General features: G+C 44.6%; 2 protein-coding genes across 2 annotated transcripts; one reads left to right on the top strand and one right to left on the bottom strand.

Annotated features, from left to right (window-relative positions):
- Positions 1-36,632: 36,632 nt before the first annotated feature.
- LOC141041306 (F-box/LRR-repeat protein At4g14103-like) lies at positions 36,633-38,108 on the bottom strand. Its single transcript, XM_073507445.1, has one exon. The coding sequence runs from the start codon at positions 38,106-38,108 to the stop codon at positions 36,633-36,635; it is 1,476 nt and encodes a 491-aa protein (XP_073363546.1).
- A 203-nt stretch (positions 38,109-38,311) lies between these two features.
- Positions 38,312-39,001, top strand: LOC109750698 (putative F-box/FBD/LRR-repeat protein At5g22670). The gene has a single exon (XM_020309651.1). The coding sequence runs from the start codon at positions 38,312-38,314 to the stop codon at positions 38,999-39,001; it is 690 nt and encodes a 229-aa protein (XP_020165240.1).
- Positions 39,002-72,089: the final 33,088 nt, after the last annotated feature.

Raw genomic sequence — 72,089 nt, 5'->3', positions numbered from 1 at the left:
GCGATGTCTGCATGACATTGTATTGCCACGCAAAACTCTCCTCTCTTTTTCTCTACATGTTCAGCATGACTGTGTACAATATCTGACATGCATACGAAAAAAATATGGTGAGATTATGTAAGGAGAGCATGCAGAAATTTAGAGTGATGGTAACAACCAGTGGATGGATCCAAAAATAATGATAGCAGGCTGATGATTGCTTTAATTTAATAAAAAGACAGATGATGATTGCTTTACTATTTGTTTCCCACCCAAGATGAACAACATAGGCATACCCTAGGTGAACCAGATATTAGACAGAGATACTATTCATTGCTTCCTTGATATGTGCCCCACAACTAATTTAGAACTCAAGTTTGAACATTAATTTGGACCTGACTTGGAGTCCAAGAGGCGAACAGGACGATAAAGTAGCAGGTAATTTTAAGCAATGCATAACATAACCAGAAACAAAAGAGTGCGACCTCTCTTGTGGACCCGTGTACTCCTCAGGCTCATCTGCTGAGTCGATGATGGTGATGTCGTTGCGGTGGGTGCCAGCAGCAGGGAAGGAGATCTGAGGCGGCAAAAGACGGTCAGGAGTCATGATGTCTGGTTTGGTGGATGTTTCTGTCAATGGAGCAGCTCAGTTGAGGTGGACGACGTCACGGCAGGAGCAGGACAAACCACACAAAGTTCCCTTCGACACCTACCTGTAACTGAAGTAATTCTGTAAGGGTTCATTTGGCTTGCATGATTCTAAAAATGCAGGGATAGGAAAAACACCGGAATAGGATAGGAATGCACATGGTAAACAGAGCATTTGTAAACACAGGATTTCTGTCAACTTGAGGGCCTCTTTGATTCGTAGGATTTCCAAAAGCGGGAATAGGAAAAACATGGGATTAGAGTGGAATGTCGTCTTGAATCCTACAGGATTGTACGAGTGTTTGATTGTGCATAGAAAACACGTAGGATTCTTTCAAAGAGGTTTGAGTGGATGGAAAGTTTCCTATGAAATCTAGTGCAAATGAATCCTATGGAAAAATTCCTATGGTTTACAATACTACGAATCAAACAACCAAGATAGGAAAAATTCCTAAGGATTAGAATCCTCCAAAATTCCTTTGTGAATCCTTTGAATCAAAGAAGCCCCGAGTGTTTGGTTTACAGGAATTGGAAGAGCAGATGAATGCAAAGAAACATGGCCAAAATAAAGTGAAACCATATGAAAGCGTGTACAGTTAGAATGTTATTCTGCCAATAATGCACTTGGTCTTGTTTTTATGCATAGGATTTTGAAAAGTAGGTCCAGGTGGATGTTTTGCTTCATTCCTTTCAACAAAATGCATGAATAATTGAATAGTAGAGTGCCATTGGAAAATTCCCTATTGCTATGTTTTTCCGTTGAACCAAAATAGCCCTAATGGATCGACATGAATGTATAGTAATAAGTGATGCAACAAGTGTACAACCTCTTTGAAGTAGCCGTGTCGACCTCAGCATTATTGGGTTGGTCGCTGAAGCAGTTGAGGCAGAGGTGGCTGTCGGAGGTGTGGAGGAAGATATGAGGAATCTGTAGACGGCGTCTAGGGCACTGCTCTGTTGTGATGGATCGTTCTGTCGTTGGAGCAGCCCCAGTGAGCCGTAAGACGTCAAGGGTAAAGCAACACAAGACAGGTGAAAGGATCTAGATGACGAGAGGGGGGGTGAATAGGCATTTTAAAACTGTTACGGATTTGGCTTTATCCTAATGCGGAATTAAACTAAACGGATACCTTTCAAGCACAAATCCTAAATATGCTAGGCTCAACTAAGTGCACCAACAACCTATGCTAAACAAGATAGGCACTTAAGGAAACTAGCAAGCACAAACTATATCACAAGATATGGAAATGTAGGAACAACTAAGCAATTCAACTAGCACAAGATATATCAATATGAGCAAGTATGAATTGCGGTAAGTAAAGGGTGTGGGTAAGAGATAACCACAAGTGAGTCGGAGACGCGGATTTATCCCGAAGTTCACACTCGTGAGAGTGCTAATCTCTGTTAGAGCGGTGCCGAAGCCAAAGCTTCGGGGCGTCACCAAGTGACTCACCGTATTCTCCTTTTCGATTCACCCCCAACGGATGAGCCTCGATTCACTCGGGGTTGGTCTTGAAGGCGACCACCACACCTTTACAAACTTCTCCTGAGCACACCACAAACAAGGAAGCTTCCGAAGGAACTTGACCACCTAGGCCACTTCAACACCCTTCCCCGGAGCACACCACAAGAGGAAGCTTCCGGGGGAACCTTGGCCACATAGGCCTCTTTCACAATCTTCTCAATGTATCACCAAACCGTCTAGGAGGCGGAGGCCTCCAAGAGTAATAAACTCACGGGCTCACACTCGAACAAATCGATGCAGGGAGCTCAAACCAATGCAACAAATGCAATGCAAGGTCAAGCAACAAATGCTCAACTCACTCTCTCAATCTCATAAGATGCACTCTTGAAAGTAGGAGATTGAAGAGAGGGGATGCTTTGGATATGATCAACAAATGGCTCACTAATCCATCCACAAATCCCCCTTCACATAGAGGGGAGATAGGGGTTTGGGAGAGGTGGAGAGAGGCTCAAAATGGTGTTTAGAATGTGTGTGAACCAACCCCCAACCGGTGGGAGGAAAGGGCCCTTAAATAGCGAAACTCCGAAACTAGCCGTTGGGGCTCCAACGGGCATTTCCTGGGCACCCCGTGCGCACGGGGGTTGAGACCCCGTGTGCACGGTACGAGCCCGTGTGCACGGAGTACCCAGAATTCTGGACACCCAGTGCGCACGGGGGTCAAAGACCCCGTGCACACGGGGTCCCCAGGACAGCCAGCAACAGCCCACTAAAACATCGATAACTTGGGCATACGGACTCCGAATTCGATGATCTTGGGCTCGTTTTGAAGCTATGGAAAAGCCCAAGGTCCTCACATAGAGAACCACCCAATATAAACAAGAAAGAATGATGCAAGTAATGCAAAGGTTTGAGCTCTCTACATGCGACATGATCAAGCTACTTGCCCGAGAGTCCCTCTTGATAGTACGGCTATCAAACCTATAATCCGGTCTCCCACCAAGCACTATGAGACCGGCAAAACTAGGAAAACCTAGCTAAGGTATACCTTTTCCTTGCACATTCAACTTGAGCTTGATGATGACTTTAATGCTTGCCTCAAGTTGGAATCCCTTTCTTGTCCATGACCACTTGGTGAAGATACTCGAATTGCTTCCTCATGATGCAATGAGGGAAGCCTTATCTCAAGCCCATCTTCACATGCACATTATCATGATGTGGACCGCAAGCTTCAAAGCATATAACCTCCGGCTTCTCATCTTGCACCTGGACTCCCCGAACTCGATGACCATCACCACTTGATGTCATCTCATCTTGCACTTGGACTCCTCGAATCCGATGACCATCACCACTTGATGTCATCCACACATAGGCTACACGAGATCTTTCCTTTTGATGCAAGCCTATGAGAAACACCTAACCCACATAGACATAACAAACATATAGCATGGGTCAGGTAACAAAGCACAATTCACAATTACTTACCATACCACTAGATCACTTGATCTCACGTGGTACATTGTTTGAGCTTTGTGAGTTGACCACTTAGATATACTCTTCGAGCTTCATCTTGGTCAACCAACATCTTTACTTCAAGCTCCATCTTGGTTTCTTGAAAGCCACAATGAACTCTTCATTTCACTTCATTGCTTCAAGACAATATCACCAAAGACTCTTTCATGACCATATCAAGTTCCACTATGAACATCATCTTGGTCACCACTTGCCCTTCTAAAAACTCCATCCCAAACTCTTGAGAGGCATAATGAATTCGTCACTCTAGTTGCTTGCTTCAAGACTTGATCAACATGATCTTGTCTTGAGAGGCATAATCAATTCTTCACTCTAGTTGCTTGCTTCAAGGCTTGATCAACCGAAACCCAACACATGAGCTCACCATGATCTTGTCTTGAAACCATAACTCGAATTCTTCTCTTTGATTATTCTTTCAAGCCTTGATCCTCATAAGACCAACTTGAAACCTCGCTGGATATGGAATCTCAAGAGCCAACACCTAGGCCCCGTGAGCACGGGGTATCCAGAGAGTTGACACTCGACCCCGTGCGCACGGTATAAGCCCGTGTGCATGGGGTATCCAGAGAGGGATACCATGAGGACTTCTTCGGATGCTTTGATGGCAATCTTCACATAACAACCCAAAGAACTTCAAGCATCACTATGGAACATATCTTCATATAAGATCCAATGCACTTGATGCTCCATAGGAATTGTCATTTAATACCAAAGCTTAGAGCAAATAGAACTTCATCTATATGGACTTCATCCTTGATTCCATCCAATATCCTTGAGGCATTATCTTCATATATATGGACTTCATCCTTGATTCCATCCAATATCCTTGAGGCACCATCTATGGACAAAACCTTCAAATATATCTCACTGAAAACATTAGTCCATAGAGTTTGTCATTCAATTACCAAAACCACACTTAGGGGCTACATGCCCTTTCAATCTCCCCCATTTTGGTAATTGATGACAATCTCAACAAGAGGGTTTATATAATGAATTTAAAACAAGTATGCAATCTATCCGAGAATAAATTGAATACTTGAGGTGGTTTTGATAGCCTCAAATATCACAAAGATAGTTGATGTTATCAAAACCGGTTGTACTAGCATCGAAATACTACACAAGAATTTGATGCTAGTAGAACCACACTATATAGAGCAAACTCCCCCACAATATATGCATGTAAGAACTTGGTGGAGTTTCCTCTATATACACATCCATGCAACAACCACAACAAATGTAGATATGCATGAACCAACCTACTTCACCTAAACCCTCTAAACTTCTCCCCCATTGGCAACAAGTGCCAAAATGGAGAAAAAATCTAGAAGACCAATATATTATGGGTTCCTCCTTTCTCATATTGTGAGTGGAATCAAATGCACATATCCAGTTACGAACAAATGAAGAAATTCACACTATATTGAGGATCCATAAAATGCACCAAAAAGATATTATGATATGAGCATAGGAGTGTTCTAAAGAACATAGAGAAGCTCCCCATGATTTGTGCATTATTTAGTTTTGTACTTGGATACAACGTGCACAAAATAGGATCATCACTTCACTAAGCAAGGGTCCAAAATATATCCAACAACTCATGAGTGCAATGATATATGCAATACATACAAGCACTCACTACTCAACCTCTTAACGGATCCACCAAAGAATAAAAAGAGACAATTCCAAGGACCGGCAAGGAAACGAAAGGATACCAAAGAGGGATATGCACTTTCTCATGTGTATAAGTTTCTTACGTGGCCAATAATCATCAAGATGAGCATCCACAAAGAAACTTGCACACACAAAAAGATACAAAAGATAAGAACATGATATCCAAGAATGAATCCATTATTTATACAAACTTGATCTTAGCGTAGGGCTTTGTCACATGGCACATGGCACAAGGCACATGGCGCAAACTGATCTCATTTGCATAAAAATGAATTACTAAGCATGAGAGCAAATACCACAACCAAAAAGATTGTTTCTTGCAATTTTATCAATATTGCACATAAGAGCACTTTGAGGAATTGGTATGCAATAAATTGCTTAATTGGCATATTTGGGATAAGTGAACCATGAGCATGGTTTTATAGATCCCCATGATATGCTTCTTGTCAAAAGTCTCATAGATGCAATAAGGAGGTTTAAGCTGTTGCAAGAAACACAAACTCAACAAGTACTAAACATGCCATGATGCAACATACACAATGTTGACTCTAATTTAAACAAACGCATGAAGTAAGTACTTGTTACCGAGAGAACATTGGTTCAAGGGGCCCTTGTTCTAGCCCATGAACATTGAGGGACTTGATCTTGTTCTTGGATAGGTAAATGATCTCCCATAGCATCTTGCTCTTGTGTTGGGGGTGATGACTTCCCTTGTGGTGGATCCACAAGAGGGGCTCTTACTCCTTCTTCTTCTACATGGACAAGGGGTGTTTCTTGTGGAAGAATATGACCAATCCCCATTGTACTTGTAGCTTGGGAAGGAGCCTCATCACCTACAACACTTGAAACAAATTGCTCCGCATGGAAGCTGTTATTCTCATCACACTCCACATTCACCATTTCCTCAATACATCCCGTGGATTTATTGAGAATACAGTAAGTGTGGGAGTTTGATGCATATCCAACAAAAAGACCCAAATTATGTTAACCGGGTTGAATTGATGAGAATGAAACACTTACAACCGAATCGGGTTTTCATTTATCTTCTCCCTCTAATCAAAGAATCAACCAAGCTTGGCTCTAATAATTTTCCATGGTGTCTCCACCTTCCTTGTGAATAAGCCAAGCATCCAATGCTTCTCCACAGTACCTAAAACACATTAAGGTACAATTTGGTCCCCAAACATATTGGGTCCGAAGTAGTTAGGACAACCACAATATATAGGGCAAACTCCACATTTAAATATGTGCAAAAGGATATGAACTTGAAGTTCATGCACACTTTTAACCATTAATGATTTTATGGAGTTTACCCTACATAGAGGATCAAGTAGCAAACAAGGCATGAAGAAGAATATAAATAAATATGCATGCTCATGCCTACCAAGATCCAGAGAGATACAATTTGGACAAAAGAACACTTAACCGAAGAATACTCCGATAATATCACAAAGTATTCAAGTTGTCCAAATTATATCAAAGTGACGAATCCACACAGGACCGCACACAAAGTACAACATATGAACTAAGCAAAAACCAAAGAGCATATAGGATATACAATACACACATGCTCAAAGGATTATCTTACTCAAGTAGATAATAGATAGCACAAGAAGTGAGATAAGGCAAGTTGAAGCACAAGCCGAGAAGAAGATGATCATAAGGTTCTACCACATGAGGGAATACCAATTGTAAGAGAATACAAATGGTATTTGGAATTAACACTCGGGGGTAGATTACGAAGATGCACAGGATCATCAACAACTCCAAAGCAAAGAAAGATAAATAAAGCGTACTTGGCCGGGTGGACATTTCTGCCCATAGGACCCCGTGCGCACGGGCTAGGTCAGCCCCGTGCGCACGGTGTGTCCAGAGAAAAAACACCACCCCGTGCGCACGGGGGTCTAGGACCCCGTGTCCACGGGGTGTCCAGTGATTTTCACCCACCCCCTGCGCACGGGGTGTCCAGTAAGTTTCGTGGTACCCCATGCGCACGGGGGTCAGAGACCCCGTGCACACGGGGTGTCCAGAAACTTACTGAAGAACCTCACAGGACACCGCGACGAAGCACGCAACAAAGGTAAATAACAACCAACAAGAGATAATTAGTGGATACTCTGAGAATTTGAATTTCAAATGAGCTTGACATACCACATAGTGACTAGATAAGATTGAATATCAATACTATGTGGCATTTCTCATATTCACATTTTGGGTTTGTGATGTGCACACAACAAAACACTCCCCCATAATGTGATGATCCACTAATATCTTGCAAGAGTCAATCATGATACAATACAGGCTCAAAACAGCAAACACCACTATATAATGTGCAATGCAACCTACACATGCTAGATAACACAAATCAAGCATACTAAGAAACACAACATATAGATGCACATGCTAGATACAAAACCTAAGCATGCAAGGGGCGAGCAACTTTCAGTGTAAGCAATATAAATACAAGTTACCGCAAAGAGGAACATTGGATAGATAATATGAATATAATCCACATGACTTGGCTCGAACAAATAAATGGTGGATATCCTTTTCTTTATGAACTAGCTAAATCTCCAATGTCCTCCACACACCTATTGATCAAGTTTGAGCTTGATGGTACCCAACCAAGTTGGGTCCTAAGAAGTTAGCCACAATAGGCTTGGCAACCCAAATGGCCTTTTCCATTTCCAAGCCACTTTGGGCGCCAACAAACTTGGCAAACAAATTGCCAACAACATCCTTCCTAAGCGAATAATGATCATTGACTAGAGGAGGCTTAGGGATGTTACCGTTGGGACAAGATGAGGATATGTGTCCCTTCTCACGACAATTATAGCAACATGTGCTCCCCCTTCTCTTCTTTATTTTCTCAACTTGGGGAGCATTATCTTGGTTCATCATTGGTAGTGGCCTTTCTTCAAGTTGAGGTTGACCTTGAGATTGAACTTGAGGCCGCTTCCCTTGTTGCTTCACATTTGAAGCCTTCTTCTTCAATGGACAATATCTCACATGGTGTCCAACATTCTTGCACTTGAAGCATGTAATGTTGGCATCATTCTTGACTTGGTCTTGTCCCTTCTTCTTTTTCTTGGACTTCTTATTGTTGGAGATGAAACCAAGTCCACCCTTGTCATGAGGGGATTTTTTAACACTCGAGATAGTGTTGAGAGTGGAATTTCCTTCATGACACATTTCCAAGTCTTTCTTCAAATTAGTGACTTGGGCCTTAAGCTCTTTGTTTTCCTCTACAAGGTTAGTATCAACAAAAGTACTAGAGGAAGTAGAAACTCCATTGTTAGAGCAACAAGGCAAGGAGATCAATTCATCACAATAATTGGGAATAATATGTCTAGATGAATCACTAGGACTAGCACATGTCAATAAAGCATTTTGAGTAGAAATAGTGCTAATGTCCACATGAGGCTCACAAGATGTTACCTTAGTCACAATAGCCTCATGAGCTAACTTTAGCCTTTCATGGGAGATTAGAAGGTCATCATGAGAGCCCGAGAGCTTTTCATGACTTTCTTCTAATTTCCCATAATTGCTAGTTAGCAAAACAAGTTGAGCCCGTAGCTCAACATTCTCCTTCAAGATAGATGCTTCACAAGAAGTAGAGTTAGTAGCACAAGCATCATTGACAATATGAGAGGAGCTAGAAGAAACTAGAGACTTCACATGAGTAGCTTGAAGTTCCTCATAAGACTTAGAGAGTTTGGCGAACTCTCCTTTGACATTCTTGTAGCCAAGGTCAAGGTGCTCAAAATCCTCTTTAAGTTTATCATGAGAAACTTCAATCTCTTCTTTGGAAGATTCTAAGTCTCTAAGAGTTTCTAGAGCATCAAGAAGGTTACAATCAAGTTTATCATTTTGTTCTTGCTCTTCGTGAAGTAAATCATTACACTTTCCAAAATGAGTAATAAGATCTTTAAATATCTCATAAGTGTTCTTATTTACTCCACGAAGAGAATTACCAATTTCATATATTTCTTGACTCATATCCCTATCACATTCATCATCACTCTCATCATTATCATTACTAAGAGTAGATGATACCTCGGTAGTACCTCTTGCCATGAGGCACATGTGAACATCGGAGGTTGATGATGATTCTTTTGGAGAGGGAGATTCTTCATCATCAAGAGTAGGATATCCATGTCCATCCTCTTGACACTCATAGAATTTCCTCTCCAACATAGTGATTTCCTTCTTTTCTCTTCTAGCAAATTCTCCATTAGTGATGTGTGCACCATTTTCTCTTATTTCCTCTACATGGTTAGTCAAACAACAACTAGAGGAAATAGAAGCATAGATATCATGGCAACAAGGAGAATCAAGCATATCATCACAACAAGTATTCAAGGAATCTCTATATGATATGTAAGGACTATCAACACAAGAATGTATGTCATTTTTGCTAGATGTGTTCAAGTCCAAAGAAGCTACAAAATTAGCATTTATGCATGAAAGATCATCAATGTTGAGCACAACATCATCATCACAAATTATATTTCCACTCACCATGTCATTACCTTGGGACATGTCATATGATGGTGAGGTGGAAGAAGTTGAAATGTCCAAGCACACGGAGGAAGAAGCAATATGGAGTTCTTCATGATATGAAGATGTGGAGAACTCCTCAAGAGACACCTCCGAAATATGATTGACCTCATCAAGATTGGACCCACCATATATTTCTTCAAGTTTTGTCCACATCTCATGAGCCGGCGCACACGCCATAATTGACTCAAACACTTCGAGGGATATAGACCGGATTAAGGCATTCTTTGCACCATACCCACAAAGCATATCATCATTTTCCTTAATAGATGGAAAAAGTTCATCCTTCCATGGAGAAGCCCCTACAAGAACAATTCGCACAAAATTTGGACCCATGGCCCAGAAATGACAAAGCATGCGAATTTTCCACAAGTGATAGTTTGTGCCACTAAAACAGAAAGTGTCATCGTGCACTATACCACTAGTCGACATCTTTACTCTCTAGGCGGTGAAGCCTAGCAAGGAGAGACCAAAGCTCTGATACCAATTGAAAGGATCTAGATGACGACTAGAGGGGGGGGGGTGAATAGGCGTTTTAAAACTGTTACGGATTTGGCTTTATCCTAATGCGGAATTAAACTAAACGGATACCTTTCAAGCACAAATCCTAAATATGCTAGGCTCAACTAAGTGCACCAACAACCTATGCTAAACAAGATAGGCACTTAAGGAAACTAGCAAGCACAAACTATATCACAAGATATGGAAATGTAGGAACAACTAAGCAATTCAACTAGCACAAGATATATCAATATGAGCAAGTATGAATTGCGGTAAGTAAAGGGTGTGGGTAAGAGAGAACCACAAGTGAGTCGGAGACGCGGATTTATCCCAAAGTTCACACTCGTGAGAGTGCTAATCTCCGTTAGAGCGGTGCCGAAGCCAAAGCTTCGGGGCGTCACCAAGTGACTCACCGTATTCTCCTTTTCGAGTCACCCCCAGCGGATGAGCCTCGGTTCACTCGGGGTTGGTCTTGAAGGCGACCACCACACCTTTACAAACTTCTCCTGAGCACACCACAAACAAGGAAGCTTCCGGAGGAACTTGACCACCTAGGCCACTTCAACACCCTTCCCCGGAGCACGCCATAAGAGGAAGCTTCCGGGGGAACCTTGGCCACATAGGCCTCTTTCACAATCTTCTCAATGTATCACCAAACCGTCTAGGAGGCGGAGGCCTCCAAGAGTAATAAACTCACGGGCTCACACTCGAACAAATCGATGCAGGGAGCTCAAACCAATGCAACAAATGCAATGCAAGGTCAAGCAACAAATGCTCAACTCACTCTCTCAATCTCATAAGATGCACTCTTGAAAGTAGGAGATTGAAGAGAGGGGATGCTTTGGATATGATCAACAAATGGCTCACTAATCCATCCACAAATCCCCCTTCACATAGAGGGGAGATAGGGGTTTGGGAGAGGTGGAGAGAGGCTCAAAATGGTGTTTAGAATGTGTGTGAACCAACCCCCAACCGGTGGGAGGAAAGGGCCCTTAAATAGCGAAACTCCGAAACTAGCCGTTGGGGCTCCAACGGGCATTTCCCGGGCACCCCGTGCGCACGGGGGTTGAGACCCCGTGTGCACGGGGTCCCGTGTGCACGGAGTACCCAGAATTCTGGACACCCCGTGCGCACGGGGGTCAAAGACCCCGTGCACACAGGGTCCCCAGGACAGCCAGCAACAGCCCACTAAAACATCGATAACTTGGGCATACGGACTCCGAATTCGATGATCTTGGGCTCATTTTGAAGCTATGGAAAAGCCCAAGGTCCTCACATAGAGAACCACCCAAGATAAACAAGAAAGAATGATGCAAGTAATGCAAAGGTTTGAGCTCTCTACATGCGACGTGATCAAGCTACTTGCCCGAGAGTCCCTCTTGATAGTACGGCTATCAAACCTATAATCCGGTCTCCCACCAAGCACTATGAGACCGGCAAAACTAGGAAAACCTAGCTAAGGTATACCTTTGCCTTGCACATTCAACTTGAGCTTGATGATGACTTTAATGCTTGCCTCAAGTTGGAATCCCTTTCTTGTCCATGACCACTTGGTGAAGATACTCGAATTGCTTCCTCATGATGCAATGAGGGAAGCCTTATCTCAAGCCCATCTTCACATGCACATTATCATGATGTGGACCACAAGCTTCAAAGCATATAACCTCCGGCTTCTCATCTTGCACCTGGACTCCCCGAACTCGATGACCATCACCACTTGATGTCATCTCATCTTGCACTTGGACTCCTCGAATCCGATGACCATCACCACTTGATGTCATCCACACATAGGCTACACGAGATCTTTCCTTTTGATGCAAGCCTATGAGAAACACCTAACCCACATAGACATAACAAACATATAGCATGGGTGAGGTAACAAAGCACAATTCACAATTACTTACTATACCACTAGATCACTTGATCTCACGTGGTACATTGTTTGAGCTTTGTGAGTTGACCACTTAGATATACTCTTCGAGCTTCATCTTGGTCAACCAACATCTTTACTTCAAGCTCCATCTTGGTTTCTTGAAAGCCACAATGAACTCTTCATTTCACTTCATTGCTTCAAGACAATATCACCAAAGACTCTTTCATGACCATATCAAGTTCCACTATGAATATCATCTTGGTCACCACTTGCCCTTCTAAAAACTCCATCCCAAACTCTTGAGAGGCATAATGAATTCGTCACTCTAGTTGCTTGCTTCAAGACTTGATCAACATGATCTTGTCTTGAGAGGCATAATGAATTATTCACTCTAGTTGCTTGCTTCAAGGCTTGATCAACCGAAACCCAACACATGAGCTCACCATGATCTTGTCTTGAAACCATAACTCAAATTCTTCTCTTTGATTATCCTCTCAAGCCTTGATCCTCAGAAGACCAACTTGAAACCTCGCTGGATATGGAATCTCGAGAGCCAACACCTCTGCCCCATGAGCACGGGGTATCCAGAGAGTTGACACTCGACCCCGTGCGCACGGTATAAGCCCGTGTGCATGGGGTATCCAGAGAGGGATACCATGAGGACTTCTTCGGATGCTTTGATGGCAATCTTCACATAACAACCCAAAGAACTTCAAGCATCACTATGGAACATATCTTCATATAAGATCCAATGCACTTGATGCTCCATAGGAATTGTCATTTAATACCAAAGCTTAGAGCAAATAGAACTTCATCTATATGGACTTCATCCTTGATTCCATCCAATATCCTTGAGGCATTATCTTCATATATATGGACTTCATCCTTGATTCCATCCAATATCCTTGAGGCACCATCTATGGACAAAACCTTCAAATATATCTCACTGAAAACATTAGTCCATAGAGATTGTCATTCAATTACCAAAACCACACTTAGGGGCTACATGCCCTTTCAACAGGCATCGTCAATCTCAAGTGGGTTTCTAATAGCATCTCCAATAGATGATGTAAAATAGATGTAAAATTTACATCACCAAAAACCATCTGACTACAACAAATGAGGTAAAAACTATTGACTCTGAACTTAACTGTCGAAACTGAAATTTACTGTGGAATCTGAATGTTACTGTCGAAACTGAACGCAATGGTAGCAGAGAGGCACTTGACATGTAGTTTAGGGAGGGCCTGCAGTTCATCTTCAACCTGCACCCCCCTGAGCCGCCAGCCACCACCGGCCGAACCGCCGGCCCCAGCGTCGCCTCGCCGCCCCGAAACAACTCCCCACCGCCGGTCCGCCGCCAGCCCGGCCAGCCCTATAGGCCCCCCGCCCCCACCCTGAACCCTAAGATAGATAGTGGGGTACCTCTCCGGCGAGCCCCCGTCCCCGCTGCGGGTGGTTCTTCCTTAACTCCGGCGAGCCCCCCCCCCCCGAAAATCGACTGACCCAAAAGTCGATTCAGTCGACTGAAGTATAGCTAAATCGGAGCAGGGCGGCAGCACGAGCGAGGGGGAGAGCAGCAGCAGCAGCGCGAGCGAGCGAGCGAGAGCCGGAGCAGCAGCAACTGGGCGAGCGAGCGATCGAGCGAGAGCCGGAGCAGCAGCAGCAGCGCGAGCGAGCGAGAGCCGGAGCAGCAACAGCAGATCCGGCTGGTATGGACGCCGCCGCCGAAGGGGCCTCGCACTGGGGGAGAGCCGCCGTGGAGATGTCACCCACGGTGCCGGCTTCAAGGTAGCCGCTCCATGGGGGTGCGGGATGGAGCACCGTTGGCGCTGGGAGGTCGAGCTAAGGAAGAAGGTGCGATGCGATGAGTGTACAACCTCTTTGGTGGCGCCGAGTAGGCCTCGGCTTCGTCCGAGGAGTCGGTGAGGATGCTGCGGTTCCGGTGGAGCAGGTTAAGGCGGTGCTGTGGGGATGGAGCAACCGCGATAGACGTGGTGATCGTCGGAGCAGCTCCTTGGAGGTGGAGGACGGGGCGGCTGAACTGGCGGGACGACGAGATGGGCGACGGATCCTCATCCGGGGAGGTGGACGAGGGATGTCGAGCTGTTGTGATGGACGACGTCGTCGGGGAAGAGGCTCCGGCTGGGCAGCGGTGAGGTGGCGGACGGAGGAGGGTGGGGTTTCGCGGCTGGAGCGAAGAGGTTATGGCGGCCTGGGATTTCGAATGGCAAAAAGGAGGCGATGGGAGGGGGTGAACCATGACTTAGGGATGCGCTTGTCCAAAATGTAGGGTGTGTTACAAAAGTACCCCCCCCACCGATTTGAACTAGCGGCCCTTTCGATTCAGGGTTAGAAGGGGGATTTCGCGTGTCGGGATTTGGCAGCTGGAGGGAGTTTTTGCGCGCGTTGTAATTTCGGGATAGCAAGGCGCGGGTTGTGAAGGCGCCAGTTTTGAGAGCACGATATCTGAATTTTCGGGATATAACAAGGCGCGGGTTGAATTTTAGGGACAAGCCTAACGTGTAATATTGTACTTGTTCATACCAAATCAATTCGCACTTCCCTCAACCAAAAACAAAACGAAAAAAATAAACTATTCACACCACACAAAGAGAGAGTCTTGCCCTGTTTTACTATAAAAATGCTATTCAAAGCTACTTCCTCCTTCCATCTATATAGGGCCTAATGCGTTTTTCGATGCTAACTTTGACCAAACATTAGAGCAATAATATATGACATGCAACTTACACAAAGCACACCGTTAAATTCGTCTGTGAAAGGTTCTTTCAATGATATAATTTTCACATTGTGCATGTCATGTACTATTAATCTTGTCAATAGTCAAAGGCGGTCTTAAAAAAACGCATTACGCCCTATATAGATAGAAGGAGGGAGTATGAATCGATGTTATGTTCAATTAAATTTTTTCGCTTGCTGTATAATGCATGTAACCTACTCATACCAACATTTTAGTGCATTCCAAATGTCTATACTACCGCTACAATTCGAACTGAATTTGAATTCGTTTCTCTATTTCAATAAGAATCTGCAATCATGATTGTTGCCAACTTCAATCATCATTCGTGTATTACCTTAATAACACACCACATGATTACTATAGACATAGATATGAACTATGTGTACTACATGAACTCGAATTCTATTTTTTGAATACACTTGATGTTGATTCCAAATAATAGTACATTTGATGTACTAACTATATATTCATAATCTAAACCATGTTCCATACGTGTACACTGTGTTTATTACACATAGTATAGTGCCCCACCCCCTACATTATGACAAGTATTTAGACCTGAGCTGCAAAAGCCACACATTAGCCCAAATTATGATCAATGTTCTATATATTATACGTAGTACTAGCAAGATGCCCATGCGTTCCACAGAACATCAACATGATCAAGGGGAGGCCTAATTTGCAAATATGGAGAGGGGTGTGGGTATATTTTTTCAAAATTGCAATAGTTTCCTTCCTATCCATCAGATATAAATCAGACGGCCTATATTGCAGGATGGCAGACACACCATCATCAACAACTCTGTTTTTTATAAGAGTAGAGATAAAATATATTATATGTAGTATAACATGTTCATAACCACACCATGTGTATCACCGTTATATATATTCACACATGCGTTGGTTTAAAACACTATGATAAATTCTTCAAATATCCGAATTCGCTTTTTATAATGAAGTATGATCTATATTCGTCTTTTATACCCACACAATCCTCTTATCTTTGTAGCTAGCTAGCGCTAATTAACTTTCTCTCGTGCATGCACACGCCCACATCCCTCTCACCCTCCCTCAGCATTCTCTAGCTCCATCGCGCAAATTCGTCTTTTCACTTTAGGTCGTTCACGCACGGTGTGTGTAGGCCCCCCAGCTCCTTCTTTACAGCACACATCGATCGATATGCCTCTCTAGCTAGGTGTGCCTAGCACAAAACACAAGCTTCCCCTCTTCTCTTATCACCGTCCATGCCTCCCTCCCACCACTCTTTTCATCGATCTCGTACTCGCACACTCCCCCCCTCTCGATATAGTATGACTCTGGCACCACCTCCTAGATGCATCCCTCTCTCTCTCCATCCTTCTACCCGTGCCTCATTTGCTTCGAACAGACACATGCATGTATACCGATCGATCTCCCAACATATACCTAGGTCGACTTTAACTATCCCCCCCCCATCGATCGAAGTACCTCACAAGTTATGTCTCTCCTTTCTCTGACAAAGGACGATTGATCTTCCTACGTAGTTATGTCTGCTTACCACAACCATATCACCACCCTCATCATTCGTGCATGCCTCCTGACCCGTCTCTCACACGCACGTGCACAGACAGGCAGTCATCCCCTCTCTTATTGATATTGCAGGCGTGCCCTCCGGTTGTCTAGCAAGCCTATCCCACCATTTGTTAGAAGCAACTCCACTACCACCCCCTCCAACACTCTAGCTCTGTCTCTCTCCCAACCTTATTCCTCTCCTACACATATGCATGGATGCCGATCGATCTCCGTTAATACATGAGGTAGATCGATCTCCCTTAATACATGAGGTAGGCCTCTCTCCTCCTCCACACATACACCAGCCATTGTACCTCTATAGTTAATTAGGCCTCCCCCCACCACACACCGATAGTCGAGCGCTGTAGGTAGGTATCCATGCTACAGAGACAAACTGCACCTGTCCCCTCTCATGTTCCAGTAGGCCAGCCACTCTATATCTTTGACGTGGGCACACACAAATTCGATGGCACTCTTTATCGATCGCGCGTGCACACACACACATCATCCCTCTCTTCGATTCTATGGACACCTCAAGCCGATGATACCTCCACTCTCTTCTCATGGATTGCCCCCTCTATATATATGATATATCCAGGACTCTATTTCACACACATTGCATATGTTACATTTTTTGATTGACCCCACCCCCCCAAAAAAACTCTCACGAACCCACACACTATATCTCTCTACGTTTGTATCTCTCTCACACAACCCCACGTAGGTGGTGTACGTATACAAGAAGAGAATAGGTGCACCGTGCACGTACTCACGCTTCGTGCCCAGCCACACCCACGCGGGTACACGGTGGAGCTCATTTCTGTACGAAATGGCAGCCCATGTGCTAATTTGAACGCGTGTAGCGGTTGTTTACCTACGGAGGTCGTGTACCACGCGTGCACGAAACAAAGTTCGACTTGATGCGTTGGCGCATTATTTTTAAATAAAGTTATATCGCTCAATGGCACGTACACAGAAAATAAAACGATTTTTATGGAGAAAAAGGCAGTCCGCTCCACTATATACAATGGAGCCTGCCTGCCTGGTTTGTCTCTCTTCAGAGTATCTCACACAAGGTTGCGGTGGCCTCTCTCTCTCACCGTTGGCCACTGATCCGGCCACATCCAGTCCGCCAGCGGAAAGGGAGGACGTGCATCATTTCTCCGTTCGACGGCGCCGAGGCAGCACGCCCCGATCTGCGGTACACGCCGTTCTCTCTGACCAAGCTCCGGCGTGGTAGGGCCTACGCCACCTGCTCGCTGCCGCAGTATGGGCAGATTCCGCCTGCCGCCGCTCACCTAGTTACATCCCGATGACCTCCAGGTATCCCCTCCGGCCTTGCTCCACTGCCCGTCTTCCCACGTCCCTGCATGTGGATCTTCCATAGTTCTTTGCCCAAAACGTAGCTCGTCCGGCGTACTTTCCATATTGCAATCTCGTCCTCACACCGTTTTAGACAAACACAACCGTGTTGTTATCTTCCCTTAGGACAAGGAATATGCTTCTTTTTTGTCGTCGCATGTGTCATCAATTGTTATTAGCCAGTAATTGTTTCCTTTCTACCTCTTTTTTGCAAACAGGGCTATCCATTTCACCTCGTTGCTATTGCGGCCTTTTGGTGAATTGCACAAATCACTTTTTTCTTAAGAGTGTTTTGTGCAGTTCTACCAAAATGTCACATGGGCAACGTCTCTACATTTCAGTGCGACTGCACAAAGGGAGATTGGTTTTGCTCTATCCTCCTCATCCAACTCCGAGCCTAATCTTCTCCAACTAGTTAGCCTTAAGAGAGACTGCAAAGGTGACCGGCTTCTATTTGTGTGTTTATTGTTTCATCAGCAGTCCTCTATTATCGTAATCACACTTAATATCTTTGGAACAGGGACGCTCAGCTCTATTTTAGTGGAACTGCACAAAATGATCGGAATGTTGCATGCTCCAGACAGCTACTTTTTTCCCAACATGCCTTGTTGATTTAGACAGAGCTGGGGGGACGTTACTGCCAATGAAAGCATGGATCAATTTTAATTTAACACCTTCTCACTACTTTGTCTTCAGTTTTGATGTAAATATTAGCTCTGATTAGCAAGGAAGTTAGTTTTTTATTGTTTCTGAAAGAGCATCGATGGCAAGACACACGAAACAAAAGCTGAAAGCTCACACCATTGTACAATTTCATGTCACTGGAAAATTATTTGTATAGTACGTCAATTATGTAAGCAAATGTTGGAAGCTTGATAGCATTGCCAGAAACCTCTTCGGCATCCGGGTCCATGTGCCATGCACAAAGTTATACTCCTTCGTTCCTAAATATTTGTCTTTTTACAAATTTCAAATGGGCATATTTTAGAGTGTAGATTCACTCATTTTGCTTCGTATGTGTACTCCCTCCGTTCCTAAATATTTGTCTTTCTAGAGATTTCAACAAGTGACCACATACGGAGCAAAATGAGTGAATCTACACTCTAAAATATGTCTATATACATCATATGTAGTAGTCCATTTGAATCTCTAAAAAGACAAATATTTGAGTAGTCACTCGTTTAAATCTCTAGAAAGACAAATACTCCGGAGTATATTTAAGAACCAAGGGGGTAGTGCACAGCCGCATGGGAGACCCAGACCGGTCGTTGCGCCGCATTAATAGTGAGTAATGAGCAGTCAAATCATAAGCCCCACCTTTCACACTGTAAGTTGCTCGGAAGAAGGAACCATCAATACGCTCTTCTTTAAATCCGCTCATACTACTCCATCCGTCACTGTTTATAGAGCGCGCTTCAAAAAAAGAGAAAATCTCTGGGACCAAGGCGACTAGCGATCGGCCTGAAAAATAGCATTGGTAGTTATAGCACGGCGTCTATTACTACTAGAGGAAATAATGCGTACACACATGCATGCAGTGCTTCCACCCCGGGTACACACATGCATGCACTTACTCCACTCCGTAGTACTACATCGAGAGAAAATTGCGGTTACCACGCCCTAATTAATTGAGCATTAAACCAAATGCGTCTAAAGTCTCTCTAGTGGTGGAAATGCATTGAGAGAAATGCATCATAATGAAGTGCGCCCTGTAAACTGTGACGGAGGGAGGAGTAGTATGAAGGTGCAAAACCAAGTACGCGTATGGCCAGTCGGTCAACGCACCTCCTCTTGGCATATCACTGACATGTGGGACTGGAGTGTGAGCAAACCGATCTCAATTGACGGTAAAATGGCCAACTCGCCGTTCCTTGAGAGAGACGAGGAGCGAGAAGACACACACGGGCTCGCACGGAGGCCAAGATATATTCGAGCATGGTTGATCGATATCATCATTACATGTTGGGCTGCCGTTTTCCGCCCTTCTCTGGAATAAATGTGTACTTTATCAGAGATTAAAAAAAATAAGAGTACAGAGGCTCCACCATGCGGTTCTAGTAGTAGTACTACTCGTACTACTAAACCTTGCGCTTGGCTCTTCGCCTCTTCGTGAAGTCGAACAATGTTGGTACTCCGCATGTTCTGTACTACAGTGTATGCCTCTGGCAATCTGACACCGAATGAACTGATGCATGTCCACCGCCTGGTCGAGGGTACGTTGCATTAGTCAAAAGGCATAAGCGAGCTTCACCTTGTCCTGCAAGCTTCTCCTCGTTCTGCGAGTTGACGGGACACACCAACAAGTAGTGCTAGTCCATACTCCCTCCTTTCCGGTTAATATGGCTTAATCTTTTTTGCGGGTAAATGAGAGAGCTTTATTCATATATAAGCATTCTTAGGACGATCAGCCAAGACACTGGTCAGTAGGAAGCGAGGTACCCCGCAAAAAAAGAAGTAGGAAGCGAGGTGTTTCATCAAGGCAGCTCTCGGCCACATTCAAAGTGCAGCAAGCACGGTTCGCACAAAGATGCGCCGCAAGGTTTGCTGACCTGTTTACATGCTGAATAACAAAAAAAGAGGAAATATTACCGAGCGCACCTATTTGTAACAGGATATGAGCCAGAATTAAGCGAGAATTGTGGTGAGTGTTCCATGCAATCAACTTCCATTATCACATGCGAGAACCCTCGAAGAGAACCAAATGTGTTGAAGATTGCTTTATCACATTTTAAAAATATAATAAGAGTGCAGACGCTCCTCCATCCGGTTTCTAGTACTAGTATAGTACATACCTCTATAGACTATAGTAGTAGTACTAGTACTAGTAAACTTTGCGCTTGGCTGTTCGCCTCTTCGGGAAGTGCAACAATAATAGTACTAGTATAGTGTATGCTTCTGGCAATCTGACACCGAATTAACTGTTGCACGTCCACCGCCTGAGCGAAGGAGAGCTTGCATTAGTCAAAAGTTTCTCCTTGTCCTGCGAGCCACCGCGCGCAAGCTTCTCCCGTCCTGCAAGCTTCTCCTTGTTCGGCAAGTTGACGGGACACAACAAAGTAATGCTAGTCCATACTGCCTCCTCACCGGTTAATATGGCTTAATTTCAAACGAGATAAATACACTGTCTGTCACTGTATATTTGTAAAAATATGGTCAGTGGACTTAATAATACGCTCATTGCGCTCAATATATACATTTTTCGGTGTTTATACGGTCACTAGGTCACCCTGGCTGAGTATGTGTGTGCATGCACGTGTAGGTTGAGCACTTGAGCGTGACCGTGTGTGTTCCATCGTGTGCTCGGACATGCATGCATTAGGGCGTCGCGCGCGTTTTTGTGTCCATGTGTACGTGTGACTGTTGCATACACGTAGGGGGAGTACGTGTAGGGGCCACTAAAGGAGCAGTCAAATCACACAGTAAGTTAGTCGGAAGAAGCAACCATCATTTCACTCTTCAATGACACGTACGCAATATAAAATGGTTGATATGGAGAGAAAAAGAAAACCACTATATATACACTAGCAGGAGCCTAAGCTACAAGCCTGCTTGCTTGGGTTGCTCTCTTCACAAGCATAGAACGACGGTGGCCACACCGCTGGTCACATATCCGGCCTGATCCCGCAGCTGGGGAAAGGGAACAATGTTCTGCGTAGACGCGGTCGACATCGGCGAGGGAGAAAATCCACAGTCGGTGCGTCCCAATCGGCGGTCACCGTGGTATGGGCCGATGCCGCGTCCCAACCGCCCTTCTAGCTACAGCCCGACGTCCCAGGTAGTCCATCTTCCTTTTGGAGCCGGCTTGCTCCACTGCCGCAGCTCCCCACGTAGCTCCATCTCCATGTCGATCTTTCTCTACTTCTACCGGCTTCTACTTGTGATGAGTTTATGTCTCATGAACTAGTGCCAGTACTATTATTTTAATCACACTTCTTCAATATCTTTGCCATCAGGGATGCTCAGCTCGATTTTAATGGAACTGCATAAAAGCATCGTATGATCCGAGGGTGCCAGCTGTCTTTCCTTCGACAGGTTCTACCTGGCCAGGAAATTAAATCATGTTTAGGGTTTAGGGTTTAAGTCGTAGTGACCCCAGCAGTAGTTTTCTTTCGTACACGCTCTCACAACTTTTGTCTTTAGTTGTGAAGTAAATATTGGCTATGATCTGTGAATCATTGAGATGCATCAGCATGCGTGTTAGTTTTCCTTTGTATTTGATGGAATGTTGTAACGGGGCAACCTTGGAGTAGGAATGAAAATGGAGTGGAAATTTTCCGTTTTTCCGGAGAAAAATGGAAACGGAGAGAAACCAACGTTTCGTTTCGTTGGATCGCGCCATCGAGCAAAACCAATGTTTAAATCACGTCTGCCGCGTTCGTGTCTCACCCTCCTCCACGGCTCGACCCCACACGGTCGCCCGGCATGCCACTCACCACAAACCGAGTATAGGATAACTTTCCCGCCTGCTTGTCGATGGATCGCGCCATGGAGTACTAGTACTACTGGAAGAGATTGACGAGTTGGGGGAGGACAGCTAGCTGTGGCACGGACTCCCAAGAACTTTTTACATGCATGTTGTGGCCGGCTATTGTGACCTTTGAACGCGGAGCAGTCGCGTGCACCAGGAAGCGGCGCGGGCGACGCTCTCTCGACCGGCGCGCCGCTTCAATGCCGGCGCCAGTGAGAGGTCGCGTCCGCTCTGGCCGGGCATGAATGCGGCACTGACCATTTCAGGCGGGAAGCACGCGCGGGTGATGAAGAGGGTTCGGGTTGGTCAGGAGCGGCCGTGGCAGCGGTCCGGACGCCCGCAAATAAGAGATGATGTACGTTAATATTGCCGCGTATATAATTAACAACGTAAATAATGTGCCAGTTGGAAAAATATGATTGGAGATGGAGATGGAAATGGAATTTTACGTAAACACGGATATGCATGTCTATGTCTATGTGTGTGTGCGCGACGACTCTCGCGACCTGGAAGCGGGGGCGTGTTTTTGATCGAGTTTTCTTTCTTGGTACGTTAAAAAATTGTCTGCCAGTTTCCGTTTCTTTTTTCCGGGAAGGCGTGTATTCTATTTAAAACCACTGCTATGGAGAGATAGTTTTACTCCATTATAGCCTCTTGTTTGATAGAGTTTCTCGCGTCTCGCTCTCTCACCCCCTCCATATCAAACAAGATGACAGTGTCCACACTATCTCTCTCCTCACCGGTGGTCACAGATCCGGCCGAATCCCGTCCGCTGCGGGAGGTGAGGAGGTGCAGCGTTGACGTTGTCGCCGTCGGCGATGGAGGAAGCCGATACGCACCGTCCTCTCGGAGCCGGCGCTGGCGCGGACGAAGGTCCTCCGCGCCCTTGTTCGCTGCCGTCGTGTGGGCAGATCCCGCCTGCCCGCCTAAGCGACATCTCGCCCACCTGAGGTATAACTTCTTGTACTGGTCCAGCTCCCCAGGTCGCTGCATGCGGGTTTTCTTCTATGCGACTACTCCCCAGCTCCCCATGTATAGTAGCTAGGGTTCGTCGGCTGGTCCAATATCACCTACTATTATAGAGGAAATGCCACTCGAAAAGTTGTCCTGATTTATGCCTCGGTGGAGGTATACATTTTGTTTCGAGAAAAAGTACATGGTGGTTGTGCGGTCATTGTCCATATGCTCCTATTGCTGCTGCTAATCTAATACTATCACTGGTTAAATGAAGAAATGCTTTTTTTCTCGGGTATCCTGGTTTAGTTCCCATAAAGATAATCATGATGCTTCTGTTTGTTGGTGTACTTTTCATAATTCTTATTGGCAATTGAGATGTCGTTGTTAATCTTGTAAAACAAAGTAACAACACTATATCCCTTTTTTATATTTTTGGAAACAGCGATGCGTATCTCCATACCCGGGCATGTCTTCCTCAATTTTAGTGGAACTGCACAAAATTGGATGGCCATTGTTGTTCCGCCTCACTGTCCTCTGCCACGTGGTTCTTTCTTCCTCGAGCTTGACTACTGAGAAGAAACAGACCACAACGAGGATTTGTCGAACTTCATAGGTGCCTCACCCAAACTTGATGCCAAATGGATGATGCATCACCATGATGACCTATCGATGCTCATGGTTGCGTTGGCTGATGAAGCTGATCGTTTTTCAATGAAAAACAAGTTGTCTTCCATCAGTGCTCTTTGCTTGTTACCCACAAAGATGATATCCTTCGTCAGTTCACCTTGGTTGCGTTGGAGACGCAGTCGTCTTTCATGCTGGTGCAATTTTATCACACAATTGGCTATGAACCAAATGTTTCCTCGAAGAAGGATCGATGGTACTAAGAGCATAAGTTTTGTATTGATTTCTAAGCCTTCTCACAACTTTGTCTCCAGCTCCCCTGTAATTTTATTTGTCCAGCTATTAACTTTGATTAAAAAATGGTGTGGACTAAAAACCCGGATGGACGTAGTAGACCTCCATTTTTATTTACTCCGCATATTAGATTTGACTGAAGTCAAACTTTGTAAAGTTTGACAAAGTTTAGGCCGAACACAACAAACCATAATTATTAGAGAGGGCAAACTGTAGATACTCTCAAACATTTCCGATAATTAAAATTAAATTTTTTTATTTGTACACACTCTCACACGTTTCCGATAATTTGGCGCATGTGTGGTTGTTCACTTAAGGGAGGGTAGTGTACCGCACGTGAAGGACAGGAAGTGCGACCAGGACGCGTGGATCGTTAGTTCATCGGAAGTACTCCCTCCGTTCCCAAATATTTGTCTTTCAAGTGGTTTGCAATGGACTACCACATACGGATGTATATATACATTTTTTACAGTGTAGATTCACTCATTTTGCTCCGTATGTAGTCATTTGTTGAAATCTCTAGAAAGACAAATATTTAGGAACAGAGGGAGTAGTAGTTTTCTTCACTGGTATGTTAAATAAAGAGTTTCGTTTTGTACTTACACAATTTAAAACGATTGTTATGGAGAGAATAAGAAAACCACTCCACTATATATTAGTCGTATACACGAGTACTATATGGACGCAGCTTCATTGACTTTAGTGCACCTGCCTTTGGGTTTATGACAGGTGGGCCCAAAATGTGGCTGGCCCACCTGTCATACAGCCAAAAGCAGGTGCAGTTAAGGCACCGGAGCTCAGTCCGTACTACAGTATATATATAAGCTGGAGCCTCAGCGCTTGTTCGCTAGGGTTTGCACTCTCCACACCCTCGCTACACTACATATATATATACACGCTGGAGGCTCAGCGTTCCTTTGCTAGGGTTTGCTATATTCACTGTCTCTCACCCTCTTCACCAGATCTAAACAAGACTGCGTTGTGGCCTCTGTCTCTCTCACCCCCTCACAGCTGGCGAAGGAGGCGTCCGGATCCCGTCGCACTGGGAAGGGGAGGAGGTGCAGCGTTCACTCTATCGCCTTCGGCGAGGGAGGCAATCCACTGCCGGCTGCGCTTTTCTCTTTCACCCAGCGCCTGTGCGGGAGGGCCACCGACCCCTTCTTCCTCGCTGCCGTACATAGTGTGGGCAGATCCGACCTCCCGCCGCACGCCTTGCCACATCCCGATGACCCTAAGGTATAAGTTTCTTTGAAACCGTCATTGGTCTAGCTGCATGCCAATCTTTTTCGATTCTGTAGTCGAATCTAGGTCTTGGTTCAAAGAGGAAAGAAGGGTGCGGTGGGGTGGAGCATGAATCTAGGACGTGGTTCAATGAGGAAAGGAGGGAGGGAAAGTAGTATAGACTAGCCATCCAGCCGCTTTGTTGGTCGAAAAGGGAAAGATGGGGTAACACAGTACACACATATGTAAGGAACCAAACTCTTTTTTGAAAAGGGAAAGAAACTGGGGGGTCGGGTAGTTTGTGCAGGACTAGATTTGCTGCCCTCACATCGAAAAAAGTTTCAAAGAGAACAAATATGGGACCAACACAGATATGCTGCTTGGCTACATACTCTGCATCACCCATTTATACGTGTGGACGCACATGGTGCTGGCATGTCCCATGTCCCATCCACATGATCGTGCAGTGTGTTTTGAGATGTTGTGCTACTTGTATTGGTACTGTTTTAAATAAATGTTGAATTGAAGCTGTTGTATTTTAAGCAATGCCACTCTCAGAATTAACTACTGAACTATTTTAAGAGAATTTCTCTGTTAATATGAATCAATGCAACCGTTTTAGAAATGCTACTGTCCTATACTTTGTTTTCCATCAAGATAAGGTAGATGCTTCTTTTTGTGGACGCATGTTTCATCCTCCTTTATTGGCAGTAATTGTTTCCTTTTTTGCCTCTGTTAAATCAGGGATATCTATTCAACTTGTTGCTATAGCAAACTTAAATGTCACACCGGCGACTTTACTTGATTTCAGAGTAACTGCACAAAACGAGATTGGATTTCCTATTCGTGTTGGCAGATTCGTACGTGATCTTGTGTGCGTCATGATAGGTTGGTACTTGCCTTCATCCACATGATCGTGCAGTGTGTTTTGAGATGTTGTGCTACTTGTATTGATACCGTTTTAAATAAATGCTGAATTGAAGCTATTGTATTGCTGTCTTTTCCCATTAAGTAGTGAACAAAAATGGGACCAACCCAGACATTATGCTTGTTGCTTTGTTACAACAAACTCTGCATCACCCCCTTTATAAGTAGACGGAAGCACATGTTGTTGTTGCGCCCACTCTCCCCTGGAACTGTTTATGCTTTTTGTTAATCTAATGCCGCTGGTAAAATTAAGCAATGTCACTCTCAGAATTAACTACTGAATCTTATTTCAAAACTGCAACACTTGTTAGGGATTGGCGGGATTACCATTTTTGTGGCCGCATGTTTCATCCTCCTTTATTGGCCAGTAATTGATTCCTTTTTTGCCTATGTTAAAACAGGGATAACTATTCAACTTGTTGCTATTGCGACATTTTTCTTCGCTTAATTTTGGTGGAACTGCACAAAATGAGACCGGATTTCCATATATGTGTTGAGATCTCTCTCAGGTCTTCCTCACGAGTTGTTTCAAATCTTGGTCTTGAAAGGTCAGTACCGACTTTCCTCAGAATTAACTACTGAATCTTAGTTCAAAACTGCAACACTTGTTAGGGATCGGCGGGAGTACCATTTCTGTTAGGGATCGGCCGGAGTACATGTTTAAGAAATGTATTGTTCAGATAATGTCTCTGTTATTATATATCAGTTACAGTGTTTTACAAATGGTACTATCCTGCTTTGTAGTTCTTTCTACATGTTTAACCAAGGTATTGTTAAGATAATGCCTCTGTTAAAATGAATCAGTCACATTGTTTTAGGAATGATACTTTTCTGCTTTGTCGTTCTTTATACATGTTGAAACAAGGCATTGCTAAGATAATGTCTCAGTTAATATGAATGAATCACACTAATTTAGAATTGCTACTCTCCTGCTTTGTTTCCCATTAAGATAAGGTAGATCAGTAGATGTTTTTCTTCTGGGAGTACAAGTCATCAACCGTTATTTCTCAGTAATTGTTTCCCTTATATCTTTTGTTGCTTACAGGGATATCAAAATTAAAGCTCGGTTTTATTCCGACTTTGATTTTAGTTTAACTGCACAAAAGGAGCCAATGTGTCTAAGGCAAACTGCTGCATTAGTGGGTCCAGTTGGTCTTACCACTTTGCAGAAAGAAGCAGTCACTGTTTGCGCTACATTACACAAGGAATGATCGAGAAGCTTTATAGAGTATTAGTAGACGCTGGTGACATGACTAGTCTGCAGAGAGCATAGGAAACTCTACAACACGTGGAGTGCACTCGGCAAAAAGTGCCCAAACAAGTACAGGAAGCCAGGACAGGACTCCAAATCTGTCAATGTCATTCTAAGCAATAATGATGGAGCATCTGGGTATGGTAATCTGTTTACCGTACTTTCAGTTTGTTAATCCACCGATTGGTGGGTTGACACTGGGGCCAATATTCATGTGTGTGCTGCTGTGTCTTTGTTTTCTTGCAGCATATAAATACGATATCCACAGGGATGCTCAGCTTGATTTTAGTGGAACTGCACAAAATGTCCAGATGGTTTGTGTCCTCCATAATACTTCATCATGCACAATACATCGAATGGTTCTCTAATCATTCGTCGTCACCTTGAGCCACCGGACTATATGTTTGAATGGTGCTGCCAGCGTCGGCCATTAAGAAGGGTAAGAGGAAAGACAAAAAGAGAGATGGCTGCTTTACTTGTGGTTCGGAGGAACACTGGGCAAACAAGTGCCCAAGCAAGTACCAAGAAGCCAGGACAGGACTCCAAGTCTGTCAATGTCACTCTAAGCAACAATGATGGGGCATCTGGGTATGGTAATCTGTTTACCGTACTTTCAGTTTGTTAGTCCACCGATTGGTGGGTTGACACTGGGGCCAATATTCATGTGTGTGCTGATGTGTCTTTGTTTTCTGGCAGCATATAAATACAAAATCCACAGGGATGCTCAGCTTGATTTTAGTGGAACTACACAAAATATTCAGATGGTTCGTGTCCTCCATAATACTTCACATCATGCACAATACATCGAATGGTTCTCTAATCATTCGTCGTTACCTTGAGCCACCGGACTATCAGATGACAAACCCTGCCCGTTCCACAATCATAGGCATTACATATTTTGAATGGGAAAAGCTTGTCAAAGTTGACATTAGTTTAATATATTAGAATTGGAAAACCTTGCCAATTTTTGCTCATTGATGTTAGCCAGAAGACATGCATTTGATATTTTTGAGTGGGATGCCCTTTGCTGTGAGCAACGTCGATCGTTTTTTCCTATTCCTGTCTTCAGTTCAAAAGTAAATATTTACCCTGCTGAGATGCATAGTCACATGAATGTTGACTTATGTAAGATATTTTAAGAGTTTGTTCTGAATATTGTCTATGTAATGCCAGGCCTTGTGTTTGATTGCAAAGTTGAGCTTGGAATGTTGTGGCATGCGGCATCACGAGCTGTTCACCGTGCCTCCTGAGAATAATGCTTCGTATTGTTTTGCATGTCGATCTAATGCCAGTGATTTGCTTGTTAGGAAGATCATCCTCTTCTGTTGTTTCCGTGCTTAAGAAGTTCATCATCTTATGTTTCATTCATAGCCTATACGACAAGTCGGGTAGGTTAGACGTGAAACCATATGATCTTCCGACCAACTCATCATCTTAGGCCGTGATTGGATCGTCGTTTTCCAACCAAAACCGCTTGTAAAACTGACGCTTGTAAATAAAAGCAGATGGTCTATGGGCGAAGCGCCTGGTTGGTCGATTTCGACTAGTAAAATATACACCAGTCTCTCAAATTACACGCGTAACCCGCCGGTTTTACTTACAGACCTCGGGCCCTCGGTTTCATTATGCCTGTATTTTACGCGTTGTTTTCGATGACGAGTAAATTACACTTGTATCTTAATACAGGTGTGAAATAAACCAGAGCTCCCAAGCGCGGCCTTACCGTTTCATGCCGTCTCAGTCTCTCGAAGGTGCTCATAGGTGTCCGATGATCCTGGCTTCCTGAATGAGCAGCGGGCGTTGTATCAGACCATCCGTAGGGCCCGCGAGGCCCTCTCCGTCGTCCTTCGAGTTGTTGCGCTCGCCGTGGCGCCGAGCATTGTTAACATGGTCAATGAACATGAGGATTCAGGAGATGACTTTATTTTGACTGGATGACAGTAGGGACCCACTAGGGCCATAGCCGTACATACGCAAGTGCCTCCTTATTATGTACAACTATATTTTTTTTGCTTCCTCCTGGTTTCCTGACACCACAGTCCCACACCATTGCCAACCTATGTAGTCAATATAAACGAGAGAATTGCACAAGGTGCGGCTGACAGCTGGGACCAAGCAGCTCAAGCAGTATTTGTGTTTTTGAGGCGTGAGCACTGCAGAGTTTTTCTTGGCGATGTTTTCGTTGTTGTTCAGAGGAGAGCAGGGTATTAACTGGGCGGGCTGTGGCTCGTCTAGCCCAGGACAGATATCCAGCCCAGATATTAATTTTTTTCAAGATGAAAATGGCTAGCCCAGCTATACGTTTTTTTGAGGAATACCCAGGCAAGGTCAACTTGTTATTCTCCGCCCCGCTGGGCTGCAAATCTTTCCCAGGAGAGATGCATTAGGCTTAACAGGAAAATGGGCTTTAAAAAATAATAAATGGGATGTAATTATAAAAACTGGGCAGTAACTATAAAAAAATGCACCAAACACGAAATTAGTTTATAAAATATTATTTATGGATTTTGAAAATCTTAATTTTTAATTGTTGCGCGTGCAATGTTTCGTTAGATCTTTATGTAATACAGATTTATATTTAATCTGACTAGAAATTTCGGGATAAAAATATTTCGGAACCCATCAAAATGTGGGAAATTTTATTGAATTCTGTCTTGAACGGTTGGTTAAAATTATTAATCGTTGTCCTAGCTAGAAAATGGGTTCTACTTTTAACAAACTATAAATGGGCTGTAATAAATTCCATTAGAATTCAAAAATGGGCTGTACATTCTTACAAATCACAAATGGGCTATAAGTTCTCTGCCACACACTTATGGGCCTACTAAGTTGACGCGTCCCTTAAAAAAAGAAGTTGACGCGTATGCAAGGCTTTGTTAACTTATTATAGTCAAAACACGGTTCTAGCAGCAGTGGCCGTTGGATGTCCATCCAACGGATGCCGTGCTTCTTCTTCAATCTCGGATATTCTAACTTCACCCGCCCAAAAAATGATTCCTCCCCCTGACATCTGGGGCGCACCGTTTCAGAAGCTGACCTGTGGGCCTACTAAGTTGACGCGTACCAAGGGCTTTGTCAACTTAGTCAATATGAACGATTCTAGCTGCAGTGACTGTACGATGTCCATCCAACGGCCGTAGTGGTTCTTCAACCTCTGGTCTTCTTGCTCCAGACGCCCAAAGCAGCGTTGGTTGTGCCGCCTGCTCCTGCCTCCCGTGGCCGGTTGTGCTGCCGCGGAGGCCTCACCGCCCCTACTACTCCCACCGCTGGCCAGGCCATCCCTCCACTCACCCACCCCCTGTTATTCTGCAGCGACGGCAGCCTCACACCGCAGCCGAACCAGTGAACCCTCGTACTCCTCTCCGCGCGGGCTTCCACTGCCGCGTCTTCCCCGGCTCCACGCCATCCTCTTCCTAGGCCTCGCCGCTTGCCGTCGTCCACCGCCCTGGTGCTCTTGGCGCGGCGTGGTCAACATGGTCAAGGAACGACTTCCATCGGAAGAGTACTGTACGTGGAGAGGCTGACAGCTGAGTCCACGGCAGCGGCAAGAAAGTGCCTCCTTATTACGCGGAAAATAATTAGTCCTCCACCTGACAGCAGGGACCCACCGGACGGGCCACCGTATTTGGCGAAAAAACGTTTCCCCCCTGACTGCTGGGACCCACCGGATGGGCCACCGTATTTCGTGAAAAAAATGTTCCCCCCGCTGTCTGCTCGGACCCACCGGAAGTGCCTTCTTATTACGCAAAAAAATGAATACTCCACCTGCTAGTTGGGACCCACCTTGGTGGGAGGCTGACTTGTGGGCCTACTAAGTTGACGGGGACGGAGTGCTTTGTCAACTTAGTCAATATGAACGATTCTAGCTCCAGTGACCGTACGATGTCCATCCAACAGCCGTAGTGCTTCTTCAACCTTTGGTCTTCTTGTTCCAGCCGCCCAAAGCAGCGCCGGTCGTGCCGCATGCTCCTGCCTCCCGTGGCCGGCTGTGCTGCCGCGGAGGCCTCACCGCCCCCTACTATTCCCACCGCTGGCCAGGCCCTGCGGCTACGGCAGCCTCACACCGCAGCCGAACCAGTGAACCCTCGTACTCCTCTCCACGCGGGCTTCCACTGCCGCGTCTTCCCCGGCTCCACGTCGTCCCCTTCCTAGGCCTCGCCGTCGTCCACCGCCCTGGTGCTCTCGGCGCGGCGTGGTCAACGTGGTCAAGGAACGGCTTCCATCGGACGTGGATTGTACGTGGAGAGGCTGACAGCTGGGTCCATGGCCGCAGCAAGGAAGTGCCTCCTTATTACGCGGAAAATAATGATTCCTCCACTTGACAGCTGAGACCCACCGGACGGGCAACCGTATTTCACGAAAAAAAACATTTCCCCCCTGACTGCTGGGACCTACCAGCGACATCTTCGCACGCAAGGAAGTGCGTCCGGGCAAAAAAAATGATTCACCCCCTGACTGCTGGGACCCACCAGCTACATCTTCGCACACAAGGAAGTGCCTGACAGCCGGGACCCACCTGGTCGAAGCGTACATAGCGTTGTCATTCTGGTCGCGAACGTGTACGTACATATTGGTCGATGTAGAGGCGCACACGTAGCATGTACACGTACGTACAGCGGCCAGGGTGCAAGAAAGTAAATACGGCCACGTACGTACATACGGGCGGGGTCTCGAACGCCTACTCACGCGTACGTACGGCCAGGGCTCGTGTACATGGCTGGGTCGGAACGGAGAAACTGCGTCGTCGTGTTCATGGGGAGGCAATGGAATGCGTCGTATTCATCGAGAGGCAACGGAACGCGTGGGAGCCAACCGGCTTGGACGGAATAGCCGATGGAAATGAGGCCTGGCGTACCGCAGAACGGAGGAAACGGCCTTGTGTTCGACCGGCCATGTTCGAAACGGGATCCTGTTCATCGGGAGGGGTCTGGAGTACCGCAAAACGGAGGAAATGGACCTCCTACGGTCGAAACGGGGGTCCTGTTGATCGGGAGGGGTGTGGCGAACCGCAAAACGAAGGAAACGGACTTGTGTTGGAGCTCTACGGTCGAAACAGGGGTCCTGTTCATCGGGAGGGGTGTGGCGTACCGCAAAACGGGACTCCACGGGATACTGTTCATCTCCACCGTCGACCCCCTCCAGCCTCCACGGGCTACTGTTCATCCACCGTCGACCTCCTCCAGCCTCCACCTGCGACTGTTCATCCACGGGCTCCTGTTCATCCAGCATCCACCGCGCGCTACTCCACCGGCTACTGTTCAACCAGCCCTCTCCACGGGCTCCTGTTCAACCACCCCTCCACGGGCTACTGTTCATCCAGCCCTCCACCATCTACTGTTCATCCAGCCCTCCACGAGGTGGTCCTGTTCATCCAGCCCTCCACGGGGTCCTGTTCATCCAGCCCCAACCGGCTCGATCGATCGGGGTCCTGTTCATCCAGAGGCAACACCATGGGGTCTTGTTCATCCACCCCCACCGGGAACTGTTCATCCAACCCCCCAGCAATGCTCACTGTTCATCCACCCCCACCGGGAACTGTTCATCCAAACCCCCCAGCAACGCTCACTGTTCATCCAGAGGCAGCATCGATCGGCTTCAGTTAGCAGCAGTAGCGAAGGAATCGCTCGATCGGGTTCAGTTAATAGCCATCGATCGATCGCTCGAGTTCAGTAACGCGTAGCCTATAGTGCAATCGCTCGGGTTCAGTTAGAGCCCAACGCCTCGCACCCACGCGCGTGCGTGTACGAGAGAAGCGTGCATCGCTCGGCCCCGACCACCCACCGTAACCGGGAACACCCCGATATTTTCCTCGCCCTCGCTTCTACCACGGTTTTTTCCGTCATGGACGGCCCAAAGAATGTCATGCAGCTGCGTCTCCGGCCCGCCCAGGACGAAAAGCCCATTTTCTGTCATGATTTTTGTCATAGAAGTAGGACCCCACCACATCTATGATGATACCGGATTTTGTCACAATTATCGTCATAGAAGTGTCATAAGTATGACAGAAAAAAAATTCGTTTAGCCCAAAATGTCACGGATGTGTCTTTTTTTGTAGTGATGCTAGGGGGATGCGGGACACAAGACGAGAAGCCAGGGCGGAGAATGGCGGCGAGGAGGAGAAGTTGCCAGGAATGGTGCCAACAGTTTGACGTGCTCTGGGTGTTGTTCATGCTCATGCTAGTGTTGCTTGACGTAGGAGAAAGAGAAAGCACTACTAGAAAAAAGGCTGTTAGTGGCGCACCCGTTTTTGCTATTAATGGCGCACTATAGGTGCGCCACTAGTAACAAATAGTAATGGCGCACCTCTAGTGCGCCATTAGTATCCCAGATAATAGCGGCGCACCACTATACTATCTGACTTAGTAATGACGCACCACATAGAAGCGCGCCATTACTAACAATTTTTTTCAAATTTTTTTCAGAAATATTTTTTTCAAATTTTTTTCAGAAATTTTATTTTCGTTTTTTTCTTAATCTCGGGTCAATATGCTTAATCTCAAGTCAAATCGCACTCCGTGGTCAAACTTCCCGGAAGGTCACTCATCCTCACACTACTCCAGCCCGAGCACGCTTAACTTCGCAGTTCTATCCAACCCCAGCACCAGCTCACTTAACAGGCACTTGTTGATATATCTATCATATCAATCCTATTAAACCTTGTTGATGTCTAGGACTTTGTTCATGTTCATGAGTGTGATGAAATTTTGATAAAATATTTCAAACTTCCCGGTCATATTACGTATCATATTTTGAACATTTTTTCAAAAAAAAAATTGAAACCAATTTTTTTTCTGTTAGTAGTGGCGCACCTAGAAAATGGTGCACCATTACTAAGTTTGAATTTTTTTCCATTCCCCCCTCTAGATCTTAAAAGCCCCGTATCTTTTATTCTGTTAGGTTTTTGGGGATTCTAAAAATCTTCAACGAGGTTCCCACAGTTGAATTCGGATGTAACTTTTCGAGTAGATGATTTTTCATATAAAAAACTTTTTAATCCGAGTTCGTATGCAAAAGTTATGCCCATTTTACCAAATTCCAGAGAGATTTTGCAAATAAAGTCGAAATTCATATTTGTAAATTTTCCCAACAACTAGACCACATATCACATGGGAAACTTATTTTCTTTTATTTTTTTGACATTTCCATTATTTTCTTTTATTTTTTATAAAACTGAAAAGGCGGTCCACGGCGAGGGGGGGTTGCATTTAGTAATGACGCACTTTGTGAAGGTGCGCAGTTAATAATGACGCACTTTGTATAGGTATGCCATTACTAAGTTTGACATAATAATGGTGCACCTATGCAAAATGCGCCATTACTAAGTTTGACCAAGTCATACACATAGTAATGGCGCACTTTGTGAAGGTGCGCCATTACTAGGTCAACTTACTAATGGCGCACCTAATGTCACACTTTTTACCTGGTGCGCCATTACTGTTTTGATTACTAATGGCGCACCTATATCTGGTGCGCCACTGCTATAGCAGTGGCGCACCACATATATGATGCGCCATTAATGTCCATATTAGCTATAGCCATTTTTGTAATAGTGAAGTAGAGATATACGTCAGAGGAGGAAAAGAGATGTGCTTTGAGATTCAATTTTTCAGGTGGCATCATCGGTCAGGATGTGCGTATAAATGTTATTTTTCCTTCGACAAAGGTGACACAACGATCATTAGTGGATTCGCTAAGCACACTGATGTGTTCGCTCGTCGCCGATCGATCCTCTCGCCGCGCCCTGTCGGAACGAAGCTACTGCTTTTTTTTAATATATAAACTCCCTCCTATCTGTAAAAAGCCTCTTATATTATGGGACGAAGAGAGTAATATAATGGAGTGAATTGCAGAAAACCACCACATTTACACCTAAGTTTGCAGAAAACACTGATTTACGAATTTTTACCAGAAACCACTGATTTTTGGCTTAATCTTTTGCAAAAAACACTAGTTGATGGCTTTATCCGTTTTGATGACGATTATGACAGATGAAGCCCGCTGTGTGCTGATGTGGCGTAACGGTTCGTGATAAACGGCATTAGACAAGGTCTTTTTGCCAAAAACTCCTTCCCATTCTAAAAACGATTAATCCCTCTCACTCCCTGATCCGGATCGGGATCCAAATCCCTCTCGCTCCTGATGGATGCCCAACTTGTTCTTCTTTGTCCCTCGTTCTCCCGGCGGATGCCCCGGCGTGCTCGCTGGCCTCGAGGACCTCGGACGCTGCGACAAGCCTGGCCACCCTGGCCCCGCTGCCGGTGCCCCTTCCCGGCGTGAGCCGTGCGCACCGCAGCGTCCTTGCCGCCGTGGTCGTCAGGGCGAAGGACGGAAGGCCGCGTCGGTCCGACCACGTCCACTGCCGTGGTGCTCGAGCAGGTCATGTCCTTCCCCGTGGCCGAGAGAAAAAGCAGCGTGGAGCTCGAGCAAGGATGGCGGCAGCGCAATGGCGGAAGCGTGGACCTGCTCGTCGGCGGTGGCCTGCTCGTCGCCGGCAAGTTGCGGCGCGCGGGCATACGCAGTTCTCCTAGCCCTGCCTGGTGCTCGAGAGCCCACCGTGTTGGAGGTTCCGTGCACATGGGTCTAATTGCGTTTTCACTTTATGGTTGAGGGGTGTCTATGTAAAATTCCAGAGACTACTATGTAATATTAGACCAAACGCCATCTAACGTGAGCTGTTACGCCACGTCATCAAATACGGTCCCCACATGTCATAATCAAGGTTAAAATGCCCAAAACGATCAGTTAGTGTTTTTTGCAAAAGATTAAGCCGAGAATCAGTGATTTCTGCCATAAATTTGTAAACCGTTGTTTTCTGCAAACATATGCGTCAATGTGGTGGTTTTTCGCAATTCACTCAATATAATGTGTAAAACTCATATCACAACCGAACCTGTTTTTATTAACCAAAAGCAATTTCTCGGCAACACATAAAGTGGGCATGGGGCTACAGCGCAATTATTCCATAGAAGCTAAAACAAAACCGACCGATCAAAGGAAAACCTTCTCGACGTGGCCGGCCACCATCCAGCCTTCGATCTCCTTCTTGAGCCCATACTGCAACGCGAACGGCCCCTTGACGAGCACGACGCACATCCTCTCGAGGACCAGCGCGTTCCGGAACAAGAGCCTGGCCATCATCCTCTGCAGCGCATCACCCTGGTAATGAACCATGTTGATCTCCTTCACCCGGCTCCGCAAGCACGGCACCGAGAAGCTCGACTCGTCGGGGGCCGTGAGCCTTTCGGGAACCGTGGAGAACTCCATGAGCAGCGTGAGGATCTCCAGGTTGGGCGCCTGCTCCAGGACCCGGCGCATCGCGCCGGGGATCAGTAGAGCACCTTGCAGCGCCAGCCGCGTCAGGCTGGAGAAGGAGGGGAAGCCCTCGAAGCAGCTGTAGGGCAAGTGTTGGTGGTGCAGGTGCAGGTTCCTCGCGGCAGAGATCTTCTCCATGAACCTCGTGAACCTGTCGCGCTCTGACTCAGAGGACGGTGCTTGGCAGAAGTTGACGGTGCAGGATGGGATCCCTGCTGCGCCGTGCAGGGAGAGCAGCGACTCTGCGGGCGCCGCGCCGGAGTAGTCCAGCGACCTCAGCTCCGACGCGTCGATGTGGACGGTCCTCAGGCTGTGGCAGCAGCGGATGGCGAGCCGGCGGAGGCGCTTGTCGAGGACGGAGACGGTGGTGAGGCGGTCGATGGACTGCAGCGTCAGGTCGACGAGGCGGAGGCAGCTCGAGATCAGCCGCTGGACGCTTCTCCCGCCGTCGCGGCGCGGGGCGGTGATGCTCAGCGTCTCGAGGAACGGCAGCTCGACGGTCTTGGGCAGATTCATCCGGCAGTTGCTGATGCGCAGCGTCCGTATGGCGGTGCACGAGAAGAGCCCTCGTGGGAGGACATAGGACCACGGTCTCCACTTCCTCCGTTCCTCCTCGGCGTCCGAGTTGTCGGTGCCGCTGCCCACCTCTTCTTCTTCCTCGCCCCCGTAGCGATCACGCTTGCGGCGCCGGCAGATGGGGCCGAGCCAGAAGCAGAGGTCGAGGTGGAGCTCGTGATGGCGGTTGGTCCGCAGCACGTAGGTGAGCCACTGGTCGACGTGCACGGCGTTCCAGTGGTGGCAGTCGTCGAAGGCGAAGCGGAAGCTGCGCAGCGGCACGTGGGCGCCGGCGGTGCGGCGGCGGCAGAGGAGCGCGGAGCAGACGTCGTCGAGGATCACGCCGCTGCAGCTCTTCCTCTCCTCGGCCTCGTAGTAGAAGGTGTCCCAGTCCTTGGCCCTCTCGCCCTCGCGCTCCTCGAACGAGATGGCGTGCACGTTGCAGAAGATGTTGCGCCACCGGCGGGACAGCCCCGCCGCGCAGCCGGCCTCCTTGGTGGGGAGGTAGGAGAGGATGTTGCCGAGCAAGAAGTCCGGGAGGTCGCTCAGGCGATCCCTCGGCGCGCGCGCCGACGGCGACAGCGACGGCGATGCCATCTCTCGATCGCCCGGTTGTTTTGGTTTGGATCCGATCTGGCAATTGAGCCGTCGATCTGCGACTATATATATACTCCGTAGATAAGAAGGCTACCGACTAAACGAGCGCGTAATTTGCGGGTTCAGTTGGAACCGACTTAAGAATCGTAGTACAATTGTTAGGTTAACTTATCGACGAGAGAGATAAATAGGCAGGCATCGAGATGGCATCCGATGATCTGATCTCGGCGTCGAAGATGGCATCGGGAGGAGACCGGCTGAGCGCTCTGCCCGACAAGGCGCTCGTGCGCGTCCTCTCCCACCTCGTGACCGACGAGGCCGTGCGCACCAGCGCGCTCTCCAGCCGGTGGCGCTACGTCCACGAGGGCGTCCCCGTCGTCCACCTCGTCGACACCAAGACAGGCGGGCGGGCCGACCGCATGGCCGACCTCAAGGTCTGCTTCGACCACCAGGTGGCGTGCGCGATCCTCGGCAAGGGGGCGGAGACGCCGATCCGCGTCCTCCGTCTCGGCGGCGTCCTACACGTCCCGTACGACCTGCTCGACCAGTGGATCGCCACCGCCGTCGCCTCCGGCGTCGAGGACCTCGACATCGATCTCAGGTACGACGAGGCCGCCCCGGGCCCGCTCTGCCCGTTCCGCCGATCGCCGGACCAAGACGATTCCTGGATGTACACCGTAACGCCGCGCCAAACCTTCCGCTGCCGCACGCTCCGCCGCCTGCGCCTGTCGTGCTGGGCGCTCGACCTGCCGGGCAGCGTGGACATGGCGTCGCTGGAGACGCTCCACCTCGACAGGGTCACGGCCCGAGACGGGCTGCTGCAGCAGCTGCTCTCGAGCTGCCCGCGCCTCGCCGACCTGAGGAGTGCGCGAGCGTCAAGGAGCTCGCGGTGACCAGCCCGTGCCTGCGTAGCTTCGCCATGATCTGCTGCCACAATGCCACCGCCGTCGAGCTGCGCACCACCTGCCTCCGGTCGCTGCACTACAAAGGCGGCCTTCCTCCTCGCGGGTCGTCGTTCATCGTCGTCGCAGATTACACGGCCGTCGCGGCGGTTAGGATTGAGATCTGCCAAGGCATCTGTGGAGAAGAACCGCCGGAAGTTGCTCCGGTCATGGCCCTCATCGGCCGGTGCGAGAAGCTGGCGCGTCTTGACCTCTGCTTGCGCCTTTCGGTGGCCTCCTACAGCAGCTTGCTCACGAGCGTCCTGCGTGACCTGACGCACCTCAGGCAGCTGATCCTCGAGGGCAGCCTGGTCACCGCCGACGCGGCCCCATCCGTCGCCGCCTTGCTTCGCAACGCCAAGGACCTGGAAGTGCTGTCGCTGTTACCTCGGGTTCCAGAGTCCAGACCCTCCAAAGGAAGGGACTCCCTCGCATGACGAATCAAATACTAAGACAGGACCGCGGCTACGGCGGCGGCATCGTCGTCAAAGGCGTGTCAGACTCCAGAGGGCTGCTTGGTCACCGATGAGGGCCTGGAAGTATTGTCGCTTTTACCTCGGGTCCAGTCGGAGAAAGCACGGCGGCGCCGGCCGTCAACGGCGTCGTCGTCAATTACAGGCGTTAGCCTAGTGGCCGGATGCCTGAGAGATTGTAGGGGACGTGCATCGCATGCCTGGATTAGAATTTAGAAGAACAAACTTTGTAAACCACCCCTTGAGGTATAAGCTTTCAATGGAGTTATATATTCGTAGCTGAGGTATAAGCTTTCAATGAACAAACTGCGGCGTGTCTTGAATTCGTAGCTGATTCATTGGAACTATCAGGAGCGCGCCATGGCGCGGGGTGCCAGTTCCAACTATGTGGTCAAACAGGTAATGATCGGTTAGCAGGAGGCATGGTTCACCGCACATATTCGACAATACAATGAAACTTTTAGTTCAAGAGATATGTTTAGTATAGAGTAACCACACAAAATAAATATGTATAGAGCATACTGATTAAATATACATAAAAAACAAAGTGTAGTTGTTGCCCAGGAAAACCGCAATTTCACTATAAAGCATAAAGGCACAATTTGTACCAAAAGCAGGGCACAATGTTTGCTCAGGACAACTGACTTGCATCAGATAGTACAAAACATAAACATATAAGTTACGTAAATATAGCCAAGTAGTTCATACCAGCAGGTGTTACAGTAGATGTTTTATCTGCTCATAAATACAATTGAGATGACAGACAATTGGAAACGCTTCTCTAGAAACATCGATAATAGTAAGGCACTGTTTTCGTTAATCAAAGAACATCTACGATAGCTAATAGCTGACCATTACAGAGAACTTCCGAGACAAAGCTAATGCAATTAGCAGTGGACAATACATGACAGGCTTATTCTTCCTAATGATAATATGGAAGCTCTACAAAAAATATCAGAATTAGCTCATGAGCATAGGCACTATAAAAGCTATACAAAATTCAGATAGACTGGAAACAAATCAGTAACATTATGCCTGTAGAGTATTAAGTAGAAAATATATGTTGCTGAGAGATCCAAATGAATATTGCAGCTAAGAAAAGGTGCCTGCAAGAAAAGATGATGTAGGTGAGAGCAACATATCAGCCACTTGATACTTGAGTAGGAAAAGGATGATACATACATACAACTGGAGTAACTTCTGTCAAGATGAAACTGTGTAATATGACTTCGGATTAACAACATATGCGGGTTATTGTCTAACTCATTACAACCACATGTCACTAAAATTAAACTTTCTAAATCACAATAAAGAATAATAATCCGCAACCATGTGAATAAATATGAAATTTTACATTCCCATGATATAGCTACCTTTCGATTCAATAATGCAGTTCAGTGCAAAGGGATAACCAACATGCCAAAAGAAATATTCCCAATAGAGAGCGAATAAGCCAGATTTGCTGCAAGCGGATCATGGTCACAGGGCTCATATTTTTGTGAGTTTTTTTTGCCCTTGACTGCAAGATCGTTAGAAGCTCTTTCATCACAGGAGAACAGTGAAAAAGGAAAAAAAGGGGGCAATTAGCCAAAGGGTAAAATGTACAAGATGAGCATATACCAAACATCTTCAGGGAAAGAACCGTGAAGCGATCATATAATTATACTCTAAGCTAGGGAAAACAGCAAATGATTCCCGCTCGTGTTTTTATTTCCATTCATGAGTCGTTGACACCGAGTCTTTTCTCTTTCTTTGTGTGAGACTGCACCTACATATTCGAATTTCTGTCAAGCTCATGCAGGAATCTGAATACGTAGGTTACTAACACCAAGGCAATCATTCGTACAGAACTGTTCAGTCGAATAACCCATTTTGCTAGGTAGCTGTCTAGACAATGCAGGCACTGTCTAGCTCTTCTAAGAATCTAAATATGTACTCCATCCGTTCCTAAATATAAGTCTTTGTAGAGATTTCATAGATGGACTACATACGGAGCAAAATGAATGAATCTACAATTAAAATGCATCTATATACATCCGTATGTGGTTCATAGTAGAATCTCTACAAAGACTTATATTTAGGAACGGAGGAAGTAGTCCAGTTGAATACCTCATTTGGCTAAATAGCTCCCTATCGAGACAATGCATGAGAATTTCGCAGAAAGTAGGTGCAACACAAGTTAGAAAATGCATGTAGACACTTCTGTAAAGCATGAGCTGCAGAAGAAAAGAAAGGCTCTATGGTCAAGGCCCGATCGCTCACCAGACACCAGCTTCATGCAATTTCTTAGGACCGGAGCATCAAGAAGCATACATTCCATGAGGTGCTTGAACATAAGCCATCCTCACTACATGCCCAAGGGAGTTGCCTTGAAATAACAGATAAGCCTCAAGATCAAAATCAGCCAACAACAAAGAATTGACTGCCTTGGCCATACACACAGTTGAACGGGCTGATGAGAGATACAGAGTGAGAGACATGAGATCCTCACAATAGCACGACCATGTTCAGCGACTTGCAGCTCTGGCTTGCCGCTCAGCTGGCGGACACGACAATGAGCTCTTACTGCATCAACGACTGTTGTACATTGTAAGGAGCAGCAGAAAAAAAGGAGATCAGAACTGTGTATATATGGACATCTATGAGAGTGGAACCCGGGATGCAGTACTGGAGCGCATGTGCAACACGAGTACAACGACCGCTCACGATGGTGACCCCAACGGAGCAACGGCGTGAGCTGCGACTTGCGCTTCTGCCGTCGACGGTGACGGCGTCCATCAGCGCGGCCGTGCTTGACTTGACGCACACGCACACACGTCCGCCAGTTCCGCCGCCTCGTGCGCTGACTAATGTCTTGTTCATGGGACAGACAGACCTAGCTGTTGTTCCCAGTTTTTCACTTCCTTGGAAGTTCCTCAACAAAGGAAATGCAACTGATTCATAAGTAGATCTTTAAGCACCTATAGGATGGTATATTAGCAATAGTGCTAAGCATTTTTTAGATAGCTAGCTTGATGAAATTAAGGATTTTAGGTTACTTTTCAATTATAATGCCCAGAAAAGGTTTAAACATTGTTGGCTTTAGCTGTCCCATGACCATCTGCACTAAAATCCTATTACATAAATAAGAAAATAGAACACCAAACATGGCTTGTAAAGTAGCCTTTAGATGAAGAACGACCATCAACAGACCTTAAACACATTATTTTCTACTAAGCAAACTACAACAGGCAAAGCAAGCGCAAAGGTTGAATCTGATGATTATAAAAAAACATACATATATACAACAACTTCATCTTATATAATTTGGCTCTGTGCATGTTAACAACTGAGTAACTGAATAATTTGGCATGGAGTGCAAAGTAGATCATCCTGTATTACCATGAATTCTTGACCTGAATAATGTCCGCAAAAGACTGTTTTGCTCTATCAGCCAAGAGCAACTACATCTGCATGAAGCATACAACACTAATAATAAAACAAAAGATTTCATCATTGATCAATACCAATAATGTAAAACATCAAGCATCCACGACACTCAAGGGAAAATAGCAATGGAACTTATAAACAAATACTCCCTACGTCCGGAATTACTTATCACTCAAACGGATACTTCCTCCCTCGTATCTCTTCCATTGCTTTCGAAATCTTAGTTATCAACCATGGGTTGGAGAAACGAACATAACAACTGCGGGTAGTGACGGAACAATTAAAACTCAAGGCAACAAAAAAATCATTGATCTGCCTGGTGTAACTGAGTAGAAAAAAAGAGAAGCAAGGATGATAGAATCAAACAACTATGAATGCAGATTATTAAGGCATGATCATTTGCTACAACTGAAATATTCATGAACTAAACTGGTGATAGTGACATGACACCGCCAGCAACATTTGCAATAAGAAAAGTTCGGCATCACCACGAGTAAGCATGCCTTCTGAAACACATGAAGGTTTTCACTTCTACTTTGTAAAGAGAACATGCACCCATGGCTTTTATCCATTGAGTTGTTGACCAATGAGGACGGCATATGTATCGTGTACATTGCTCCTAAAACACAACAACTCTTCCCCATCAGTCATTTTCCATGGTTTTACTTGACATACAGAAAGACTATCTTGTCAAAATATGAAACTAAAGTAATCACCCACCATTGCAGTATGTGTTTAACAAATATAGCAAGCTGGAAGAGTGTAGGACCTCATACAATACTCAGTTTAAAAAATGAACAGGACAGGGAAGATTAAGTGAAAATGATAAAAAAAAGGAATAGACCTGTACACTTTGATATTGATAGTGTGGACATCACAACTGGACAACATCACATTATTTGCTTCTAACCAAAGTACAACAAGCAAAGCAAATACAAAGGTTGGATCTGACTATTATAAAAACAAATTTATACACAACTGAGCTAGCATATACAATTTTGCTCGGTGTATCCAGATTAAAAACCAATTAACTGAATATATTGGTCTGGGGTACCAAGGCTACGTAATTCCTAACCAACGAGCCTACCCGCATGTGGTCACCTGTAACATTTATTTACACAGGGTCCTTGCTTCAATAATGTCAATCTACAACCACAAGCATGTTGGGGAACGTAGTAATTTCAAAAAATTTCCTACGCACACGCAAGATCATGGTGATGCATAGCAACAAGAGGGGAGAGTGTCGTCCACGTGCCCTCGTAGACCGTTAAGCGGAAGCGTTATAACAACGCGGTTGATGTAGTCGTACGTCTTCACGGTCGACCGATCCTCAGCACCGAACGTACGAGACCTCCGCGTTCAGCACACGTTCAGCTCGGTGACGTCTCGCGAACTCACGATCCAGTAGAGCTCGAAGGAGAGTTTCATCAGCATGACGGCGTGGTGATGATGTTGATGAAGCTACCGACGAAGGGCTTCGCCTAAGCACCGCTACGATATGACCGAGGTGGAATATGGTGGAGGGGGGCACCACACACGGCTGGGAGAGATCAACATATCAACTTGTGTGTCTAGAGGTGCTCCCTGCCCCCGTATATAAAGGAGCAAGGGGGGAGAGGCGGCCGGCCAAGGAGGACGCGGCAAGGGGGGAGTCCTACTCCCACCGGGAGTAGGACTCCTCCTTTCCTTGTTGGAGTAGGAGAAGGGAAGGGAGAGAGGAAGAGAAGGAAAAAGGGGGGCACCGCCCCCCTCCTTGTCCAATTCGGACTAGAGGGGGAGGGGGCGCGCGGCTGCCCTGGCCGCCCCTCCTCTTCTCCCACTAAGGCCCATGAGGCCCAATTAACTCCCCGGGGGTTCCGGTAACCCCCCGGTACTCCGGTATATGTCCGAAACCTTTCCGGTCTCCGAACATGGTCGTCCAATATATCGATCTTTACGTCTCGACCATTTCGAGACTCCTCGTCATGTCCGTGATCATATCCGGGACTCCGAACTACCTTCGGTACATCAAAACACAAAAACTCATAATACCGATCGTCACAGAACTTTAAGCGTGCGGACCCTACGGGTTCGAGAACTATGTAGACATGACCGAGACACGTCTCCGGTCAATAACCAATAGCGGAACCTGGATGCTCATATTGGCTCCTACATATTCTACGAAGATCTTTATCGGTGAAACCGCATAACAACATACGTTGTTCCCTTTGTCATTGGTATGTTACTTGCCCGAGATTCGATCGTCGGTATCTCAATACCTAGCTCAATCTCGTTACCGGCAAGTCTCTTTACTCGTTCCGTAATGCATCATCTTGCAACTAACTCATTAGTCACATTGCTTGCAAGGCTTATAGTGATGTGCATTACCGAGAGGGCCCAGAGATACCTCTCCGACAATCGGAGTGACAAATCCTAATCCATATCTAGTAAAGTACGATTACAACGTTCGAACACACCATTACGCTATGGTGTTCCAGGTGGCGTGAGTTGCGAAACTATTCCACATTGTTTCAAATGAAGACCAAACTCGTAACTCAAATATTCTCCTCCACGATCAGATCGTAGAAACTTTATTTTCTTGTTAGGATGATTTTCCACTTCACTCTGAAATTCTTTGAACTTTTTAAATGTTTCAGACTTATGTTTCATTAAGTAGATATACCCATATATGCTCAAATCATCTGTGAAGGTGAGAAAATAACGATACCCGCCGCGAGGCTCAATATTCATCGGACCACATACATCAGTATGTATGATCTCCAACAAATTTGTTGCTCGCTCCATTGTTCCGGAGAACGGCGTTTTAGTCATCTTGCCCATGAGGCATGGTTCGCAAGTACCAAGTGATTCATAATCAAGTGATTCCAAAAGTCCATCAGTATGGAGTTTCTTCATGCGCTTTACACCAATATGACCTAAACGGCAGTGCCACAAATAAGTTGCACTATCATTGTCAACTCTGCATCTTTTGGCTTCAATATTATGAATATGTGTATCACTACTATCGAGATTCAATAAAAATAGACCATCTTCAAGGGTGCATGACCATAAAAGATATTACTCATATAAATAGAACAACCATTATTCTCTGATTTAAATGAATAACTGTCTCGCATCAAACAAGATCCAGATATAATGTTCATGCTTAACGCTGGCACTAAATAACAATTATTCAGGTCTAAAACTAATCCCGAAGGTAGATGCAGAGGTAGCGTGCCGACCGCGATCACATCGACTTTGGAACCATTTCCCACGCGCATCGTCACCTCGTCCCTAGCCAATCTTTGCTTAATCTGTAGTCCCTGTTTCGAGTTGCAGATATTAGCAACAGAACTAGTATCAAATACCCAGGTGCTACTGCGAGCATTAGTAAGGTACACATCAATAACATGTATATCACATATACCTTTGTTCACCTTGCCATACTTTCTTATCCGCCAAATACTTGGGGCAGTTCCGCTTCCAGTGACCAGTCTGTTTGCAGTAGAAGCACTCAGTATTAGGCTTAGTTCCAGACTTGGGTTTCTTCTCCTGAGCCGCAACTTGTTTGCTGTTCTTCTTGAAGTTGCCTTTCTTCTTCCCTTTACCCTTTTTCTTGAAACTGGTGGTCTTGTTGACCATCAACACTTGATGCTCCTTCTTGATTTCTACCTCCGCAGCTTTTAGCATCGCGAAGAGCTCGGGAATTGTGTTATCCATCCCTTGCATATTATAGTTCATCACAAAGCTCTTGTAGCTTGGTGGCAGTGATTGAAGAATTCTGTCAATGACACTATCATCCGGAAGATTAACTCCCAGTTGTATCAAGTGATTGTTATACCCAGACATTCTGAGTATATGTTCACTGACAGAACTATTCTCCATTTTGCAGCTGTAGAACTTATTGGAGACTTCATATCTCTCAATCCGGGCATTTGCTTGAAATATTAACTTCAACTCCTGGAACATCTCATATGCTCCATGACGTTCAAAACGTCGTTGAAGTCCCGGTTCTAAGCCATAAAGCATGGCACACTGAACTATCGAGTAGTCATCAGCTTTGCTCTGCCAGACGTTCATAACATCTGGTGTTGCCCCTGCAACAGGCCTGGCACCAAGCGGTGCTTCCAGGACGTAATTCTTCTGTGCAGCAATGAGGATAATCCTCAAGTTACGGACCCAGTCAGTGTAATTGCTACCATCATCTTTCAATTTTGCTTTCTCAAGGAACGCATTAAAATTCAACGGAACAACAGCACGGGCCATCTATCTACAACAACATAGACAAGCAAAATACTATCAGGTACTAAGTTCATGATAAATTAAAGTTCAATTAATCATATTACTTAAGAACTCCCACTTAGATAGACATCCCTCTAATCATCTAAGTGACCACGTGATCCAAATCAACTAAACCATGTCCGATCATCACGTGAGATGGAGTAGTTTTCAATGGTGAACATCACTATGTTGATCATATCTACTATATGATTCACGCTCGACATTTCGGTCTCAGTGTTCCGAGGCCATATCTGTATATGCTAGGCTCGTCAAGTTTAACCCGAGTATTCTGCGTGTGCAAAACTGGCTTACACCAGTTGTATTTGAACGTAGAGCTTATCACACCCGATCATCACGTGGTGTCTTGGCACGACGAACTTTCGCAACGGTGCATACTCAGGGAGAACACTTATACCTTGAAATTTAGTGAGAGATCATCTTATAATGCTACCGTCAAACAAAGCAGAATAAGATGTATAAAGGATAAACATCACATGCAATAAATATAAGTGATATGATATGGCCATCATCATCTTGTGCTTGTGATCTCCATCTCCGAAGCACCGTCATGATCACCATCGTCACCGGCGCGACACCTTGATTTCCATCGTAGCATCGTTGTCGCCTCGCCAACTATTGCTTCTACGACTATCGCTACCGCTTAGTGATAAAGTAAAGCAATTACAGGGCGATTGCATTGCATACAATAAAGTGACAACCATATGGCTCCTGCAAGTTGCCGATAACTCGGTTACAAAACATGATCATCTCATACAATAAAATATAGCATCATGTCTTGACCATATCACATCACAACATGCCCTGCAAAAACAAGTTAGACGTCCTCTACTTTGTTGTTGCAAGTTTTACGTGGCTGCTACGGGCTGAGCAAGAACCGTTCTTACCTACGCATCAAAAACACAACGATAGTTCGTCAAGTTAGTGCTATTTTAACCTTCTCAAGGACCGGGCGTAGCCACACTAGGTTCAACTAAAGTTGGAGAAACTGACACCCGCCAGCCACCTATGTGCAAAGAACTTCGGTAGAACCAGTCTCGCGTAAGCGTACGCGTAATATCGGTCCGGGCCGCTTCATCCAACAATACCGCCGAACCAAAGTATGACATGCTGGTAAGCAGTATGACTTGTATCGCCCACAACTCACTTGTGTTGTACTCGTGCATATAACACCTGGCTCGGATGCCACTGTTGGGGAACGTAGTAATTTCAAAAAAATTCCTATGCACACGCAAGATCATGGTGATGCATAGCAACGAGAGGGGAGAGTGTCGTCCACGTGCCCTCATAGACCGTTAAGCGGAAGCGTTATAACACCGCGGTTGATGTAGTCGTACATCTTCACGATCGACTGATCCTCAGCACCGAACGTATGGCACCTCCGCGTTCAGCACACGTTCAGCTCGGTGACGTCCTGCGAACTCACGATCCAGTAGAGCTCGAAGGAGAGTTTCGTCAGCACGACGGCGTGGTGATGATGTTGATGAAGCTACCGACGCAGGGCTTCGCCTAAGCACCGCTATGATATGACCGAGGTGGAATATGGTGGAGGGGGGCACCGCACACGGCTGGGAGAGATTAACATATCAACTTGTGTGTCTAGAGGTGCCCCCTGCCCCCGTATATAAAGGAGCAAGGGGGAGAGGCGGCCGACCAAGGAGGGTGCGCCAAGGGGGGAGTCCTACTCCCACCGGGAGTAGGACTCCTCCTTTCCTTGTTGGAGTAGGAGAAGGGAAGGAAGGGAGAGAGGAAGAGAAGGAAAAAGGGGGGCACCGGCCCCCTCCTTGTCCAATTCAGACTAGAGGGGGAGGGGGCGCGCGGCTGCCCTGGCCGCCCCTCCTCTTCTCCCACTAAGGCCCATGAGGCCCAATTAACTCCCCGGGGGGTTTCGGTAACCCCCCGGTACTCCAGTATATGTCCGAAACCTTTCCGGTGTCCGAACATGGTCGCCCAATATATCGATCTTTACGTCTCGCCCATTTCGAGACTCCTCGTCATGTCCGTGATATATCCGGGACTCCGAACTACCTTCGGTACGTCAAAACACAAAAACTCATAATACCGATCGTCACAGAACTTTAAGCATGCGGACCCTACGGGTTCGAGAACTATGTAGACATGACCGAGACACGTCTCCGGTCAATAACCAATAGCGGAACCTGGATGCTCATTGGCTCCTACATATTCTACGAAGATCTTTATCGGTCAAACCGCATAACAACATACGTTGTTCCCTTTGTCATCGGTATGTTACTTGCCCGAGATTCGATCGTCGATATCATCATACCTAGTTCAATCTCGTTACCGGCAAGTCTCTTTACTCGTTCCGTAGTGCATCATCCCGTGACTAACTCATTAGTCACATTGCTTGCAAGGCTTATAGTGATGTGCATTACCGAGAGGGCCTAGAGATACCTCTCCGACAATCGGAGTGACAAATCCTAATCTCGATTTATGCCAACTCAACAAGTACCATCGGAGACACCTGTAGAGCACCTTTATAATCACCCAGTTATGTTGTGACGTTTGGTAGCACATAAAGTGTTCCTCCGGTAATCGGGAGTTGCATAATCTCATAGTCATGGGAACTTGTATAAGTCATGAAGATAGCAATAGCAGTAAACTAAACGATCAAGTGCTAAGCTAACGGAATGGGTCAAGTCAATCACATCATTCTCCTAATGATGTGACCCCGTTAATCAAATGACAACTCATGTCTATGGCTAGAAAACTCAACCATCTTTGATCAACGAGCTAGTGAAGTAGAGGCATACTAGTGACACTATGTTTTTCTATGTATTCACACATGTATATGTTTCCGGTTAATACAGTTCTAGCATGAATAATAAACATTTATCATCATATTAGGAAATAAATAATAACTTTATTATTGCCTCTAGGGCATATTTCCTTCAAAGCATTCACAATACTAAAAGGGGAATAAAATGTGGCTCCCATCAGGAGCCAGATATGCAGAAGTGCACAACATAATTAGCATTAATTCAAGCAAAGAACATCACAAAGAGAACAGAGCCATAGAAAAGATGCATGCAAAGTAAAATACCAGGATCACTCCGGAGATGGAGCGTCGATGGCAGCATAGACCTGGGCATAATCTGGATCAGGAAGACAACAACAGAAAAATGAGTGAGCAGGCTGAGGTGTACCAAAACAAAGTTAGGGATAAAAACATGAAAAAGAGAATAAAAAAGGGCGCGATCTGATGCAAGAATGTGACCATATATCACTCACATCTAATACACAGTGAATATTCAAGTAGCAAGGTAGTCATAGTAACCCCATTATTTATAATAAGAAAACCGAGCAAAAAAAACCCTGCATCGATCATGCACCTTGAATTCTGAAAGTAGTAGTGATGCTAACCAAGATACCTAAGAATAAAGCAATCATAGTATTACCCAGAGGAGAGCATTTAGCATGGGCAAGCATGAGCACATATAACACACTCGTTCACCTACCAGTACTTTTTATTATCTACGAAGAAAGCACCAATCAGATGTACTACTAAATCAGAAATAAGAACACAATAAACAATTGTTGTTGGTCTGAAATAACTAATCAAACTGGGGATTGTAAATATACCAAGATTGAATAAAAGTCTTAAGGTAAGATATAAGTAGTCATTCAAGTACATCATATGAAGATCATTTAGAGATTATAGGCCATGAAAATCATCTTGTTATGATTGTCTGGAACTAATTTTTTGAAGAATGAAGCCGCATGCCTTACACAGACCACTCCTCCCCTACAGCCTTCTGGGACTCTCATCGAACATCTTGGAGGCGTACAGAAACAAAATCTGCACAAACAAAATGAGAAGTTCTGGGAGCAGCGCACTGGAAGGAGGAAGAAAGCAGGAAGAGGACAAGATTGTGTGCACATGCTTGAGAGGGCCAAATACGGCTAGGATGGGAGCTGTTTGTGCTTCACCTATTGAGCACCGAGGAGGAAAAAGTCAACCAGAGAAGCAATATGAGCTTGGTGACATAGAAAGGGATAGCAGCAATATGAGAAGGGTTGAGGCTAGCGGCGACTCACCTCAATGCACCTCCTTTTCCCATCACCGCATGGGGAGGGATAGCCGCGCAACCCCTTCTCGTCGGGCTCGGGAAGGCAGAGTTGGCCGCCGCGCCATTGCTGGATCTTGCTGGCTCGAGTCACACGGCTGGATAGAAGAGGCGAAGGGGGAAAACCACGGCGACGGTGACATCCAGATCTAGGGGGGCGAGGCTGAGCCCCCTCGCCCACGGCCCCGTCCCGGTCGGCTGCGCGTCGTGGCCTCGGAAGACGCGGAGGTGGAGGAAGCGGGAGGAGAGGCGCAGGATCTCGGGCTCGATGTGCACACACCATAGTCGGAGACCCGTGGATGAGCTCGCCGGAGATGGCCTGCAGCCGGCGCACGTCCTTGGAGGGCTAGGGTTTCGGGCGTCTCCGTCCATGGCTGCTGCCGGGCCGGACTGGACGGCGAAGGGGAGGGGGAGCGAACGGGGCGAATGGGAGCAGAGGAGCCAGGCCAGCCACCACGCCCCACCTCGTCGAAGCACGACCAATCCACGGCCACCACGCAGCGACCCAAAAGATGAAATACCGAAAACACCCACCGCGGGGCAACGGAATATCAGGCGGTGGCACGGGCGGTGGGAGGGGATATTTCACCGCTCGAGCCACCGATGGGCGCACGTAACACCCTCCCAGCCACGGCAACCGACAGGCGAGGCCCACCGGAGAGAGGCCCCACCCATCAGTGAGACGCAGGACTAAATCCGGCGTGAGAAAAAAAGAGAAAAACGGCAACTATTCATTGTAGCAGTAGATCATCTCCATCCGACGGCCGAGGTCTTCCAGGAGCGACATCCAATGGTCCAGAACGCATCAAAAATCTGATCCGACGGTCAACACTCGCTGAACTCTGAGAACGTTCATGTTCTCCCAATGTGCTTATTTCTAGATTGGTATAAGCTTTCAGTGGAGTTATATAGAGGTATGGAGTGCGTATGCAACAATCCTCGCATATTGTTTCTTTCTGGATTGGTGATATAACTTTGCAGCTTTGCCGTCGGGAGGCTAACTATGTAGCGCACAATTTAGTTAGACATGCTTCTGATACAAACTCTAGTGTTTTTTGGGACTCTGATCCCCCTAGTTTTATTATTCTTGATGTTATGAATGATTTATGTCTGTTCATGATGAAATAACGTGCACCATGAAAGTTTTTCCCTAAAAAAAACACAGGAGAACAAGATTAAATTTTAAGGGAGTTGACAACCTTTAGGTTTTTAGTAATGCCAGACATCATTTTCTTAAACATTTCTCTGTTAAGTTCGCTAACTCGACTAGGACCTGATGAGAGATTCATGCTGGACACATCATGTTCTTAAGTTGCACAAGGTAGATAATTCTAAAATAAGATAAAGCAATAACACAATGCAGCAATCAAAGGCAGATACCAGTTAGGCTACTACCATGCTGTTCTATGTGTTCCTAATCTGAGTTGGAACAAGCAGACAACTTATTATGCAGCAAATAAATTATTTACACCAACACTAAGCTGCTTGAAAAATATCTAAGAGCATCCAGTTAGAGATATCGTAATTGATGCTCTGGTATTACTTTAGCAAGAACATTGATCAGTTTCTACAAACATCAGAAGGGCATCAGGAGTACACATTGTTTAAGGTAAATTAAATGTATTCAAATACGCAACAGTAAGCCTGAAATTTAAGGAAAACATAGGAAAATTATTCTTCAAGTAAGTTGTCGGAAATACTAGAGCATAAAGGCATCTAAATCTACAATAGTGAGATAGTTAGCATTAGGGGCAGACCTGAATCGGCCAATTTGCAGTCTTTGTTCCGCCACCTGAATGCAACGGGAATGCACAGCTCTCACTCTGAGAACAAGAACGAAAGAAGCAGCAGGTCCTGCAGTCTGTGGCATACTCTTTTTTTTTGCGGGAAAGTCTGTGGCATACTCACTCAGAAAAAAACACAGCAGTTGACTTTAACCAACGTGCGATGGGGACTAATACAAATTCATAAAGTTGGCATATAAACTACTAACATCGTTGGCACTTCAGAAGTTCAGCAGCAACATTCAAAAGTCGATAAACCTGCGTTCGTATCTATATCTATATCTATATCTATACTACTATTAAAAGAGCTAACATAAATTCCCCCAAAGCCACACAACAAACTGTACACGGAATAACCAGGACTCTCAGATCAAGTAAACCTAAACACATCCTACTGTCCATATTACGTCAGAGGTCTGCCATCCAGATGAACGTCTCGGATGAAATGTTCTGCCGAGCAGACTCCATCGTCTGCCAATCTTCTAGCGCTCCGCGTCCCGATCCCTGCGGCCCCGCCCATAGCTCCTTGATTTTCAGGTCGATTCCACCAGAATCATGCCTCCCCGGCCCTACTTTCCCTCACTGGATCGAGAAATACGGATCGCCGCCGCCGCTCCCTTCCCAACCTTCCGTGCGCTTGCCCCCGTGTTGAGCCCGCCTCTGGTCGCGGCCAGCGCTCCTGCAAGCCGCCGCCGACCTCATCTGCCAGTCAGCCGCGCCCAATGCTATCCTTCCTTTTCTCTCCCTCTCCTCAATAATCTATCTCCCTCTCTCCGTTCCCACACTGCCGGGCGACATGGCCACCGGTGGCCGGGGCACGCGACCGCAATAGCCCGAGCTCGGCGGCATGGAAGCCATTGGAGGCGCTGGCAAGGCCGAGGTCGAGGTTGGTGAGTCTGGTGGCGGCAGTCGGGTGCACATCGAGCGCCAGCATGACATCCTCCATTCAGCAGTAGAACTTGGAGAGGTCGAGCGTGGTGAGCGCGGGGCAGGCCTGGAGCAGTGGGTCGAGATCCACGCCGCCGGAAAGATCGACGCTGCGGAGTTTAGCCCACCAGCAGGGTGCGAGGCTGGCATGCGTCAATGCGTGGAGGGGTCGCGACAGTAGATGGCGAGGTCGGACACGGCGGGAAAGTAGGTGGCGAGGCGCGTCGCAACGAAGGCGTTCCGTTTGGCGATCTCTTTCGGGTGGAGCGGGAGGTGGTTGGAAGAGGAGGAGGCGGGCGCCCCCACGATTCGCGAGGCCAAGGAGAACAGCCGGTGGCCCTACAGCAAGGCCAGCGAGAGGTAAGTCGCTCGAGTGTCGGGAAGCAGAAGGTTGGCGAGAGCAGTAGGAAGTCAGGCGTCATCGGGTCCCCGTGGAGCGCCATCGCGACCCGCGTTGCCCGCTCCGCCGCCAGCAGCCTACGGCACACAATCGCCCATGAAGCCTAGGATGATCCACACAAACTGAATAGCAGGGAGTGAACAACTAGGAGGCGACGTGACGGCGAAGGCAATGAGAACGCGTCGCAGAGGTGAGTTCCACCTCCGCTGAAACCTTTTTCCTCCATGTTCAGTTGCACATCTTATCTCTGCATGTACACCCACCTGTAGCAACTCCTCTCTTTTTCCATGTTCAATTGCACAACTTATCTCTGTCGTTCCTTTTTTTATGTCTACTACGTACAGTCCATGTAATGGTTTCTTCTACCATTCTTTGTTCTCTAATCTTTGTTAGTAAACGCCCCAATTTTTGTTATGCAGCATGTGGTATGGAGAAAAGGATACTCAGGGCATGGATGAGGAGGCTAAGCAGCAATTTTGCTTCACGTCCAGAATTACAGAACAACATAGGATCCTCAGTCCTCACCCACGGTGCTTTTATTGGTTAAGTATTGACTATTGTGAATGCAGAGTGTTAATTTTTTCAGAATTTGTTTAACGATATTACTGTGCACATGACCCTTTGCATGACGATTTTCACACGACCTGTGGTCGGTGGTTGCGGCCCACGTGAACCGATGTGATCGATGGCTGCTATATATCGTCGTGTAGAAATCGGGCACGAATCCATTTTTGAACAGGTGAGTTGTTATGCTTCTGTACTTTTTAACTTCCATCCCCAAAAATTTGGTAGATGACTATTATATTGAGTTATTGACCATGTTAGTCAGGGTAATGTGCATAAGACCGAAGTCAATATGATCTATGCCCGTACAGTTAGTTAACTTGTACCCTTGCCTTGCTTGCTGAGTTTGATTATTTTAGTAATTCCGCATTTCAAGTTATGTGTTGTTGATGCAATCTACTCTTCATGACTATTCAATGGACTCTGCTTTGCAAACTAAACATTATTGTTTGATTCTGTAGTGTTTTGTTTCAGGAGCTACTTGTGGCAGTACTAGGTAAGTTGATGTGAAATCCTCAATTCGCTACTATATATTATTATGAGTTGATGTGAAATCCCAAAAATTTTGTCATGTAGGTAGTCAATATATTTTCAGTCTGCATACTTGTGCAAGCATTTTTTTTTCACTGAAACTTGTATAAACATCAGATCTGGGATATTTTGAGTCTCTTCTCAAAAAAATATTACATGGCAATAGTTAGTTTGATGTTGCTACTCAATTTGAGTATGAGATGATATTAGCGGCACTATGAAGTGTAAATATGGTAGTAATTGTCCGTCCTCTTTTTTTGTATTCTTTTAGCTTAAGCTTACACTTTGTGACTGACTGCTCAATAAAATTTCTTCTGATGTTTTGTATTTTCTTTTCTCTAATGAGGGCTTGGCCAATTCATTTCCCCCTTCTATCTGATTGCCGGTTTGGTGGTGACTTTCTAATAATTTGTACGTCTTTTTGGACTGGTCATAAGTTTTTGAAATTAAGATACTCTGATTTGGGAGGAATAGATGTGTACTCCCTCCGTCCTTAAAAGAGTGTACTTCCAACTTTGTTGGAAAGTCAAACTTTTTTATGTTTGACCATATTTATACAATAATAGACCAATATTTATGCCATCAAATTAGTAGCATTAGATACATGATAAAATATATTTTTGTCATGTAACTATTTGGTTTCACAAGCATTGATATATTTTTGCACAAACTCGGTCAAACTTTGAGATAGCTTGACCCTCCAACAAAGTTGGAAGTACACTCTTTCAAGGACGGAGGGAGTATGTACTACTTTCACATTGCAGGAGAGATAATTGTGACCATTTGCCTATTGTGTATACTCTATTCTACGTAATCAGATTCTCAAAGGTGTGTTGCCATCGAAGGTGAAGGCTAGATGTCCTTCTCTTGTGTCTGAACAATCTGTAGTTCCCAGCAAGTTTTTTCTTAACAGTTTTCAGTCAACTTGCCCATGATGTATATACAATATATACAGTTCCATTAAACTTGCTTCTATGTTCTTTTGTTGTGAAAATACATCGGCTCATGGTCACTGAATAAACTCATGTTGACTATTGTCGGCGCAGGTGAGGATGTAGATGAAGATGTCGTGATATAGAGGTACATAAAAATGGATCAAAGAACAAGAGAAGAATTTGTGTTGGTGTTGATGCTTGCTTGAATTGTATTATGGTGCACGCATCTTTGGGTGTGCATTGAGTGTACCTCATGTTGACTATTGTCGGCGGAGGCGAAGATCTAGATGAAGATGTCGTGATATCGAGGTACATGAAAATGGGATCGAAGAACAAGAGAAGAATGTGTGTTGGTGTTGATGCTTGCCTGAATTGTATTCTGGTGCGTGCATTCTTTGGGTGTGCATTGAGTGTACATGATTGCTTGGAAATACTAATTTCTTGGCAAGTTTGGATTATATCTAACTAGAACGACATGGACACTGCTCCATTGACAAGTTTTGATTTTTTTTTTCTAGCTAGAAAATGATACCTACACGAGTGCTCAAGATAATAAATGTGTTCACCTACATCTTGGGTGAAGTCACACATAATTTTTTTGGGTGCATTACTAGACAATCCAGACTATCTCATAGATTTTATCCTACAAAGTTGTGTGAGTCGTTTCATATGCTCGAGTGTCTATAATAGGTGAAGTATGCTCAATGTATAATTTACTTTCACATTTTATTGTATATGGATCCAGGGCTGATGACCAGATGTTGGCTATGTGTATGTTACTAAACTGTCAATCTGTGGGACAAAATTGACTAGGCTATGTAATGTGTTTTTGTTAAGTCTGTATGGTTGAGAAGTCCATTGAGATATGGTGCTCACGAAAAAACTATATCTGCAAAAGCTATATGTAGTACAAATTAAGATTTGAAATCATTCTGTCCTAACTAGGATGATGGAGTGCCCGAAAAAAAAACTAGGATGATGGAGTAAATTTCTTTCTATGATTATACGTGCGTGCACGTGCATGCTTACTAGTAGATGATAAAGTACACAAAAAAGTGCCTTGCATTGAGCAATCAAGGAATTGCCCAGCCATGTATAAATCAAAATGAGTGCAAACGTGTAAAATGATTAACAACACATGTTTCCAATTTCGCAAAAAAAACAACACAGGTTACCAGAGGTGTCGCTGGTGTTAATGGCAGGCATGTTTGGCAGTAGTCTGCGTGAAGATTGGTGACCGGGGTCATGATTTTTCTGAATGCTGTAATAAAACTGGAAAAGTAGGGGAAAGGGAAAAAAAAGGCGTTGAGCCATTTCGTCGAACATGTACCGGGCCTCACCTCCACCACTCCATTCATGTGTTGTCAGCCCCACGCAGCTGGAGCAGCAAGGAACCTTACGCCGTCGGCCAAGGGAACTGGAAGAGCAGCGCGCCATCAGGCCCTTCAACGAGCGGAGGCATGATGTCTACTACGCAACCTTCTTCATGAAGACTCGTGTTGGGCCTCCAAGCGCAGAGTTTTGTAGGACAGTAGCGAATTTCCCTCAAGTGGATGACCTAAGCTTTATCAATCCGTGGGAGGCGTAGGATGAAGATGATCTCTCTCAAACAACCCCACAACCAAATAACAAAGAGTCTCTTGTGTCCCCAACACACCCAATACAATGGTAAATTGTATAGGTGCACTAGTTCGACGAAGAGATAGTGATACAAGTGCAATATGGATGGTAGATATACGTTTTTGTAATCTGAAAATATAAAAAACAACAATGTAGCAAACGGTAAAAGTGAGCGAAAACGGTATTGCAATGCTTGGAAACAAGGCCTAGGGTTCATACTTTCACTAGTGCAAGTTCCCTCAATAATGATAACATAATTAGATCATATGACAAACCCTCAACATGCGACAAAAGTCACTCCAAAGTTCCTCTCGCCGAGAACATAAGATGAAATTGCTTGTAGGGTACGAAACCACCTCAATGTTATTCTTTCCGATCAATCCATTGGGCTATTCGTATAAGTGTCACAAACAGCCCTAGAGTTCGTATTAAAATAACACCATATGACACACATTAATCAACCCTAATGTCACATAGATACTCCAATGTCACCTCAAGTATCCATGAGTTAATTATACGATATGCATCAAACAACTTCAGATTCATAATATTCAATCTAACATAAAGAATCTCAAAGAGTGCCCTAAGATTCCTACCGGATAAATAAGGACGAAAACATGCATCAACCCCTATGCATAGATTACCCCAATGTCACCTCGGGAATCCGCGAGTTGACTGCCAAAACATACATCAACTGAATCAATAGAATACCCCATTGTCACCACGGGTATCCCACGCAAGACATACATCAAGTGTTCTCAAATCCATAATAGTATTCAATCCGATAATAGTGAAATATCAAAGGTAAAACTCAATTCATCACAAGAAGATAGAGGGGGAGAAACACCATATGATTCAACTATAGTAGCAAAGCTCGCGATACATCAAGATCTTACCATATCAAGAACACGAGAAAGAGAGAGAGATCAAACACATAGCTACTGGTACATACCCTCAGCCCCGAGGGTGAACTACTCCCTCCTCGTCATGGAGAGCGTCGGGATGATGAAGATAGCCACCGGTGATGGTTTTCCCCTCCGGTAGGGTGCCGGAACGGGCTCCCGATTGGTTTTTCGTGGCTACAGAGGCTTGCGGCGGGGTTTTGTTCTGAGGTTTTTGGAATTTATAAGAGGTGTTGGCGTCAGGGACAAGTCAAGGGGCCCCATGAGGCGACGACAAGGATGGGGGCCGCGCCCTAAGGGGGCTCCCTCCACCCTTGTGGTGGCCTCGGGACTCCTCTTCGACATCTTTTCGTTCCAGTATTTTTTATATTTTCCAAAAATATTCTCTGTAAATTTTCAGGTCAATTGGACTCCGTTTGATATTCCTTTTCTGCGAAACTCTAAAACAAGGAAAACACAGAAACTGACACTGGGCTCTAGGTTAATAGGTTAGTCCCAAAAATCATATAAAATAACATATAAATGCATATAAAACATCCAAGATAGATAATATAATAGCATGGAACAATAAAAAATTATAGATACGTTGGAGACGTATCAAGCATCCACAAGTTTAATTCCTGCTCCTCCTCGAGTAGGTAAATGATAAAAACAGAATTTTTGATGTGGAATGCTACCTAACATATTTATCCATATAATCTTCTTTATTGTGGCAATAATATTCAGATCCATAAGATTCAAAACAAAAGTTTAATATTGACATAAAAACAATAATACTTCAAGCATACTAACAAGGCAATTATGTCTTCTCAAAATAACATGGCCAAAGAAAGCTTATCCCTACAAAATCATATAGTTTGGCTATGATCCATCTTCATCACACAAAATATTCAAATCATGCACAACCCAGATGACAAGCCAAACAATTGTTTCATACTTTTGATGTTCTCAAACTTTTTCAACTTTCACGCAATACATGAGTGTGAGCCATGGACATAGCACTATAGGTGGTATAGAATATGGTGGTTGTGGAGAAGACAAAAAGAAGGAGATAGTGTCACACCAACTAGGCATATCAACGGACTATGGAGATGCCCATCAAAAGATATCAATGTGAGTGAGTAGGGATTGCCATGCAACGGATGCACTAGAGCTATAAGTGTATGAAAGCTCAAAAAGAAACTAAGTGGGTGTGCATCCAACTTGCTTGCTCATGAAGACCTAAGGCATTTTGAGGAAGCCCATCATTGGAATATACAAGCCAAGTTCTATAATGAGAAATTCCCACTAGTATATGAAAATGACAACATAGGAGACTCTCTATCATGAAGATCATGGTGCTACTTTGAAGCACAAGTGTGGTAAAAGGATAGTAACATTGTCCCTTCTCTCTTTTTCTCTCATTTTTTGTTTTCTCTTTTTTTGGGGCCTTCTCTTTTTTTCCTCACATGGGACAATGCTCTAATAATGAAGATCATCACACTTTTATTTACTTACAACTCAAGAATTACAACTCGATACTTAGAAAAAAATATGACTATATGAATGCCTCCGGCGGTGTACCAGGATGTGCAATGAATCAAGAGTGACATGTATGAAAGAATTTTGAACGGTGGATTTTTCACAAATACGATGTCAACTACATGATCATGCAAAACAATATTACAATGATGATGCGTGTCATAATAAAGGGAACGGTGGAAAGTTAAATATATCTCGGAATGGCTATGGAAATGCCATAATAGGTAGGTATGGTGGCTGTTTTGAGGAAGGTATATGGTGGGTGTATGGTACCGATGAAAGTTGCGCGGTACTAGAGAGGCTAGCAATGGTGGAAGGGTGAGCGTGCGTATAATCCATGGACTCAATATTAGGCATAAAGAACTCACACACTTATTGCAAAAATCTATTAGTCATCAAAACAAAGTACTACGTGCATGCTCCTTGGGGGATAGATTGGTAGGAAAAGACCATCGCTCGTCCCTGACCGCCACTTATAAGGAAGACAATCAAAAAATATCTCATGCTCCAACTTCGTTACATAATGGTTCACCATACGTGCATGCTACGGGACTCACAAACCTTAACCCAAGTATTTCTAAAATTCACAACTACTCACTAGCATGACTCTAATATCACCATCTTCATATCTCAAAACAATCATAAGGAATCAAACTTCTCATAGTATTCAATGCACTTTATATGAAAGTTTTTATCATATCCCTCTTGGATGCCTATCATATTAGGACTAAATTTATAACAAAGCAAATTACCATGCTGTTTAAAGCTTTCAAAATAATATAAGTGAAGCATGAGATTTCATCAATTTCTTCAAAATAAAACTACCGTCGTGCTCTAAAAAGATATAAGTGAAGCACTAGAGCAAATGACAAACTACTCAAAAGATATAAATGAAGATCAATGAGTAGTTGAATAATTATGTAACTATGTGAAGACTCTCTCTCATAAATAAAATTTTAGATCTTAAGTACTTTATTAAAACAGTAAGAAAAATAAAATAACATGACATTGCAAGGATAGCACAAATCATGTGAAGAAGCAAAAACTTAGGTTCAACCGAAACTGACCTATCATTGTTGAAGAAGAAAGGTGGGATGCCAACCGGGGCATCCCCAAGCATAGATGCTTGAGACTTCTTGAAATACTTATTAATTAGGGATTCCTTGGGCATCCCCAAGGTTGAGCTTTTGTGTCTCCTTAATTCCTTTCATATCGCGGTTTCCATAAATCTTAAAAACTTCATCCACACAAAACTCAACAAGAACTCGTGAGATAAGTTAGTATAAATCAACGCATAAACCTTATCATTCTCTACTGTAGAAAATCACTAAAATTATTATTTGACATTGCATACTAAATGCCTCTGCATATTTAATAATCCTATCTTCAAATAGAATCATTAAAAAAGCAAACATATGCAAACATGACAGCAATCTGTCTAAACAGAATAGTCTGTAAAGAATGCAAAAGGAATCATACTTCCCTAACTCCAAAAATTCTGACAAATTACCACACTATAAAAAAATTTGTTGTTACTCATTGTGTAAAAATTTCAAGATTTTATCATGTTCTTACTACTCACAAATATTCAAAACATAACATCAAACTTTTTGTTTTTAAAACATCAACATATGGACTTGCAAAATAAGCATGGTAAAGGCTATACTTGACCTTTTTATTGAACTAAAAGATGCAAAATATTACTCTAAATAACAGCAAGTAAATCGTAATAAAATAAAATGACTCTCCAAGCAAAACACATATCATGTGGTGAATAAAAATATAGCTCCAAGTAAGGTTACCGATGAACGAAGACGAAAGAGGGGATGCCATCCGGGGCATCCCCAAACTTAGGCTCTTGGTTGTCCTCGAATATTACCTTGGGGTGCCTTGGGCATCCCCAATCGTAGGCTCTTGCCACTCTTTATTCCGTAGTCCATCAAAACTTTACCCAAAACTTGAAAACTTCACAACACAAAACTCAATAGAAAACTCGTAAGCTCCGGTAGTATAATAAAACAAATCATTCACTTTGGTACTGTCAAGACAAGATTCATAATTTTTATCACATGATGCCTACTGTACCCTATAATTTCTACAATTTATATTAAGCAATATAAGCCATAGAGACTACAAAACAAGCAAACTATGCACCGGAAACATAATCTGTCAAAAACAGAACAGTCTGTAAAGATCTGAATTGAAATCATACTTATGTAACTCCAAAAATCCTGAAAATTAGGAAAACCTGGGCAATTTGTATACCAATATACTGTAAAATATTCAGAATTTTTCGACGGTCCAGTGATTTTTAACAATTCTGTGACTGAGCGTAAAAGTTTCTGTTTTTGGACAGAACTGAATCAACTATCATCCACACTATCCCAAAGGCTTTACTTGGCACTTTATTGAAACAAAAGCTATAAAACATGATTACTACAATATCTTAATCATGTGAACATGCAAAAACAGTAGGGTTAAATATTGGGTTATCTCCCAACGAACGCTTTTCTTTAATGCCTTTCTAGCTAGGCATGATGATTTTAATGATGCTCGCATAAAAGTAAAGAATTGAAACGCAAAGAGAGCATCATGAAACATATGTGGCAAGCACATTTAAGTCTAACCCACTTCCTATGCATAGGGATTTTGTGAGCAAACAACTTATGGGAACAAGAATCAACTAGCCTAGGAAGGCAAAACAAGCATGACATCAAGATTTGCAACACATAGAGAGAAAACTTGATATTATTGCAACTCCTACAAGCATAGATTCCTCCCTCATAATAATTTTTAGTAGCATAATGAATGAATTCAACAATATAACCATCACATAAAGCATTATTCTCATGATGCATAAGCATACAAATTGTACTACTCTCCATATAAGCAAATTTCTTCTCATTCGAAATAGGAGTATCATATGAAACATGAATACTATAAATTGTTTCCACATTAAAAGAGTAATGTTCAGAAAAAAGGTAATCATAATCATGAGAAGTTTTATAAATGTAATCATCACTACTTTTTATAACATAAGTGTCATCACAATAATCATCATAAGTAGCAACTTTGTTCTCATCAAAATCAATTGAAACCTCTTCCAAGATAGTGGAATCATTACTAAATAAAGTCATGACCTCTCCAAATCCATTTTTATAAATATTGCAATCATCGTAAGTAGGAGGCATGCTATCATCATAATAAATTTGCACATCAAAACTTGGGGGGCTAAAAATATCATCTTCATTAAACATAGCATCCCTAAGCTTGGGAGAAACATTAATTGCAGCAAATAAATTCTCAAACATGTCATTCTCATCAAACATAACATCCCCAAGCTTGGGCCTTTGCATATCATAAGCATAATCACTCTCATCATTAATAATATGAATAGCACCAATAGTATAACAATTATTATCATCACAACTTTCTAAGTTGGTGCCAAAAAGATTTTCAAGATTATAACAAGTATCATTACTTTCCCAATCATAATCATCACAATGAGTAATAGGCATAACGAAATCATCCTCAATAATTTCTTCGGACATAGTACCATAAGGCAAAGAATCAATATCATCATCATCCACATTTATTTTTGATTCACTCTCATGAGGCATAACAATAATAGGGGCAACATCATTTGGGAGAGATACTTTTTACCTTTGCTTCTCCATCTCTTCTTTTTCTTCTTCACATCATGTGTGGGTTTAATCACCCTTTTGGAGCTCCTTATTGATGAGATTGGTTGAATAGAAAGCTCCTCCTCGTTACCTGATTCATCATAAGAGAAAATAGGAGGATATTGGGAAACCTCTTCCCCTTCATTAGTATTCTCTTCATCTTCTATTTGTTTTCTTGTCTTTAAGTAATTGGCAATATAAGGATTCTCAATGCAATTTACCGCACAATACATATAAATTTCCTCTAGATCAATATCAAGAAATCTCTTAAGGTTATATTCTGGAATACCCTTAGTTATACATTTCATTTTTTCCATAACTCATAAGCAAACTAAGTTCATTATGATGCGGAAGGGAAATCAAGTCATCACAATTTTTGGACACGATTCGATCATGAAACAATTTGCATTGGAGATTTAAATGACCACGTTCATTGCAAAGTTCACAAGGATGGCGAGAAAAATTAATTTTTTAGCACAAACATCTAGCCTCTCTTGCAACCATTTAGTTTCTAAATATTATGCCTCTTGCAAAATCTATCTTCCCTATTTGGTATGTAATAGCAAACTCTATGCACTCCACAAAAATTGACATGCTTATAAGAAACATTTTTATCATGACTAGTGCGATCATCATTAGTATTATGGATATTCAAAGAATTAATACTAACAACATTGCAATCATGCTCATCATTCAAAGATTGTAAGTCAAACATTTTATTGCATTCTTCCTCTAGCAATTGAGCACAATTATCAGAATCCTTATTTTCACGAAAGACATTAAAAAGATGAAGCATATGTGGCAACCTCAATTCCATTTTTTCGGTGTAGTTTTATTTTACAAACTAAACTAGTGATAAAACAAGAAACTAAAAGATTCGATTGCAAGATCTAAAGATATACCTTCAAGCACTAACCTACCCGGCAGCGGCGCCAGAAAAGAGCTTAGTTGATGGGGTGTTGATACGTCTCCAACGTATCTATAATTTATGAAGTATTCATGCTATTATATTATCCATCTTGGATGTTTAATGGGCTTTATTATGCACTTTTATATTATTTTTGGGACTAACCTATTAACCCAGAGCCCAGTGCCAGTTTTTGTTTTTCTCCTTGTTTCAGTGTTTCGCAAAAAAGGAATATCAAACGGAGTCCAAACGGAATGAAACCTTCGGGAGAGTTATTTTTGGAACGGAAGCAATCCAGAAGACTTGGAGTGTACGTAAGGGAAGCAACGAAGAAGGCACGAGGCAGGGGGGCGCGCTCACCCCCCTGGGCGCGCCCTCCACCCTCGTGGGCCCCTCGTGGCTTCCCTGACCGACTTCTTTCGCCTATATATGTCCATATACCCTAAAAACATCGAGGAACAGAATAGATCGGGTGTTCCGCCGCCGCAAGCCTCTGTAGCCACCAAAAACCAATCGGGACCCTGTTCCGGCACCCTACCGGAGGGGGGAACCCTCACCGGTGGCCATCTTCATCATCCCGGCGCTCTCCATGACGAGGAGGGAGTAGTTCACCCTCGGGGGTGAGGGTATGTACCCGTAGCTATGTGTTTGATCTCTCTCTCTCTCTCTCTCTCTCTCTCTCTCTCTCTCTCGTGTTCTTGAGGTGGTACGATCTTGATGTATCGTGAGCTTTGCTACTATTGTTGAATCTTATGATGTTTCTCCCCCTCTACTCTCTTGTAATGTTGAGTTTTCCCTTTGAAGTTATATTATTGGATTGAGTCTTTAATGATTTGAGAACACTTGATGTATGTCTTGCGTGGGATAACCGTGGTGACAATGGGTTATTCTATTGATTCACTTGATGTATGTTTTGGTGATCAACTTGCGGGTTTCGCCCATGAACCTATGCATAGGGGTTGGCACACGTTTTCGTCTTGACTCTCCGGTAGAATCTTTGGGGAATTCTTTGAAGTTCTATGTGTTGGTTGAATAGATGAATCTGAGATTGTGTGATGCATATCGTATAATCATACCCACGGATACTTGATGTGACATTGGAGTATCTAGGTGACATTAGGGTTTTGGTTGATGTGTGTCTTAAGGTGTTATTTTACTACGAACTCTAGGGCTGTTTGTGACACTTATAGGAATAGCCCAATGGATTGATCGGAAAGAATATCTTTGAGGTGGTTTCGTACCCTACCATAATCTCTTCGTTTGTTCTCCGCTATTAGTGACTTTGGAGTGACTCTTTGGTGCATGTTGAGGGATAGTTATATGATCCAATTATGTTATTATTGTTGAGAGAAGTTGCACTAGTGAAAGTATGAACCCTAGGCCTTGTTTCCTAGCATTGCAATACCGTTTACGCTCACTTTTACCACTTGTTACCTTGCTGTTTTTATATTTTCAGATTACAAAAACCTATATCTACCATCCATATTGCACTTGTATCACCATCTCTTCGCCGAACTAGTGCACCTATACAATTTACCATTTTATTGGGTGTGTTGGGGACACAAGAGACTCTTTGTTATTTGGTTGCAGGGTTGTTTGAGAGAGACCATCTTCATCCTACGCCTCCCACGGATTGATAAACCTTAGGTCATCCACTTGAGGGAAATTTGCTACTGTCCTACAAACCTCTGCGCTTGGAGGCCCAACAACGTCTACAAGAAGAAGGTTGTGTAGTAGACATCAAGCTCTTTTCTGGCGCCGTTGCCGGGGAGGTGAGTGCTTGAAGGTATATCTTTAGATCTTGCAATCGAATATTTTAGTTTCTTGTTTTATCACTAGTTTAGTTTATAAAAGAAAACTAAAAAAATGGAATTCAGGATGCCTCATATGCTTCATCTTTTTAATGTCTTCCGTGAAAATAAGGATTCCGATAATTGTCCCAAAGTGTTAGAAGAAGAATGTATTAAAATGTTTGGCACTAAATCCTTGGATGATGAGCATGATTGCAATGTTGTTAGTATGAATTCTTTGAATACCCATGATGCTAATGATATGCAAAGCCACAAGCTTGGGGAAGCTATGTTTGATGAATATGATATTTTTTGTCCCCCAAGTTTTGATGAGAAAATTCATTATGATGAAAGCATGCCTCCTATTTATGATGATTATATTGATGAAAGTGGATTTGGAGAGGTCATGCCTTTATTTAGTGATGAATCCACTATTTCGGAAGAGGTTCCAATTGATTATGAGAATAAAGTTGCTAACTATGATGATTATTGTGATGACTTGTATGCTATTAAGAATAATGATAACCATGAAACTTGTCATCATGATTTTAGTTTTCAATTGGATTATGCCTCACATGATAATTATTTTGTTGAGTTTGCTCCCACTATTATTCATGAGAAGAAATTTGCTTATGTGGAGAGTAGTAAAATTTCTATGCTCTTAGATCATGAAAAGAATGCTTTATATGCTGGATATATTGTTGAATTCATTCATGATGCTACTGAAAATTATTATGAGGGAGGAACATATGCTTGTAGGAATTGCAATAATATCAAGTTTCCTCTCTATGTTCTTAAAATCTTGAAGTTATGCTTGTTTTGCCTTCCTACGCTAGTTGATTATTGTTCCCATAAGTTGTTTGCTCACAAAATCCCTATGCATAGGAAGTGGGTTAGACTTAAATGTGCTAGTCATATTCTTCATGATGCTCTCTTTATGTTTCAATTCTTATCTTTTATGTGAGCATCATTGAAATCATCATGCCTAGCTAGGGGCGTTAAACGTTAGCGCTTGCTGGGAGGCAACCCAATTTAATTTTTGTTCCTTGCTTTTTGCTCCTGTTTAGAAATAAATAAATCATCTAGCCTGTGTTTAGATGTGGTTTTATGTTTTAATTAGTGTTTGTGCCAAGTAGAACCTTTGGGAAGACTTGGGTGAAGTCTTTATGATCATGCTGTAAAAAACACAAACTTTAGCGCTCACGAGATTAGCTAAAACTTTTTACTGGAGAGTGCTATTTAGTTGATTCTTTTTGCAGATGATTACTAGACAAATTCCTCAGGTCCACCAATTTATTGTAGAATTTTTGGAGTTCCAGAAGTTTGCGTTAGTTACAGATTACTACAGACTGTTCTGTTTTTGACAGATTCTGTTTTTCGTGTGTTGTTTGCTTATTTTGATGACTCTATGGCTAGTAAAATAGTTTATGAACCATAGAGAAGTTGGAATACAGTAGGTTTAACACAAATATAAATAAATAATTAGTTCATTACAGTACCATGAAGTGGTGTTTTGTTTTCTTTCGCTAACAGAGCTCACGAGATTTTCTGTTAAGTTTTGTGTTGTGAAGTTTTCAAGTTTTGGGTAAAGATTCGATGGACTATGGAATAAGGAGTGGCAAGAGCCTAAGCTTGGGGATGCCCAAGGAACCCCAAGGTAATATTCAAGGACAACCAAAAGCCTAAGCTTGGGGATGCCCCGGATGGCATCCCCTCTTCCGTCTTCGTTCATCGGTAACTTTACTTGGAATTATATTTTTATTCACCACATGATATGTGTTTTGCTTGGAGCGTCATTTTATTTTCTTTAGCTTTGCTTGCTGTTTGAATAAAATACCAAGATCTGAAATTCTTAAATGAGAGAGAGTCTTCACATATCTACATAATTATTAACTACTCATTGATCTTCACTTATATCTTTTTGGAGTAGTTTGTCATTTACTCGTGTGCTTCACTTATATCCTATGAGTAAATGGTTGAATGATTTGAATGTCATAAATCTGAAATTATATATGTTTCATATGCTTATCCCACGGGGAGTAATGACTTTACATATAAGAAGTAGAGGTGGTAGATTTATTGAAGGTTAGCAAACATTGTATTGGTCACTTGAACAATTCATGAAAGAATATTGAAGGAAGAGAGATTTCACATATAAATATACTATCTTGGACATCTTCTATGATTGTGAGCCCCATTAATTATTTTCACACCTGAGCAAATTAGTTGAAGTTGGACAAGGAAGACAACATAATGAATTAGGCTTGGGTATATTTGTATAGAAGTTATATTGTTATGGATCCTCTAACATGTGGTGCTTGCTATTTAGAATCCTTTGCTAGCCAAAATATCTATACTAAGTGGGAATACTGCTTGTGCATCCAAAATCCTTGAACCAAGTTTCTTCCATGAGTGTCCACCATATCTACCTATATGCGGTATTTACTTGCCGTTCCAAGTAAATTTGCATGTGCCAAACTCTAAACCTTCATATAATAATCTGTTTTGTATGCCCGAATCGCTCATGTAGCGACTAAGGGCTAGCAGTATCTTCCATGCTAGGTGGGTTATTCTCACGATGAGTGGACTCCGCTCATCATTCACGAGAAAATAGCTGGTAACTGGGATGCCCAGTCCTATGATCAAAAGATCAAAAACAAAGCAAATAAGTGCAAACAAAACTCCCCCAGGATTGATGTTAGTTGGAGGCACCCGTTGTTTCGGGCAAACCATGGATTGATGATTGTTGGTGGAGGGGGAGTAAAATCTTTACCCTTCTGTTTGGGAACCGCCTATAATGTATGTAGTATGGAAGATATTGGGAACTCTTGCTCGTTATGTTGACAATGAAAGCATACCTCTCAAAATTATTTTCATCTCTGTTTTTGCTTCGAGCTCTGGCACCTCTGCAAATCCCTGCTTCCCTCTGCGAAGGGCCTATATTTTACTTTTATGCAAGAGTCAGTAGTATTCCTTCTCATTCCAACGTACTCTTTAGTTGGCAAGCATCATGTGATGGAAAGATCTAAGCATATATGGCCATTCAAATATATTTGATCATGAATTATTATTGTTGACAATTATCTATATGATAAAGGGTTGGGAGGCGAAACATTAAGCCCCTATCTTTCTCTGTGTTCGATGAATACTATTTGTTCTAAAAATATGCTTTGAGTGGTTGCAATCTTGGAAGACTAAATGATAGTTGAGTATGTGAAGTTTGCTGAATCAAAGCTCTGACATAGACTCTTTCTGAAAATAAGATGAATTGTAAATTTTTGATGACTAATAACATGGTTTGTTAGTTTTCAAGAAAGTTTATGATCTATACTTTAACATGTGAATAGTTTGTTACTTGATCATGCAAAGTTCTATGGGTTGAGCTACTATTATGACATATAATGATGCTAGAAAAGGTGATTGAAATTATCATTGATCAAACTTATGCACCTGCTAGCATTCACACTTCATAAATTATTTCTTTTATCATTTACCTACTCGAGGACGAGCAGGAATTAAGCTTGGGGATGCTGATACGTCTCCAACGTATCTATAATTTATGAAGTATTCATGCTATTATATTATCCATCTTGGATGTTTAATGGGCTTTATTATGCACTTTTATATTATTTTTGGGACTAACCTATTAACTCAGAGCCCAGTGCTAGTTTATGTTTTTCTCCTTGTTTCAGTGTTTCGCAGAAAAGGAATATCAAACGGAGTCCAAACGGAATGAAACCTTCGGGAGAGTTATTTTTGGAACGGAAGCAATCCAGAAGACTTGGAGTGTACGTAAGGGAAGCAACGAGGAAGGCACGAGGCAGGGGGCACGTCCACCCCCTGGGCGCGCCCTCTGTAACGCCCGGATAATCAAGCTACAGTAATCCCACGCTAATGGTGCCACGTCACCACAGTTACTGTTGCTAAGCTACCGTTAGGTCAAACCGTTTCAAAATTCAAATTCAGATTAATGTCAACAATAAAAGTTTTTCAAAATTTACAACAAAAATGTTCGGGAGGTGCCGTATTTTGCATAAGTAAATATGGTGTAGTAAACACATTTTTATAAAATGCCTAAATAATTTAAATTGAAATAAAACAGAAAAGCAAATAAATAAAAGAAGGAAAATACAAAAGAGAAAAAAAAGAAGGAGAAAACCCCCTGGGCCGTGGCCCAACTGGGCCAACCCATCAGGCCCAGCCGGCCACCCACTTCCCCCTTTATCCACTCACCACCCCCACCCACTCCACCGACACCCCCACTCTCCCCCTCCCTCCCCCGATCCAGATCGGATCGGGCTCGACGCCGCCGCCTCGCCCTCGTCCGTCACCGCCTCGCCGGAGCGCGTCCTCGCCGGCCTGCCTCCTCCTCCTCGCCGGACTGCCTCCTCCACATCGCCGTCGTCCCCGCCTTCCACCCCGAGCCCCGCTGCCCCAGACCCCGCGCCCCCCCATGAGGACCCCCTCCTTCTCCTCTTCCCCACGCCCCGCCGGCGCGTGCCCGCACGCGCCCGCCGTGGCTGCGTCCGGCCGCCCTCGCTCCGCCCCGCCGCTGCAGTCCCATCGCCTGCCCCGCACCCCCCTGTCCAGCGCGCATTCGCCGCGGTCGCCGCGCCCCGCGCGCGCTCGGCCGCGCTCGTCGCCGCACCGTCCCGCTGCTCCCTCGTCCCGTCCGCACTCACCGCGCGGTGCCGTCGCTGCGGGCGGCGCACCCCCTCCCCCGGCTCCCCCTGCGACCACGCGCGCCCGCCGTGGCCGCGCTCGGCCACTTCCTCCGCCCCGCACGGCGCTCGCCGCCGCGCTCACCGCCTCCACCACCGCGCCCCACGGCCCCCCTCCGTTCTCCCTCACCACTGCTACGGCTTGTGCGCCCCACCCTCGGCCCCGTCGCCGCTTCGACCTGGGGGCCACGCCGTGCCGCCCCCGCGTGCTGGTCGCCGCTCGGGCTTGACCCCGCCCGCGGCGCTCGTCGCCGGGTCCGCCCGCACCACCGCCCGTCGCCCGCGCCGCGCCCGCGCCCGCCTGTGGCCCCTGGGCCACTGCCTGGTGGGGCCTCGCGCCCCTGAGCCACTGCCCCTGGGCCCGAACCCCCTAGGGCCAATGACATGTGGGGCCCAGCCCATAGAACGAAAAAAATAAAATAAATAAATAATAATAATAAAAAAAATAAATTTAATTAATTAATTAATTAACTAACTAAATTAAATT

The sequence above is a fragment of the Aegilops tauschii genome, chromosome 2, assembly GCF_002575655.3.
Source record: "Aegilops tauschii subsp. strangulata cultivar AL8/78 chromosome 2, Aet v6.0, whole genome shotgun sequence".
In the NCBI taxonomy this organism is placed as follows: Eukaryota; Viridiplantae; Streptophyta; class Magnoliopsida; order Poales; family Poaceae; genus Aegilops; species Aegilops tauschii.
This window is presented reverse-complemented; position numbering and strand designations above follow the sequence as displayed.

What these genes read in the sequence shown, in the direction of transcription:
- LOC141041306 (XM_073507445.1), bottom strand. Translation starts at nt 38,108, where the DNA reads ATGGCATCGCCGTCGCTGTCGCCGTCGGCGCGCGCGCCGAGGGATCGC.
- LOC109750698 (XM_020309651.1), top strand. Translation starts at nt 38,312, where the DNA reads ATGGCATCCGATGATCTGATCTCGGCGTCGAAGATGGCATCGGGAGGA.